Source organism: Staurois parvus, unplaced genomic scaffold (genome assembly GCF_062004578.1).
Source record: "Staurois parvus isolate SC_StPar_1 unplaced genomic scaffold, SC_StPar_1.0 ptg002294l, whole genome shotgun sequence".
NCBI lineage: Eukaryota > Metazoa > Chordata > Amphibia > Anura > Ranidae > Staurois > Staurois parvus.
Window position 1 is genome coordinate 91209 of NW_028320090.1, and position 70088 is coordinate 161296.

General features: G+C 48.1%; 9 protein-coding genes across 9 annotated transcripts; 4 read left to right on the forward strand and 5 right to left on the reverse strand.

Moving 5' to 3' along the window:
- Window positions 1-7100: 7100 nt before the first annotated feature.
- Window positions 7101-7586, reverse strand: LOC149431314 (histone H3). The gene has a single exon (XM_089665679.1). It carries the CDS (start codon window positions 7569-7571, stop codon window positions 7161-7163), a length of 411 nt encoding a protein of 136 aa, XP_089521805.1. The 5' UTR covers window positions 7572-7586; the 3' UTR covers window positions 7101-7160.
- Window positions 7587-12628: 5042 nt separating this feature from the next.
- LOC149431315 (histone H4) lies at window positions 12629-12984 on the forward strand. Its single transcript, XM_089665682.1, has one exon. It carries the CDS (start codon window positions 12661-12663, stop codon window positions 12970-12972), a length of 312 nt encoding a protein of 103 aa, XP_089521808.1. The 5' UTR covers window positions 12629-12660; the 3' UTR covers window positions 12973-12984.
- Window positions 12985-14378: 1394 nt separating this feature from the next.
- Window positions 14379-14840, reverse strand: LOC149431316 (histone H2A type 1). Its single transcript, XM_089665681.1, has one exon. The coding sequence runs from the start codon at window positions 14827-14829 to the stop codon at window positions 14437-14439; it is 393 nt and encodes a 130-aa protein (XP_089521807.1). The 5' UTR covers window positions 14830-14840; the 3' UTR covers window positions 14379-14436.
- Window positions 14841-15121: 281 nt separating this feature from the next.
- On the forward strand, window positions 15122-15981 carry LOC149431317 (histone H2B 1.1-like). Its single transcript, XM_089665669.1, has one exon. It carries the CDS (start codon window positions 15146-15148, stop codon window positions 15524-15526), a length of 381 nt encoding a protein of 126 aa, XP_089521795.1. The 5' UTR covers window positions 15122-15145; the 3' UTR covers window positions 15527-15981.
- Window positions 15982-29328: 13347 nt separating this feature from the next.
- LOC149431318 (histone H1.5-like) lies at window positions 29329-30068 on the forward strand. The gene has a single exon (XM_089665676.1). The coding sequence runs from the start codon at window positions 29336-29338 to the stop codon at window positions 30011-30013; it is 678 nt and encodes a 225-aa protein (XP_089521802.1). The 5' UTR covers window positions 29329-29335; the 3' UTR covers window positions 30014-30068.
- Window positions 30069-30645: 577 nt separating this feature from the next.
- Window positions 30646-31127, reverse strand: LOC149431319 (histone H3). Its single transcript, XM_089665677.1, has one exon. The coding sequence runs from the start codon at window positions 31114-31116 to the stop codon at window positions 30706-30708; it is 411 nt and encodes a 136-aa protein (XP_089521803.1). The 5' UTR covers window positions 31117-31127; the 3' UTR covers window positions 30646-30705.
- Window positions 31128-36907: 5780 nt separating this feature from the next.
- LOC149431320 (histone H2B 1.1-like) lies at window positions 36908-37383 on the reverse strand. The gene has a single exon (XM_089665683.1). It carries the CDS (start codon window positions 37347-37349, stop codon window positions 36969-36971), a length of 381 nt encoding a protein of 126 aa, XP_089521809.1. The 5' UTR covers window positions 37350-37383; the 3' UTR covers window positions 36908-36968.
- A 265-nt stretch (window positions 37384-37648) lies between these two features.
- On the forward strand, window positions 37649-39084 carry LOC149431321 (histone H2A type 2-B). The gene has a single exon (XM_089665665.1). The coding sequence runs from the start codon at window positions 37664-37666 to the stop codon at window positions 38054-38056; it is 393 nt and encodes a 130-aa protein (XP_089521791.1). The 5' UTR covers window positions 37649-37663; the 3' UTR covers window positions 38057-39084.
- An 82-nt stretch (window positions 39085-39166) lies between these two features.
- LOC149431322 (histone H4) lies at window positions 39167-39605 on the reverse strand. The gene has a single exon (XM_089665666.1). The coding sequence runs from the start codon at window positions 39593-39595 to the stop codon at window positions 39284-39286; it is 312 nt and encodes a 103-aa protein (XP_089521792.1). The 5' UTR covers window positions 39596-39605; the 3' UTR covers window positions 39167-39283.
- Window positions 39606-70088: the final 30483 nt, after the last annotated feature.

The following is a 70088-nucleotide window of genomic DNA, read 5'->3' on the forward strand; positions in this document are numbered from 1 at the left end:
TCTCACGGTGGTTTCCGGCCGGCGGTGGTTCTATTCTCGTTTCGTCGTCTACCTCGTTTCCAACACAGTAGGCTCTGCGAGCTCTTACTGAATATTTTTACGGCTATCTTCGCTATCTCGACTCTCCCTTTTCTCTTTACTTGCCTCATACTGTTCGTCTCCTTCTCTTCTACGTGCTCCTCCCCTCTTCTTTTCTCTTTCTGTCTTTTTCTTTTCTGGTTTCTCTTCCTCTCTCACGTGGAATAGCAGGTCTCTTCCTCTAGCCGTTTACTCTTACTATCTTCTCGGTCCCCCCCTTTTTTTTTTTTTCTCCCTCCCCCCCGGGGCGCTGCATCTGCATCTTTGGACACTCGCACTACTGATTGGTAAACATGCCATCCCCCACCTCTTGAGACCAAGGTCCCTGAAAATCCTCTCACTCAACACCAAGGGTCTGAACACACCCGAAAAGCGCTCCATGTTGCTCTCCTATCTGCATAAACAAAAGGCAGATGTAGTCTTCCTTCAAGAGACGCACTTTCGTCAGGACTCTATTCCCAAGCTTTTTAATTTCCACTTTCCCATAGTCCACCATGCCACTAACCCTCTGGCAAAGTCGAAAGGGGTAGCTATTTTACTCGCTAGACATCTTCCTTTTACTATGTCAGACTCCCTTGCTGATCCTGAAGGCGGGTACTTATTCATAAAGGGTTCATTCGCCAATAGACCCGTCACATTTGCTAATGTGTACGCCCCTAATACCAAGCAGGTCTCTTTCACGCGCTCAATAACTGACACCCTAGCTGCTTTCCATTCGGGTGTTCTGATCTTAGGGGGCGATTTGAATGTCCCACTAAATCCTCTGCTAGACTCCTCCTCCGGAAGCTCCATTTTACCGTTTAAGGCCCTCAAACAAATAAACATACAATTACAACACTTACAACTGCACGACTCCTGGAGAACTCTCTACCCCACGGTGAAAGACTACACATTTTATTCCGCACCACATAATAAGTACTCCAGGATAGACTATCTTTTTCTGTCGCAATCAGATCTCCCGCTACTCCATGCCGCTTCTATAGAAACAATGGTTCTTTCCGACCACCATCCCTTTACCATGACTTTACGGTTCCCAGATACCTACACACGCTCGAAATATTGGCGCCTAGACGCCTCCCTTCTTGCAGACTCTGCAATCGAACAAGAGATCCGCACCAATCTGGTTGAATACTTTTCCTTCAATTGCTCCCCTGATACCTCCCCACTCACGCAGTGGGAGGCTCATAAGTGTGTCATTCGGGGCGTCCTCATAGCAGCGGCGTCAAAGCGTAAAAGAGATAGACGAGAGCGTTTGAGACGCCTCACAGATAAGATCCATTCATTAGAGAGGGTACATAAGCGGTCTCTGGCTGCGTCGACCCTATCCGAACTTACGTGTACACGTTCACAGCTTCTTACAGAATTGGGGAGGGTGGTTAAGAAACGGTTCATTCTCTCTCAAAAACTATACTATGAATTTGCTAACAAGAGCGGAAAGTTCCTTGCCAGAGCTCTCCGCGAGAAACGATCCCGTATGACGGTACATAAAATTAGAGGTCCCGATGGCACCATGGCCACATCTAATCCTGATATTGCTGCCCATTTTGAACACTTTTATAGATCCTTATACAACCTTCCTCCTGAACGCCCACCTCTGCACACTGACGAATCCAGGGCCTCTTTGATTTCTGAATTTCTCCAGCTCCACGGTCCGTCGGCTCTCTCGGAAGACTTGGCCAACTCTCTGGAAGCGGATCTGACCCTGAATGAGCTGCAGTGTGCTTTGAAGCAGACAAAACCTGGTAAGAGTCCGGGTCCCGACGGCTTCTCCGCAGCCTATTATAAGTCCTTCTTGGATATCTTAGGTACCCCCTTTCTTTTGGCGTTTAATACTTTCTCCAAATCCCCCCTACCTCAACATCGTCTTTTGGAGGCCCACATAACGGTTATCCCCAAGGGTGATAAAGATAACACGCAGGTATCCAACTACAGACCCATCTCCCTGCTGAACGTGGACGTTAAGTTATTTGCGAAGATCCTGGCTAATAGACTTCTCACCCTGCTTCCCTCCTTGATCAATTTAGATCAGGTTGGATTCATACCGGGAAGGGAAGCAAGGGACAATACCATTAAGGCCCTTAACCTTCACCATTGGATGTGCAAATCTAACACTTCCGGTTTTTTCCTTTCCCTGGATGCAGAGAAGGCCTTTGATAGAACTGCATGGGACTATTTGCAAGCGTCTCTGGTGTCACTGGGTTTGGGTGAGAAGATGCTCAACTTCATCATGACCCTGTACACAGGCCCCACCGCTCGAGTCAGGGTCAATGGACATCTGTCAAACTCTTTTTACTTAGGAAACGGAACACGTCAGGGTTGCCCCCTTTCCCCACTCTTGTTTGTCCTATCCCTTGAGCCCCTATTACGCAAAATCCGCTCGAACTCCGACATCAAAGGGGTCAGGGTATTGGACAGGGAATACAAGCTCGCTGCTTACGCGGACGACATCCTTCTCTTCCTTGCTGATCCGCACACCACTTTGCCTAATTTGCTAAAAGATTTTGCCCTCTTTCGATTCTTGTCTAACTTTAAAATCAACTTCTCCAAATCTTTCGCCCTTAACATATCCCTGCCCCCAGAATTTGTCTCTTTCTGTGAATCTCATTTCCCGTTTCGTTGGGAAAAGGATTCCCTTTCATATCTCGGTGTACAACTTACCCGCAACCTCGATGACCTCTATGCAAAAAACTTCCTTCCCGCTCTCCGTTCTCTCCAAGAGGACCTCCATAAATGGCATCGTCCTTGTTTCTCTTGGTTTGGAAGGGCAGCAATAATCAAAATGAACATACTCCCACGCCTCCTCTATCTTTTTCAAACGCTGCCAATCCACGTACCTGTTGCTTTTTTTACATCTTGTAAAACAATCTGCTCACAATTCCTATGGAACCATAAGCGTCCGCGTATTGCTTTTTCCCAACTGACTCTCCCTAAACTTAGAGGTGGGATTGGGCTCCCTGATCTTCACCGGTACTACTGGGCATGCCACCTTACACGCATAGTGGACTGGCATGTTCATTCTACCTCTAAAGATTGGGTCCGCCTAGAAAATGCCTTCTCACTCTCACCCCTGGCATCGATTCCATGGTTCCTGCCAAAGCATACACCTCAAGAGCTCCTCACCCACCCTTTAGTGGGGCCCAGTTTAAATATTCTCCGCCTGAACTGTAAAACGGCATCTATCTCTGAGTCACCGAACTCCTTAACCTCCATTCGTCTCAATCCTGACTTCCCCCCAGGCATGCACAAGTCATTCCTATCTGAGCATTGGCCTCATGACTGGATTTTGGTTAAACACTTTATCCGCGATGGCAAAGTAAAATCATTCCGCGAACTGCTTGATAGCCTAGATAGCCGAGATTTTCCTTTCTGGGCCTATCTGCAGATAAGACACTTCTTGCTCTCACACAAACTGTTCCATAACTGGATTCATCCCCTCACTCCTTTTGAATCCCTATGCTCTAGAGCTGAACCGCGCAAACATTTGATCTCGGAGATTTACCCTCTCCTTGTTGAGAGTAGGGATTATGATTCTTTACCCGCCTGCCGTGCTTGGAACAGAGACCTGGGAAACAGCTTGGCGGACGCCGATTGGGACCTAATATTCATGCATACTCATAAATGCTCCCTCAATGTTTCGACTCAGGAAAACGGTTATAAACTGGCTTCAAGATGGTACCGAACCCCGTCGAGAATCTCTCGTTTCAACCCTTCCGTCCCCAACAGCTGTTGGAGATGTGGAACTTCAGATGGGTCCTTTCTCCACATTTGGTGGTCTTGTCCCAGTATCCAACCATTTTGGCAGGAGGTCCACAGGCTTGTAGTGTCTGTGACCACCTTGTCCCTCCCTAGCTTTCTCTCCAGAGCAGTTTCTTCATCACTCCTCCCTGCCCAGGGGACAATATCTCAAATCTTTAGCCATGCATATGGTCAACGCAGCCAGACTCTGTCTTCCCACTCTTTGGGGCTCCACCCGCCCTCCCTCCATACGCGATTGGCTGATCCGTGTGGGTAAAATTGCGGAAATGGAAGAACTGATTGCGACTGCACTCGATTCCCCCACTAAATTCTCCCATACTTGGGCCTGCTGGACTCACTTTAAAACCACTCCTACGTACCGGTCCTTTATGGACCATCCAACCAACACGCCTGATTGAATACTAACCTCCATTGTATGTTACTCCACACTTTAGATCATTCGGTAGGCGACTTCCTCACCTTTAGGGCTTTATCCCCACCTGCCTGCTCCGGTTAATAGACTTATGCTCGAATCCACCCATAAAAGACCCTTGGTGTTGACGACAATACGAACCCAGTTCGTTCCCCCCCCTTTTTTTCTCTTCTCTCTCTTTTCTTGTTCTCCTTTTCTTTCGTCTTATCTTCCTGTTACACGCCCAGTCAACCACTGGGTTCCTCTTTAGAGAACATTAGGCATGCCATTGTCATACTTATCCTATTTACATTAGCGACCCTCACGACGTTCTAAGCTTACTTACAGGCACCATCACTCTAGTAAAACAACTAGCTTCGTCCTCAACGGTTGTGCTTCATCTACACTGCCTCCTTCTGCGGCGCTGCAATGAGAATTACATACTACGGAGGTCCGACGCGATAACATTCCCATGCACACTACTATACTGCCTGAGTATTACAGACTTACCCCGTCGTGGACTGGCACAACCATGTTCCATATGTGGTTCTTTGTAAGAATATTCCTACTTTTTCCCGGTATGCATTGCCAAATGTTGTATATGACTATCATTCGCATTTCTTTTGTATTATTATGCACTTTCTCAATAAACGTTTTCTTTTGGGGAAAAGGATAGTCCCTTAAAAGGATCTGTCCATTTGAAGAAAAAAAAAAAAAAAAAAGTAGAGAAGAGACGAGGACCGTGATGGACAAGGTATTAATAAGAGTGACAAAGTAGGTTTGATTGGTAGCATGGAGGGATGAATTGTATGTTAAGAAAGCAGATTTATATCAGGTGAATGCTTTCTAGGATTTGGTTTTACATCACAATCGCTCCAGTGCACAACTATGTCGCTTAAGATTTCTGGTGTGTTCAGTCTGCCACGGATGTAATGGTCGGGTCCTGATACTTTGTGTTAGAGGAACAAGTGAGTCTAGTGCAGATGAAAGCGAACTGTTGTAGACAGCAGTGGCCAGGTCAGGGCAGGACAGGAGAGAGATTGTCAGAGGCGGTAAGTTGCAGAGTGGAAAAGAGAAGGGTTTAAGTTGTGAAGGTTTCTGCTGGTAATTGTTTGCTATTTAGAGGGATAGGTGTTTGAAGACGAGAACACGAGAGGTGATGAGATTGTGATCAGAGAGGAAAGGGGGTGTTTGTGAGGTTGTAGGGAGTGCCAAGATAGGAAAAAACATGGTCTAATGTATTCCCATCAGAGTGAGTGGAGGACTGTCCATTGTGTTAAGTTAAAAGATGAGGTTAGGTTGAAGAGTTGGGATGTAGCCGGGTTGCTCACATTAATGGGGATGTTAAAATCTCCAAGATTGATAGTGGGTATTTCAGAGGAGAGAAAGTAACCAGGCAGAGAAGTCTTTAAGAATGAGGGACACCAATCTAGGAGGCCGATGGATCACTGCAATCCTCAGAGAAATGGGAGAAAACAGTCAAAAGCAGTGAGTCTCGAAAGAGGGGGAGGATTAGGGAGGACTTGAAAGGTGCTCAGTGGGGATAGAAGCAAACCATATCCACCTCCTTTCCTACCACTGGGTCTGGGTGAGTGAGCCAAGAGAAGGTCTCCATAGGAAAGTACCGCGGGTGAAGCAGAATCTGCTGCTTGAAGCCAGGTTTCTGTAATTGCTTGTAGGTTAAGGGAGTGGGAGACACAAAGGTCATGGACAGAGGTGAGCTTATAGACAGAGCTGGCATTCCAGAGCGCACATGGAAAAGGGAGGGTTGGTTTTTAGGAGCAAGGGGATTGAGATTAAATGGAGTGGATTGCAGCTATTTCTGGAGGAAGGAGGGTGCCTGGTATGGGGGTGAGATACTGGGGGACCAGGGTTTGGGGAGATATCCCAGAGACTAAGAGAAGCAGGGTGGGGAAGTAACATGGGAGCGGGATGTATGAGCGCACAAGCCTTCCTGTCCTGGTGTTTGGGTCAGCTGGTGAGTAAAGTATCAGGAGATGAGAGCAGTAGTAGGGAGATGGTAGCAGTGAGGGTGAGATGTATAAATTGAAGTGGAGAAGAGGGATAAAGAAAGGAGATTTTGAGAGCAAAGGATAGTAATATGAGTAGAGGTGGCATATTAAACAGGAACATGGAGTGGGACTTAGACTTGCAGACGTTTCTCAGGGTGTCTGCCTGCAGCCCATCCAGTGTGCAGTAGAGTTCTTCCTGCTGCTTTAGTTATCCTGCTGTGTTCAACTGAAAATGCCCTCATAGGACAGAGCCATCTGTGACCTCCCCCATAAACTGGTCTACATTTATAGGGAGATGATCAAATGAACAACTCTTCTCCGCCCCAATTAGGAATTGATAAGGATCACAGTAATTTTTTTGGGGAGAGGATTATATAAACCAGACAGGCCAAAGTCAAACGATGGATTGATTCTCTGATCACAGAAAAGGCAAAAAGGTGAGAATCAATCACCACAAATAGATAGACTAATTATCCTGAGATAATTAGGGAGACAGCTTAAGGTGGAGGTGAGACAGCAGCATTTACCCCAATTTACTAGCTGCTGGTAACAGAACCACCCATGACGTAACTGATGACATGGGGCCCCTGCACAGCATCCTTGCTTGCCTGTCAGCAGTGAGGTCACATTATCCGAGACAGAAACCCGGCAAGTGAAGGAGAACGGAAACTATTTGCTTTGGAAGGAAAAAAAATTCCCTCCCCCATCGGGCGCCCCCCATGTACAGACGGCGCTGCGTTGTGTAAACCGGTTTGGTTCTTTACATGTTGTAATGGGCGCCTCCAGATTGCGCTGAATTGTAAAAGGCGCCATGAGGGGGAAAGGCGGAGAAGTCCCGGTACAGAGCTCTGTGTGGGGGGAGGTTGTGGCTCTGAGAAGAGCCGTTGGTTGGCGGGTTGTGTGGAATGTCTGTTGCGGGGGGTCTAGGCCCTCTCTCCGCGGATGCGGCGTGCCAGCTGGATGTCTTTGGGCATGATGGTGACCCTCTTGGCGTGGATGGCGCAGAGGTTGGTGTCCTCGAAGAGTCCGACGAGATACGCCTCTGCGGCCTCCTGCAGAGCCATGACGGCGGAGCTCTGGAAGCGCAGGTCGGTCTTGAAGTCCTGGGCGATCTCTCGGACGAGGCGCTGGAAGGGCAGCTTGCGGATGAGCAGCTCGGTGGATTTCTGGTAGCGGCGGATCTCTCGGAGAGCCACGGTGCCGGGCCTGTAGCGGTGAGGCTTCTTCACTCCGCCGGTGGCAGGGGCGCTCTTGCGGGCGGCTTTGGTGGCCAGCTGCTTGCGGGGAGCTTTCCCTCCGGTGGACTTACGGGCGGTCTGCTTGGTACGAGCCATCTCTACTCCTCTCTTGCCGGGAACTGCGAATGTAATGCGCCTCCGCTCTGCACAGCTATTTATACACATCCCTGCCTTCTGATTGGACAATGAACACACACCTCTTCCTCCTCAATGGTTAACTTAAAAAGCGCCTTTTTTTAACTTCCCGCCTAGATCTGCTCGTTCCATTGTTAGAAGAGCCCGCGCTTTGTTCTCACATGCACAGTGAAGTCTCCGCCCATCACACAATGCTCGGAGATCGCCGATGTCCTTCGATGGGGATTTCCATCAGATGATACAGCGTGGGCGGGGCTTCCACACTGACCAGCTGTTGTCTGTTCTCCAAATACTGTACACAGCCCGGCGATCAGTCTCACTGGGAGCCGCGCATGCTCACTTCCTATTGGTCTCGGTATAGATCTGACTTATAAAGAACACTTTCTAGAAGCTCCGAATGTCATCATTTATATTGGGGATCGGGAAGGGGGATTGTGGGGGCGGGACTATCTGGTCTCCAGAGTCCGTCATCTCTATTGTTCCACTCCGTCGCCTAGAGGTCATTCCGGGAACATCGCCTCCTCTGGACACAAAGGGAAGTGTGTGTGGAAAGTGAGGATGAAATGTTACCAGATGAGGAAACGAGGCACGTGGTGTGCAGGTGGCTGTGACGGCGAGGAAGCAGAGAGGCTGTACATGAGCTGGATAGAGTTCCTGGTCCTCCTAGTAATCAATGAATCCCTCACTGTTCTCTGTGGATGAAGGTCCCATCTCCACTATAGAGCCCATAGGATCACTGCCACTGCAATCTTCTCCATGTTATGGGGACTCAATGACACCATACACGTGATTGGAGGAAGTCTGGCAGGATGTGTTCTCTCACCTTCTACATCATGAATGAGGTGCTTGTGGCAGAATTAATAGAGGACATCGCTGTCTTAGTCTGCTACACCAATCTTTATAAACCAGGGTGCCTTGAAGCTTCTTCAGGAGTGCCTTGGCAAAATGTCTACAAATTATCCAAAACTTGTATACAAGCCAGCGGGTGGAACTAGCTTGCCTTTTAGTTACAGAAAGCTGCAGGTTTTTATTGTGCTCCATTATGGCCTTGTAGCCACCGGCGTCCTGACAACCAATGACATCATTAATTGGTAAGGAGGATGTCCATTGCCTGCACATCATCCTAGTACCCTCCCCCCGCCTCTCTCCATCAGTGCTGAAGTCACATTAGCTCAGTGATGGTGAAAAACTGAGGGAGAAGAGAAACATTGGCATACTAGTCGGTACCAGTGTGCACAAGTGTATTTGCTTTGGAAGAATAAATCACCTGTAATGTGGGGTGTTCTACATGTGTGGGTGTTGCTGTGTTATATAAAAGTGATAAAATAGTTTTTCACATTTTAGAATGGGGTGCCTTGGGAGCAGTGGCGTCCCGAGGCAGGTGTGGGAGGTGCGGCCCTCTCTGGGTGACACCGACCGCACGGGGTGACACCGACCGCACGGGGTGACAGTGGACCCTCTCCACAAAAAGGTAAGTTGTAAAGCAAGCCGGCGATCCTGAAGGGATCATCGACATGCAACCAATACAGGGTGACACCGGACTTGCTCCAAGAAAAGGTAAGTTGTAAAGAAAGCCGACGATCCCCGCAGGATGAATCAGATTTGCGGATTGAGCATAATGGGTCAGAGTCCGATCCATTATGCTCAATCCGCAGATCCGATCCATTCTGCGGGGATCGTTGAAGGGGGTGTCAGGGGAGGATTGACCAGGCATTCCAGAACTGCCCTGGGGCCCAGGGTCTTTAGGGGGCCCCATGAGATGCTCTTTGTACCTTTCATAGGCTTTTGTGGGTGTGCTTTGAGTGTGGGCAAGGACACAGGGGTGAGCACAGAGAAACACACATGTGAAGGAACAGCAAGGAGGGGGAGCACTCTAATTTGCAGACCTGCTCCTGGATACACCGGAGGGACCCAGACCAGATCCTTTAACGTCCAACACCAGGGGGACCCCTAAGTGGAGAGGATCATCAGCCTCATACACAGCTGAGGGAGGACCACCCAGTATCGGATGACATCTGGATCATTTATACACAAAGGCGCATATTTTATGCGGGTCTGGTGAGTGCGCATTGCTTTATCACTTTCGTGCACGGATACCTGAACCAAGTCACCTGAATACCTAAGTCACCTGCATACTTGAGCACCTAATCTCTGTCACCTAATTGAGGAGGACTTTTTATTGATCGAACTGATTGAATACATGTCATTATCTATATATGTTTAGCGCTGCACTTTATTTTATGTTTAGTAAGGTCTTCTAGGGGTTATTGGTACCTCATTCGTGCATAGCAGCTTTACAATTGTTTAGTACTAAGGCGCTTCTCTCCAAGCACTTTCAAGGACACAGGGGCCCCTTGATTTCCTATTGTCCGGGGGCCCAATGAGTTGTCAGTCCGCCCCTGGGCGGTGTCACCGCACTGGGTGACACCAACCCTAGGGATGCCTCTGCTCGGGACTGTCCATAATTTTAAAGGGTGCCTTGACTGAAAAAAGGTTGAGAAACATTGTGCTAGACATAAAGGGATCTGACAGTTCTGTGTACAATCAGTGACTTTACAATCCCATACACCAGGGGTGGGTAACTGTAGCCCTCCAGCTGTTGTAGAACTACAAGTCCCATGAGGCATTGCAAAACTGACAGTTACAAGCTTAACTCCCAAAGGCAGAGGCATGATGGGACTTGTAGTTCACCAACAGCTGGAGGGCCACAGTTGCCCGCCCCGTCACACACAATTGGTCACAAGCTCCAGAGATCTTCTATCTGTGATAGGAGGATGGATGGATATGGGGGGGGGGGGGGTCTTAGTAGAGCCTGTAGGAGAATACTGTATATTAGGATGGAGGGGCTGTCAGGGTTACTTGGGTACCCCAGCATTCACCCCCTCAGTGGGCCGGGATCTGATGGTTTTGTATGTTCAGGGTTCCTTACGTTGGGTGTTTGATTTCTCCCATCTGCTCCTGGAAGAAGTTTCTTTCCACAATATAATGCATGGAGATTCCAATGACCAGGATGAATATTTATCTTACTCCAGCCAATGTCTGGGAGGAGGCGCCCAGCCCCCACAGCTCCTGACATACATTGTTGGGGGGAGGATTGTATGTTATCATTTATTGATGGGAGTTTATAGAACAATGTGGTCTGATGACAGGGACGGATCTTCATTGTCCTCCATCCTTTACTTCTGATACATTTCTTCTGGAGATCAATATATACCAAACAATCATCTTCCCGACTCTCGGAGGAACGCGGATCTCATCATCACCTTCTTCAGTCATCAGAAGAAATCAGAAATGTTACAATTTGAAGGAATCTCCCGGATCTGTGATTGGCTCAGCATTCAAATTCCTGCATTCAAATTTCCTGCCGGAATTCTATGGAATCTTCTCCGATCCTCCGACCCGACCCTTCCGGTGAACATCGATCATCGGCCCCTTCGTCTCGGGCAGTTTAATGGACTAAGAACAGGAAATCCGTTGGACATCTTCATGTCAGATCGGTTCCGGCTTCGATTTGTAATTCAGAATACAGAATCCGCCCTGCTATAGAGATCAATGGAGAGTCTACGGAACAAATATTTTCTGGGCTGAAGACGGAGACAGATCTCAGGATACATTTATTTGGACTCCTCATCAGAAAGTTATTATTGGCTGGTGAACGGAACGCCCACAACTGTGATTGGCTCAGATTTCAAATTTGCCCGCCAGAATGGTGTAGATCGTCACAGTTAAACATTTAAAATTATTATACCGCCAAATCCGACCCGGAGAACAAAGGAGATCATCAGATGAGACGTTTCTGCGAGAAATATCAACACTTTAATTCCAAGCAGATTCATTGATCATTCCGGAATGACTATTTACAGGATTCAGTAATCACTAAAGTCCATTCAAACACTTCTGTATGTTCTATTTAATCCAAGTCCAGGATCCCCCACTGCTATATATAGAACATGATAGGGAGATGATAGAGGTGTCCTTTTATGACACAGAGAATAGCTGCGATTCAACAGATCTCAGCTATTCTCTGGTCATTCACAGTTTATAACACTTAGGAGATCCTGTCAGCCCTTCTCTGGAGATCTGTGTTCTCCGTCCAGATTCTCCAGCCCAGAGCTGGAGAATCAGAGGGACCGAAAACTAAGCAGAGATAATTTACCTCTGCTTAGTAAACTGGTCTTTTACTATAATCTGGAGAGATTATAGTAAAATGAGCCGTTTTTCAGAGTTTGTAGACCGTTATCCAGCGTTTGGAAGCCGTTCTCCCTTCGTTCGGAGAACTGCTTTATAAACTGCATTCACAGGAGAACTTTGTTCTCCGAGAATGCCGGAGAACTGAGCAGCGATCTATTACCTCTGGTTCACAAACGGACACCTTATATTGTAGATCTCTACCTTTCTATATGATGGGAAATAAAGTTTTGTACATTTCATGATCAGATCTGTACATGTTCATGTCACTGACCGATAATAATCCTGACACTGCCAGATAAATACAATACATTCATACAGCAAATATTTCATGTCTGGACAATAATAGTGATAGATAAAGCAAACAAATAGAAAAACAGTCCTTTTACCTCTTTGTATCTGGAAATCAACAAAATGTTTACAAGGTTCAAAGTCAAGGAAATTCTCTGCAGAAATTGCTGTGACCCGCCCCGACCCGCTAGGACATATAAACAGGAAAATAGGATATCGTTTTTTTTTCCTTTTCAAAGAAATATTAAAAAAATATGAAATTAATAAACACAGTAATTAGTGATTGTAGTCTCAGTTATGAAATGTGAAAGATGAATATTTTCGGTGTCATTTTCGAGGACTAAATAGAAGACTATTGAGAAAGAAGAATAGAAATACCTTCTGCAGATGTATTGTGTTTGCATCAAAGTTTCTGACACCATATACACGAAGAACATTGTATTTTGTGTAAAGAATGGGTGTGACTCCGCCTCTTCCCAGGAAGGTTCCCATCAGGTCCGCTCAGGCTGTATAAAAGGAAGGCGGGCCCAGCCCAGAGCTCAGTCGGTGTTTGCAGCAGAGAAGAGTCGTCATGTCTGGTCGCGGTAAAGGAGGGAAGGGTCTGGGGAAAGGCGGCGCCAAGCGCCACAGGAAGGTGCTCCGGGACAACATCCAGGGCATCACCAAACCCGCCATCCGCCGTTTGGCCCGCAGAGGGGGAGTCAAGCGCATCTCCGGCCTCATCTATGAGGAGACCCGCGGAGTGCTGAAAGTCTTCCTGGAGAATGTCATCCGCGATGCCGTCACCTACACCGAGCACGCCAAGAGGAAGACCGTCACCGCCATGGATGTCGTCTATGCTCTCAAACGGCAGGGACGCACTCTCTACGGATTCGGGGGATAAATCCTCACAACCACCCCCCCTCCCCCCTTCATCGTCACAAAGGCCCTTCTCAGGGCCGCCCACCTTCTCATACAAAGGGCTATTGAACATCTCCAGGGTTCTGTTTCTCCTGGGGGAGGATTGTCGCTCATTCCAGTGATGGGACCCGCTATCCGGATATTTTATTTATTTAGAAACGTACACGTTATATATTCTCTACCGATTCGTTGTACATGTGTGTCTGGGAGGGTCAGGGTTACTGGCCATGGATTATTGAAGCATTTCATTATCACATCCAGAATATCGGTGCCATGAGTGGTAGAGATATACTAGTATCGCCCCCCCTTCATTGTCACAAAGGGCTATTGATAAACATCGAGATCAATCTTGGAGGGAGGATTGTCGGATAAGGGGAGATGATCCGAATGTGAATGTTTAGAAACTTCTTTGTACATATGTGTTTGGCAGAGTCATGAGTTTTCTACAAATCATTTCACCATTCTGGATGTGAGATCTGTAGCTGCTGCAAGTCTGATATATTCAAGAGATTCATTAACCAGAATCCATTTGTACACAGCGGACTGCTTGGAATGAAAGTGTTGCTGATTGTTCGCCGATAAATGTCACATCTCATCTTTGTTCTCCGCCTCGGATTTGGCGGTATAAAATGGATGAATATTTCTCTGGAATGATCTACACAATTCCTGCGGGAAAAATGGGATGAAGCAATTAAACAACTATTCACAGTGCACGAAGTTCTCCATCTTGTCGGGTTTTGAGTAGACAAAACATTTCACATGAATATTTGCAATGCTCGGAAGGATTAATCGATCTTCCCGGAGAAAACGGTCAATGGATGCAGATTGTCTGTGACGGTCCATAGAACTCCGGCGGGAACGTGACATTATACAATTGAAGCAATGATAATTTTTCATTCAGATAAAGAAAAAAAAATTGTTTGGGAAGAAGTTATATGATCGGAGGATTGATAGTCATTCCTAAAGTCCTTATTTTTACAGTTTAGATTTCGGATGTGAAAACCGGTTATCAGCTACAAATAACCCGCCCAATCCCGGGGCGCCGAGAGATCACTTTCAACCCAGAAAGTTCAACATAGAAATCCTTCCCGGCGTCCAAACGTCTTCCTATGGAGAAGCAGAGATGACACCCGGATGTAGAGGAGACTTACTGTCCGGACGGCGGGAAGGATTTCCACCTTTTAGAATTATCATTACAAACACGTGACAGTTTCCATCCCAGAACGTCCTTTACTAATCCGACATCTACAGAGCAGGACGGAGGGAAGAAGTCGCCGACTTTCCTCCTCCACCCCCCCAGACCCCGAGAATCCCATAGAAGCGGGAGATAGAGAGGAGTGTGGGATTGGTGTCCATAGAAGCCGTATGTCCGCCCTTTGTATGGAGATGTGGGGGGCTCTGAGAAGAGCCGTTGTGTTGGCGGATAGAAGGGAATCCTGTGGGGGGATTACTTGCTCTTGGCGGCCTTGTGGCTCTCGGTCTTCTTGGGCAGCAGCACGGCCTGGATGTTGGGCAGGACTCCTCCCTGGGCGATGGTGACGCCGCCCAGCAGCTTGTTGAGCTCCTCGTCGTTGCGGACAGCCAGCTGGAGGTGTCGGGGGATGATGCGGGTCTTCTTGTTGTCTCGGGCGGCGTTGCCGGCCAGCTCCAGGATCTCAGCCGTCAGATACTCCAGGACGGCGGCCAGATAGACGGGAGCTCCGGCCCCGACCCGCTCGGCATAGTTGCCCTTCCGGAGCAGACGGTGAACACGACCGACGGGGAACTGCAGACCAGCCCGGGACGATCGGGTCTTGGCCTTAGCCCGAGTCTTGCCTCCTTGTTTGCCGCGACCAGACATGATGGGATGACTGACGAATCACATACAGATAGGCCACGGCAGCCGCTTCCTCTCCTTTATACACTCCATGCTCTGACGTCACACGCTGGGATTGGTTGCTTTAGAATTCAACTAATAAGGGTCAGACTTGTTTCTACACCAATCTATGCACGAGGAAAAGAAGCATGACGTCACTTTCCATCACATGACCGAGTCCACCAATAGAAGAGTGAGAAGAGATGAGTCTCCTTTGCATAGGCCGCCTATAAAAGCAGCACATGAGGGCGGCTCCAGCACACTTTCCCCACAGCCAGCCAAGCAGTGGTGAACCCTGATCATGCCTGAACCAGCCAAGTCTGCGCCGGCGGCCAAGAAGGGCTCCAAGAAAGCCGTGACCAAGACCCAGAAGAAGGACGGCAAGAAGCGGAGGAAGACTAGGAAGGAGAGTTATGCCATCTACGTGTACAAGGTGCTCAAGCAGGTCCACCCCGACACCGGCATCTCGTCCAAGGCCATGAGCATCATGAACTCCTTCGTCAATGACATCTTCGAGCGCATCGCCGGCGAAGCTTCCCGCCTGGCTCATTACAACAAGCGCTCCACCATCACCTCCCGGGAGATCCAGACCGCCGTCCGCCTCCTCCTGCCCGGAGAGCTGGCCAAGCACGCCGTCTCCGAGGGCACCAAGGCCGTCACCAAGTACACCAGCGCCAAGTAATCCCCCGCCGGGGCCCCATCATCCCAACAAGGACACAAAGGCTCTTCTAAGAGCCGCCCACCATTCCAATCACTGAGCTGTCATCACATTGTATTGCCGCTAGAGGTCCCCCACACGTCACACTTACACTGGACATTCGTCATTCTGTAGTACAAGGGCCTCCCTCATTGGATACACATTGGAGGGGCACCTGGTTTGGGGGAATCTACAGGAATGTTGTAGAATGTATGGCCGGCCTTCCATGGGTCATGACATCGGTCATTGTTGTACAATCTGATTGGAAGGTGTAAATCTGAAGATGTATTCTAGATAGAAGAAATCCATCCGAGTCCCACATTCCCCTTATTCCGGAATTTCCGATATTTTCCCTCCTTGGAGATGTAAAGGTTCTCATTTGTACATTGAATATTGTCTGCTAGTGGGAGCCGGAAAATAAACCGCCCGATCGCATTGTATATCTTCCCCGATACAGAAGTCAGTATTTCCCATCCTATGGAGGGGGATCCTATAGTATCCAGGAATATAGATCTATAGGGGTCATGGGGGGGACAGGTTCGCTTTGTGTTTGGTGACATATGTAGGACTATGCACAGAGCAGGCTCATGTCTGGAGATGTGTATACGGAAGGATGCTGCTGGGGGATGGGGGACATTGTCAGTATTCGGGGGGATGCTGCTGGGGGACATTGTAAGTATACAAGGGGATGCTGCTGGGGGATGGGTGACATTGTCAGTATACAGGGGGATGCTGCTGGGGGATGGGTGACATTGTCAGTATACAGGGGGATGCTGCTGGGGGATGGGGGACATTTTCAGTATACAGGGGGATGCTGCTGGGGGATGGGGGACATTGTCAGTATTCAGGGGGATGCTGCTGGGGGACATTGTCAGTATACAAGGGGATGCTGCTGGGGGATGGGTGACATTGTCAGTATACAGGGGGATGCTGCTGGGGGATGGGGGACATTGTCAGTATACAGGGGGATGCTGCTGGGGAATGGGGGACATTGTCAGTATACAGGGGGATGCTGCTGGGGGATGGGTGACATTGTCAGTATACAGGGGGATGCTGCTGGGGGATGGGGGACATACAGGGGGATGCTGCTGGGGGATGGGTGACATTGTCAGTATACAGGGGGATGGGGGACATTGTCAGGATGGGGACTTCTGGACACACTTGGCCTAGTTTAGGGCTCATCTGCTTCCAGTTATTACTGACACACATCCTGTCATTTGTCTCCTTTTGTCATACATTCCTGGGAGTCTAACTATGGGACATATATACACCATCATCCACCCAACTTAAATCGTAGGAAGACACGACTCAGACCATCAGATGGGCAAACATTGGCTTACTCGTTATATATATTGTCGGAATTTGTATTATGAGGGTTTTGAGTGATAAAAAAAAAAGAAATCGATCTTCCCAGATAAAACGGTAAATGGATGCCTCAGCAACCTGAACCCTGCCCCTCTCCACTCCGCAGCTGATCAACCCTACGACAGCATCCTTCCCCTGTCCTGCCCCGACCTGGCTATGACTGCCTACAACAACTCTATCAGCCGCCCTTGACTCACTAGCGCCTTTAACCACACGAAACATCAGATCCCGACCGCTCCAGCCCTGGCAGACTGATCACACCAAAACTCTCAAACGACTCAGTCGTGCGCCGGAGCGACTATGGCACAAAACCAGATCTCAATTACCCTTCACCCGCTATAAATTTGCCTTTCACACCTACACCTCCTCCCTCCACGCTGCCAAACAAGCCTACTTCCTGACCCTCATCAAGACCCTCTCCTCCAATCCTCACCAGCTCTTCTCCACCTTTAACTCTCTGCTCTCTCCACCCAGAACCTCACTCACCGCCCTTGAGATTGCCAATCATTTCAAAAACAAGATTGACACTATTCGCAGGGATATCGCCGTTGCTCAAACTTCCTCCCAGGTGCGGACTGACTCATTGGGCCCCTGGGCAATAGGGGATCATGGGGCCCCTGTGTCCTTGCCCAAACTCAAAAAAGCCTATGAAAAAGGTACCAGGGGCATCTCATGGGGCCCCCTAATAACCCCTGGCCCTTGGGCAGTGCCCAAGTTTCCAAATGGTCAGTCCGCCCCTGCTTCCTCCCCACACGTCCCCTTCTCACACAGCTACCCCCTCCTCACCTCTCTCCCTCTGTCTCACCACCTAACATTCCTCACACTGAAGCCCCCTCAACACTCCACTCCTTCGACCTCACTACCATCCAGGAGGTCACCAAGATCTTCTCTAATGCCCACCTCACCACCTGCCCCCTCGACCCTATCCCCTCACAACTTCTACGACCCTCCTCCTCCATCCTACACTCCCTCACCCGCATCTTTAATCTCTCTCTCCCGGTGCATTCCCCTCCCCTCTGAAGCACGCACACATCACCCCTATTCTTAAAAAGCTATCCCTGGACCCCAATGACCCGAACAACCTTCAATCCCATCTCCCTTCTGCCATTTACATCCAAACTCCTCGAGCGCTTAGCCTACAATCGCCTAAGCTCCCACCTCAACCACAACAACCTCCTCGGTCCCCTACAGTCCACCGAAACTGCCTTACTCAAACTATCCAACGACCTGCTAACCGCCAAAGCTAACGACCACTACTCAGTGCTCCTACTCCTTGACCTCTCTGCAGCCTTCAACACAGTTGACCGTCCCCTCCTCCTCAAAAAGCTACACTCCCTCGGCTTCAGAGATTCCGCTCTCTCCTGGCTCTCGTCCTACCTGTCACAACGCTCCTTCAGCGTTACCTGTAACGCTACCACCTCCCCCTCACTCCCCCTCTCTGTTGGGGTCCCTCAGGGCTCTGTATTAAGCAGCTCATCCACTCCCTCATCATATCACGACTCGATTACTGCAACTCCCTCCTCACTGGCCTGCCTCACCACAGGCTATCCTCGCTTCAGTCGATCCTGAATACGGCAGCCAGACTCATCCACCTCACCAACCGCTCTGTTTCCGCCACCCCCCTCTGCCAATCCCTCCACTGGCTCCCAATTGCCCAAAGGATCAAATTCAAAATCCTAACATTGACGTACAAAGCTGTCCATCATACTGCCCCAAACTACATCACCGACATAATATCCAAATACCACCCAACACGCACTCTCTTCACAAGACCTCCTTCTCTCTAGTTCCCTGGTCTCCTCCTCCCATGCCCACCTCCAGGACTTCTCCAGTGTGTCACCCATCCTCTGGAACACCCTACCACAATGTACAGCATTATAGGTAACGCTGAAGGAGCGTTGTGACAGGTAGGATGAGAGCCAGGAGACATCAGAATCTCTGAGGCCGAGGGAGTGTAGTTTTTTGAGGAGGAGGGGATGGTCGACTGTGTCGAAGACCGCAGAGAGGTCAAGGAGTAGGAGCACTGAATAGTGGCCATTAGCTTTGGCGGTTAGCAGGTCGTTGGAGAGTTTGAGTAAGGCAGTTTCGGTGGAGTGTAGGGGACGGAAGCCGGACTGTAGGGGATCAAGGAGGTTGTTGTCGTTGAGGTGAGAGCATAGACGGGTGTAGACTAGGCACTCGAGGAGTTTAGATGTAAATGGGAGCAGGGAGATGGGTCTGAGGTTGTTCGGGTCATTGGGGTCCAGGGAGGGCTTTTTAAGTATGGGGGTGATGTGTGCATGTTTCAGAGGGGAGGGGAAAGTGCCGGAGGAGAGGGAGAGATTGAAGATGTGGGTGAGGGAGCGTAGGATGGAGGGGGAAGGAGGTTGTAGGAGTTGTGAGGGGATAGGGTCGAGGGGGCAGGTGGTGAGGCGGGCATCAGAGAGGATCTTGGAGACTTCCTCGATGGTAGTAAGGTCAAAGGTGCGGAGTGTTGGGGGAGCTTCAGTATGAGGAATGTAGGGTGGGGTGGAAGAGGAAGTCAGAGCAGTGGTGGGGCTGTGGGAGAGGGGTGATGAGGGGGTAGCTGAGTGAGGGTGAAGGGGGTTGGAGAGAGTTTGAGCAGCGACAAAGTCCCTGCGGGTTATGTCGAGGAGGAGGGGGGATAAGGGGGTAGCTGTGTGAGAGGGGACGGGTTGAGAGGGCGTGTGAGTTGCGGCAATGTCCTTGCGAATTGTGTCAATCTTGTTTTTGAAGTGATTGGCAATCTCAAGGGCAGTGAGTGAGGTGCTGGGTGGAGGTGGGGGTGGAGAGAGTAGAGAGTTGAAGGTAGAGAAGAGTCGGCGAGGATTGGAGGAGAGGGCCTTGATGAGGGTCAAGAAGTAGGCCTGTTTGGCAGCATGGAGGGAGGAGGTGTAGGTGTGGAAGGCAGATTTGTAGCAGGTGAAGGCTTGTTGGGATTTGGTTTTGTGCCATAGTCGCTCCAGGGCACGACTGTGTCGTTTGAGGGTTTTGGTGTGATCAGTCTGCCAGGGCTGGAGCGGTCGGGGTCTGATGTTGCGTGTGGTTAAAGGCGCTAGTGAGTCAAGGGCTGTTGAGAGCGCGTTGTTGTAGGCAGTCATAGCCAAGTCGGGGCAGGACAGGGGAAGGATGCGGTCGTGGAGTTGATCAGCTGCAGAGTGGAGGGAGGCAGGGTTAAGGTTGCGGAGGTTACGGCTGGTAGTAGTGTGACATTTGGAGGGGTAGGCGTTGGAGGACGAGGAGATAGAGAAGGTAATCAGGTTGTGGTCAGAGAGAGGGGAAGGGGGTGTTAGTGAGGTTGTGGGGAGCGCAGCGGTTGGAGAAGACAAGATCAAGGATATTACCGTTGGAGTGGGTGGTGGATTGTATGCACTGTGCAAGTGTAAAGGAGGAGGTTAAGTGGAGGAGACGGGCTGTGTCCGGGTTGTCGAGGTTGACAGGGATGTTGAAATCCCCAAGAATGATGGTGGGTAGCTCAGAGGAGAGGAAGAAGGGTAGCCAGGAGGAGAAGTCATCCAGGAAGCTGGGTATGGATCCAGGAGGCCAGTATATCACAGCAATCTTCAGGGGGGTTGGGGAGAATAGTCGGAAGCAGTGGGCCTTGAAGGAGGAGAAGGATAGGGAGGGGGGGTTTGGGAGGACTCGGAAGGTGCTCTGCGGTGACAGGAGCAGACCAACCCCACCACCTTTACGACCGTTGGGCTTGGGTGAGTGGGTCCAGGTGAGACCTCCGTAGGAGAGGTCTGCAGGGGAGGTAGAGTCAGTGGGCTGGATCCAGGTTTCCGTGATCGCTAGGAGGTTGAGGGAGCGGGAAACAAAGAGGTCGTGGATGGTGGTAAGCTTGTTGCACACCGATCGGGCGTTCAGGAGTGCACATGAAAACGGGGGGGAGATTTTAGGGAGCAGGGGGACAGATACTAAGTTGCAGCGGGACGTGGAGGCGGGAGGGTGTTGTGCGGGTGAGGGAGGTGGTGGAGGGCCAGGATTCAGGGAGATGTCTCCCTCGGTTATGAGGAGGAGAAGGGTGAGAAAGGTGGCATGGGAGCGGGATGTGCAGGAGCGTGAGAAACTACTAGTGGAGGTGTTCGGGTCAGTGGGAGAGTGGAATAATAGGAGGAGGTGGTAGGTGCCGTAGAGGGGTGAAGGAAGCAGTGAGGACACAATATACAATTGTTTGGGAGGAGCAGAGGGATATAGTGAATGGATTTTGGGAACGGAGGAGAGGAAAATGAAAAGGAGGAGTGGAAAAGGCATTTTGGGGAGGTGAAGAGAGCAATAGTAGGGAGATGATAGCAGTGAGGGGGAGAAGTACAAGTTTTGGGGTGGAGCAGAGGGGTAAAGAAATGAGGTTTGGGAATAGAGGATAGTAATAGGATAAGGAGAAGAGGGGTGTATTATATAAGGTACACGGACTCAGGCATGTAAGAGATGTTTCCCAGGGTGTTGCTTGCAGTCTGTCCAGCGTGCAGTAGAGCTTCTTGCTGTTGATGTGTCTTCCTGCTGCTTAAGTTCAACTGCTGTATTTAAATGCTTTGCACTCGTTCTAAGCAGCACCCCCATCAGAGACTGTGCCCCCCATCAGAGATCTCCCCCATGAGCTGATCTAAATTTATAGGGAGATGCTCAAATGAGCATTCAACTCCACCCCAATTAGAAGCTGATAAGGATCACATGAATAGTGGGGGATGTTTCTCAGTAAACAGAGACAATCATAAAACGGGTGCAGCTGGAGGTGAGGACTGGTCAACATATACACAAATATAAATACACCATTTGTTCTGAATATAGCAGGAGTCAATGCGTTTTTGAGTTAGGAGTGGAGGTAGGAGAAAGATGCATTTACCTGTGAAAGTAGAGAAGGCATAATTAGATTGCTGTGTTTAACTGCTTTGCACTCGTTCTAAGCCGCACTCAATCTGAAGCAGCACCCCCATCAGAGACTGTGCCCCCCATCAGAGATCTCCCCCATGAGCTGATCTATATAGAAGTGAATTGTGATTGAACGTTCAAACCTAACAGATGTTTGACAGCCAACTTCACGCTCAATGTAAGTCTATGAGACTCACTTGTAAATTCAAAAGTGCTGATTTTGAAGACTTATATGCAAGTTTTTGGCCATAAAAAGGGGTATGGGGACTCGGGTACTGCACTGAGGGACAAAAATCAGTGAAAACAATTTGTTTCCAAAAACTACAGTTTTTAAAGGGGCAGTCATTTGTCATTGTAATTCCTTTAAATACCATGCCTGGGAGGTCCCTTTAAACCAGGGGTCCTCAAACTTTTTAAACAGGGGGCCAGTTCACTGTCCCTCAGACCGTTAGAGGGCCGGACTATAGTTTAAAAAAAAAAACTATGACCAAATGCGGACATAGTACAGGAGATGACCAGAGACTGCGGACATACAACGGCGGCGGGAATACTGGGCCAGCCGCTCCATAAGACACACAGACATTTCCCCCCAAGTGTGTCTTATGGAGCAAAATATACGGTAAATGCAGGACACCTTGTTGGGTCAGATCTGTGTACAATGTAAAGAGGGGGGGGGGAGATAAGGAGGGGAGAAAGAGAGGATGGGGGGAGGGGGAGAGAGGAGGAGAGAGAGAGAGATGAGGGGGAGAGAGAGAGAGGAGGGGGGGGAGAGAAAGGAGGGGGGAGAGAGGAGGGGGGAAAAAGAGAGGGAGGAGATCAATCATCTATTGCACTTATCTAGGGTCCGTGGTCGTGATACCCGACATGCAGTGATGGAGTCTCCTCTCTTGCTCCCCCTCTTCATGGTCAGCTCTAGGCTCTGCCCTCCGGCCCTGACGGTTGCATGCACTGATCAGAATAGATGGCCGGCTGGCTGCAGAGAGGCCAGGTGAGTGGTGCGGGTTCATAAGCCGAGCCCACCTTCCCCTGTTCTAGAATTGCTGATCCTGCCTCTCACTCGAGCCCTGCCAAACCCTAGTCCTTTGCCTCCCGGCAGATACGCTGTCCTTGGCGGGCCGCATGTGGCCCGCGGGCTGTAGTTTGAGGACCCCTGCTCTAAACTATCTGCAAAGCTGCACATCTGTGCAATGTATAGAACCTGCTGAAGCAGGATTGACATTTGTTTTGTTTTTTTATTACATTTGTATTAAATAAATAAACAAAAAGCATGCCCCCCCCCCCCCTTTCTTACCAGATCCTTTAGACCTGGTAAGGCTTTTAAGGGTAATCCCACCCCTCAAAAACTGGGTGAAAAAGTTGTGTGGGGTCCCTCCTGAATTCTTACCAGACCCTTGATCCGAACACAGGCCTGGCAGGGCTAGGAAAAGAGGGAGGGAACAGGGCCTTTCCCAAAACACTGCTCCGGTGGATGTGGGGGTCTGCAGGCAAAGAGCACTTGTTATTATCAGGGTACCCATTTAAATAAGGGGGCAACCTGATACCTTGTGAATGAGTAAGGGGTTCTTGTACACTTACCCATTCATTAAAGGGATAAATGCAGTAAAAAAAAAAAAGAGATCATTTTTTTTTTTTAAATCCTCTAATTGAAACAAAACAGATTTTGGCAAGTCCTTTTATAATAATTTGAAACAAAAATAAAAAATTGCTCCATCATTGTAGTGTATTGTCAATCATGGGGTCCAGCGTTGTCACAAGGATGCCGACTCACCAAAATTAAAACAAACGAAAAAAAAAAAAAAAAATAGCTATCGGTGACGTCCCCACCTGCTCTTCCCAATTGTTTACATCTGACCGGCAACTGTCAGACCTGTCTTATTGCAAAGAGTGTTCAGCGGGTGCGGACAGGTGGGTGGGCTTAGTTTTAATTTTTAAATTTTGGCAAGTCAGCATCATCAGGACAACACCGGACGCCGTGACTGATGATGGATCACATCGATGGAACCATTTTTTTGTCACCCGGAGGATTTACCCCCCTTCCTGACCAGGCCTCTTTTTTGCTATTCGGCACTGCACTATTTCAACTGGATATTGCGCAGTCATGCAATGCTGTACACAGACAAAATGTATGTCCTTTTTTTCACACAAATAGAGCTTTATTTTGGTGGTATTTGATCACCTGTGCGCTTTTTATTTTTTGTGCTATAACACAGAAAAATGGAAATGAAAAAAAAAAGTACTTTCTGCTATAAAAAATGTAAAGTAAACTCAAAGTTAGTCATAAATTTAGGCCAAAATGTATTCTGCTACATGCCTTTGGTAAAAAAAATATCTCAATAAGTGTATATTGATTGTTTTGTGTGAAAGTTATAGCGTCTACAAACTATGGTAATAAAATGTACACAGCTTTTACTTTCTGACTGCCCATCACATTTCTTGAGGTGCTAAAATCCCAAGACAGTACAAAACCCCCAAATGACCACTTTTTTGGAAAGTAGACACCCTAAGCTCTCTGCTGAGAGGCATTTTGAGTCCATGGAAGATATTTTTTCCACAATTTTTTGGAAAATGACATTTTTTTTTTACACAAAGTTGTCATTTAAATGATATATTTCTCACACAATCCATGGGTATATGCGGAATTAAACTCCAAAATACATTCTGCTACTTCTACCGAGTAGCCACATACAGGAGCCTGAAATCCAATGACCACATTGAAAAACTGAAGGTGTGTAACTTCCTTATGTCACTTCCTCATTGCCTAGTCAGTTTTGGAGGCCCTGAAATGCCAGGATAGCACCAAACCCTTCCAAATGTTTCTTTTCTGGAAAGTAGACACCCCAAGGTATTTAAAAAGAGGCATGGTAAGTAACTTGCAGATCTCATTTTTTCTCACAGGGTTTTGAAATATATACAAAAATATGTTTTTGCTTTCTTTCTTCATTATCCAAAAACGTGTAGCAACAAACAAAATCTGCAAAATACTCACCATGCTTCTTTTCAAATTCCTTGGCCAAAAAAGTATCTCACATGTGGTACCCCCCATACTCGGGAGAAGTAGCAGAATGTATAATGGGGGGTAATGTCACATATACCCAATGTATATGTGAGCAATAAATCATTTAAGTGAAAATGTTGCGGAGCTGTTTATATGCTGTAAAACTGAAGTGATGAAATGCTCATAGCTTCCGATTTCTTAGACTATAGAGATGATTTTCACCATTCTGGTCTCCAATCAGCTCTATGGTCAGCTGGCAGAAACATCGGCTGCATTCTCAGGTTCTCCCGATGGCAGGAGACTGTCTGAGAAGGCCGTGGAAGGCAGTGGGGGAGGGGCATCTACTCCCACTGCTTGTAAAAGCAATACTGCAGCTAATTTACCACTAGGATTGCTTTTACATGAAAAAAAACAATACCAGGATGATGCCTGCAGCTGCAGGCATCATCCTGGTATAACCACTCAAAGTCCAGTGATGTACCAGAACATTACTGGTCCAAGATTGTACAAATGTCTAAATAGTGGCACGCTTGAATAACAATTGTCCATATATAAGTGGTACCCCATATGGAAAAAAGATGACACCAAGTCCTAGACTATCTTTTCACTGCTCCCCATGTTGTTTGGGCATCCGGGGGGCTCCATGTGACATCTTTTCCCTCATAAATCCAAAACTTCTATGTATAGCTTGTTGCCCTCTCACAGTTCTTATACATCTTGGCCCCATATCTGGCATGCTTGCTGGGGAGAAATTGTTTGAATTCAAGGCTGCCAGAAACTTTTTTGAGGGACTCATCAACGCAGATGTTTTGCTGGGGAGTATAGACATCTGCAAATTTTTGGTTACGGTGATTTATGAGGTATTTCTATTACAGGGTGGCGTAGAAGCGGTTCAACATGTCCAGTAAAAAAATTAAAAATCTAATTTTATCATAAATTTAGACCAAAAGGTATTCTGCGATATGTCTTTGCTAAAAAAAATTGCAATACGTGTAAATTATTGGTTTATATGAAATTTATAGCATTTACAAATGGTGGCATAGATATTGGAATTTTTTCATTTTTGTATTTTTACTAAAAATGGTGGCGATCAGCGACATAGAACGATACTGTGGCAGACATTCTGAAACTGTGGAGAAACTGACTTGGTGTCACTGACAACCCCAGTGACACCAATTACAGTGATCAGTACAATAAAAAAAAAAACACTGACACTGTTTTTTTGACACTGGGCAGGAAGGTGTTGACATTTGGCGGCAATCAAAGGGTTAACTGTGAGCTGGGTGACTTTTTGTTTTTTTTTTCTAAGGGGGGGGGATGTGCTTCATTGTAAAGTGCACTGCTCTGAAGGGCTCTGCTCAGTGTGCCCAAACTGACAGGGAGGAGGGCTGTTGGTATACAAAGCAGCCCTCCTCCCAATCTGTGATCCTCGGCAATCACCCGCGGGGACCCTGTGATTGACACCCAGGGCCGCGATTGGCGGCGTGGGTATGGCTCACGAATGCCACCTACCCGGATATGCAGAATCATTTAGATAAACTGCTACATGGCGGTGGGCATTAAAAGACTTGTCAAAAACTGTTGTTTTGTTTTTTGTTCAATTAAAGGCATTTTTAAAAAGTCCGGTGTCTGGCTTAACACTTTCTCATCTCGCAAGGGGAGGGAGCAGCATCGGGGTGCCCCCTCTTTTAAAGGGATACCCTGTTGCTAATGAGCCTGCCTTTCCGCAAACCCCCACAACCAACGGGCCAGGGTTGTGTGGAAGAGGCCCTTGTCCCCCCCAAAGCCTAGGGCACGTGGCCTGGTAAGGCACAGGAGAGGTTTCTCGATCGCCACCCCTCCCCCTTTCCTTCCCTCCCTGTGCTTGGATAAAGGGTACAGAAGTTAGATAGGAGGGACCCCACACGTCCCCCCCCCCATTTGTTATTTTTACTTTTAGAGATAGTATTCTCCCCTCTGTCTTTGGCTGTGTCAAGCAACACACTGCAGAAGGCATAAATGTGATACAGAGGAGCTGTGATGCAGATGAGAACTGACATATTCAGAAGGCGGGAGTCTCCCAGGATTCTGGTGACAACCCAAAACTGGGCAAATTATTTCACTTTCACTCTATCTGATAACAGTAAACAGGGAAAAAAGAAAAGGTGAATCTATCTAATGGGGCACAGGGAGCAGGAAAAAACTTTTACCCTTCCTCCTCTTTATCCAAAACTGATTTTTTTTTTTTACAGTAGTTTACAGATTGTTCCTATTATTCTATACATTTCTTACAAAGGCAGAGTGTGCAAGGGGGGGGGGGGGGGTCTTGGTGTCTGTGAGCTTATGAAAATGCAATACTATCTGAGGTACATCTAAAAACATCTGGGGAGGGGAGGGGAGGGGATATGCCAAAGCAATTTCCAGGTACAGCTTTTGATGTATTCTTTATTTTCTCCAATCAGTTTATTCCTCGCAGTTATTACCTTTTGTCCCACCAGCCCCTCTGTACTAGATTGTAAGCTCCCTGGAGCAGGGCCTCCTAACCCTCTTGTATTGAATTGTATTGTTGCTGTATTGTCTCCATTTATACTTTTTTACAGCACTGCACAAAGTGTTGGCTCTATATAAATCCGGAATAATAATAATCATCATCATCAGATAATATTAATAATATTATTCCCTTTTTCTTGTTCTGAGCAAAAGGGGGACACCCCGATCCACCACATGGCAGGTATTAGGATTTCCAGCAAAGGTCTCATTACTGAAATGATCTCTGGGGGAATCGAATGTTGATGGATTGCAACAATGTATCAAGCAGAGCAGAAAAGAAACATCGTTTAAGTAACAATATCCTTCCAGTCTATGTGTGTAATATAGTGACACCTAATGGGAGTGTTGAGCATTGCAGCCAATCATCCCATCCCCCCAATTTGCAGGTTAGTCCGTCCCGGATAGAGAGGAGCGGTGCTTTGTGGATAGAGAGGAGCGGTGCTCTTGGGGGGGGGAGCGTTGCATGACAGCTGACATATTCATCAAAGGGGTGAAGTCTCCCAGGTGATGTATTTAACACTTTATGGTCATATTCTGGTGACAACTCAACATTTGGCAATATTCCTTTACTGTCACTCTACCTGAGAACAATAAACAGGACAAAGACCGAAGATGGAGCGCGGAGAGCAGAAAAAACGCTGCAATCCTCATTTTTTTCCGAAACAGAAAAGGGTTATTTTGGTTTGTTTTGTTTGTGTTTTCTGTACTTCACATAACCTGTACACTTACATTTCTGCCCTCAATGCCACATGAACAAGCAAAACAAAAAAACAACAGTCTTTTAGATATGTTTGGGGTGGGAGGGGAAGGTGTGTGTGTGTGTGTGTGGGGGGGGGGGGGGTACATGTCTCCCTGTCACTTCTAGGGCACTAGGCCATGGCTTATCTGGGGAGGGGATTATATCCGGATTGGAATCATTGTAACAAGTGAATCCTGTCGGCGATACTTTGTTGTTTTCAGGTCCATCGTTTGGTGTATTCCCTTCTTGTCGGTGCAATTCTTTCTCCTTGGACTGAGGAGAAGGGAACACCCTGGAGGCTTTTACATGTTAGTACAAAGAAAAGAAGTGTCAGGGTCAGTAGACATGTGTTGGTCTTAGAGGAACCCCACCGCTCATTCCCCTCCAAATAGCCGACATTTCCTCTCCACATTCCCCACATGATAGACAAGAATGGGATTTGCAGCAAACTTCCTATTCCTGAAATGATCTCTCAGGGAATCCAAATGTGATGGATTGACTTCCATCACTGAAAGCATCAAATCCTATTGTAGATCCGAGGATTCCGAGCAAACCTCCCCCTGAGCAGTCTATGGAGCTGTGGAGTGAAATGCGGCAATCAAGTCATTGGCAGGATTTGGCTGTCAATGTCCATTTGTGATGATGATCCAATAATGACACCTAGGCCATGACACCTGACACCCTGTAATGGGCGGAGCCCTTTGTATCTGTCCCAAAGTCTGCCATGACATGACACAAGGATCTCCTGTGATCGGCCGATGTTTTTGTTCCCGGCTCCTTGTAGTCAGCTAGAGATGAGCCGAGTTGTGTATTAGAGGGAAATGTTTGGTGATCTCCCCTCTTCCCTCGTGTAATGTGAAGCGGATTGTAGTGGGGGATGGGAGCAGATTGTTTTGTGGGTAGAATGTGTCCCCCCAAGCAGGTAGAAGGCAGAATGGGCCCCCCACTCCGGAGGATGGTTGTGTTTGCAGCCTCTGTGTTCAGCCTCGTGAGCAGCTCCTGACAGCCGTAAGTGACCCCCGATAAGTGACAGTCCAGGGAGCAGATCGGCTCCCCGGTGCACATCGGACATCGTTCTATTTCGGAATACAATCGGTTTTTTATCTACCGGGAAACACATGAAGGGAGAGAATATACTCCAACACTGGAATGACAGCCAGTGGGCGTGTCTGCTGTGTAACCAATAGCAGGACAGAGTCGAATTGCGTGTCAACCAATCGCAGTGTTAGAAGGTCTGTATATAAGGCGGAGCGCCGTGTGATTTGTAATGAACTATTGTGGAAACATTTCCCGAGTCATGACGGAGACTGAGAGCGCCCCAGCCGCCGCTCCTCCAGCGGAGGCCGCCGCCAAGAAGAAGCCGGCTAAGAAGGCGTCAGCCGGAGGAGGAGCCAAGAAAGGCATCAAGAAGGCGTCCGGTCCCGGCGTGTCCGAGCTCCTGGTCCAAGCCGTGTCCGCTTCCAAGGAGCGCAGCGGGGTGTCCCTGGCCGCCCTCAAGAAGGTCCTGTCCGCCGGAGGATACGATGTGGACAAGAACAAGAGCCGCCTGAAGATCGCCCTCAAGGCGCTGGTGACTAAGGGGAGCCTCGTCCAGGTCAAAGGTCATGGGGCCTCCGGATCGTTCAAGATCAACAAGAAGCAGCCCGACGGCGCCAAGGACAAGGCGAAGGCCAAGAAACCGGCCGCCGCCAAGAAAAGCAACAAGAAGCCATCGGCGGCGGCCAAGCCCAAGAAACCGGCCGCCAAGTCCCCCAAGAAGAAGGCGGCCAGCAAAGCCTCCACCGCAGCCAAGAGCCCCAAGAAGAAGCCGGCCGCTAAGAGACCAGCAAAGGCTGCAGCCAAGAAGGTGACCAAGAGCCCCAAGAAGAGCAAAGCTGCAGCCAAGCCGAAAAAAGGCGCCAAGAGTCCCGCTAAGGCCAAGCCGGCAGCTAAGAAGGCGGCTAAGCCCAAGAAGGCCGCTCCGAAGAAGAAATAATGGGCGGCGACCTCCTTCATCTCCACCCCCCAAAGGCTCTTCTCAGAGCCCCCCACCTCCCCCCAACAGAGCTCTCCATACACACACCGACCACGAGCCGCATTCTCCCTCCTCCAGTCTCCATCCTCACATTGTACACTTGTCCCTTATAGGTCATCCAATGATTCCTCCGATCCTACAAATGATTACTGGTTGGCCAAAGGAGAGATCCCTCCCGATACATGTCACAGGCCCGAATTACTGAATTATATTTTCTATAGAAAACCGGCCGGGGCGGCACACGGAGAGCAGAAGGAAGAATCCTCCCGGTGTGTCCGTGTGTGCCGCCCCGGCAGAGCGATGTGATCTGTGATGAGCCCGATGTAGTATCGGAGGAGGTAATAGAGGACATGACTGACCCCCCAATAGTGACATCTCCGTGTGGAAGGGGCCCATTCGGATGGATCTCATTGTATGTCTCACATTCCAGGACTAGTTATGAGCGTATTAATAATGAATAAAACCAGTAAAGGAATGGCGGTCCCGGGGGGGCTGAGAGGAGGAAGTGCCGAGATTTCCCTGACAACAGAAGCCTGTTCCCGGGTGTTGTAGTCATTGTAGTTCGGTAGTGTAGAGCTCTGTGTGGGGGGAGGTTGTGGCTCTGAGAAGAGCCGTTGGTTGGCGGGTTGTGTGGAATGTCTGTTGCGGGGGGTCTAGGCCCTCTCTCCGCGGATGCGGCGTGCCAGCTGGATGTCTTTGGGCATGATGGTGACCCTCTTGGCGTGGATGGCGCAGAGGTTGGTGTCCTCGAAGAGTCCGACGAGATAAGCCTCTGCGGCCTCCTGCAGAGCCATGACGGCGGAGCTCTGGAAGCGCAGGTCGGTCTTGAAGTCCTGGGCGATCTCTCGGACGAGGCGCTGGAAGGGCAGCTTGCGGATGAGCAGCTCGGTGGATTTCTGGTAGCGGCGGATCTCTCGGAGAGCCACGGTGCCGGGCCTGTAGCGGTGAGGCTTCTTCACTCCGCCGGTGGCCGGGGCGCTCTTGCGGGCGGCTTTGGTGGCCAGCTGCTTGCGGGGAGCTTTCCCTCCGGTGGACTTACGGGCGGTCTGCTTGGTACGAGCCATCTCTACTCCTCTCTTGTCTGCAACTGCGGATGTAATGCGCCTCCGCTCTGCACAGCTATTTGTACACATCCCTGTCCTCTGATTGGAGAACTACGCCACGCCCCTTCTAATGATTGGGTTATTTAAAAAGAGCGGGATTTTCAAAATGCCCGCCAGGATCTGCACGTTATCTGTGTAGGTAGAGAAGCCCGCTGTGTCAGGGGTGGGGGAGGGGAGTTCCTCCACATCATACAATGCTCGGAGCTCTCCTTACTACCAAAGAAGAGAAGATTAATCAGAGATCTGCTAATAATCAGAGATCAGAGACTCCCTGTACAATGTAACAATTACATCCATTGACATCGGACTGGATTCCTCCATAATACAGTGAATGGGATGACAGAAGATCCTCCTCCGATCTCACGGATCCGATGATTCCTCTGTTCGGGACTAAGAAGCAGAACGTTTGTCGCCCATCTCGGTCCATCCAGCACAATTGTGGACTAACAGGGATAGTCAGAAGGGCTGCAATGTATTGTCTAGAAGAGCGAGATGACAAGAGACATGACTTGTGTGCGGATCTGGGAGGAGATACAATGTGATTTCTGCCTTTTCTCTCCGAATCCCACTTCCAAGGACAATCCGATCCCGGCGATGACAGTGTGGACTTTGATGGCACAATGACAATCTATCGCTGAGGATGTGAGGAGGCGGACATCTAGTCTGCAGCAATTCATCCCATTCATTTTACATTTAGGAGTTTATTTGTAACAAACATTATTTTATTTATGTGTCTTATATTTTCATCTGATCGGAATATTTTTTGTAAATTCCCGCCAAGATCTGCAGGTTATCTCTGTTAGTAGAATATCCCGATCTCTCTGGGAGCTCCTTACTGCCAGATGAGAAAACATTCATAAGAAAGATGTTTATAATTATATATGCAAACTTTTTTTATCAATGTAAGAATTGCAATCTCCGAGAATGGACTATTTCTGTCCATAATTCAGTAAATCAGATGACATAAAGTAATCATAAATGCTCTAATGAAAAAGAGAGAGGAAAAAAAAGATAGATACATACATTTACACTATATTGACAAAAGTATTGGGTCTCCTGTCTTTACACACACATGACCTTTAATGGCCCCCCAGTCTTAGTCCGTAGGGTTCAATATTGAGTTGGCTCCGCCCTTTGCAGCTATAACAGCTTCACCTCTTCTGGGAAGGCCGTCCACAAGGTTTAGGAGGGTGTCTATGGGAAGGTTGGACCATTCTTCCAGAAGCACATTTGTCAGGTCAGGCACTGATGTTGGGGGAGGAGGCCTGGCTCACAGTCTCCACTCTAATTCATCCCAAATTGGTTCTATCGGGTTGAGGTCAGGACTCTGTGCAGGCCAGTCAAGTTCCTCCACCCCAAACTGGCTCCTCCATGTTTTTATGGACCCTGATTTGTGCACTGTTGTGCATTCATGTTAGAACAGGAAGGCGCCACCCCCAAACTCTTCCCACAAAGTTGTTAGCATTAAATTGTCCAAAATGTCTTGGTATGCTGACGCCTTAAAAGTTCCCTTCACTGGAACTAGGGGGCCAAGCCCAACCCCTGAAAAACAACCCCACACCATAATCCTCCCTCCACCAAACTTTACACTTGGCACAATGCAATCAGGCAGGTACTGTTCTCCTGGCAACTTCCAATCCCAGAGATGTCTATCAGATTACCACACAGAGAAGCATGATTGGTCACTCCAGAGAACGCGTCTCAACAGCTCTAGAGTCCAGTGGCGGCGTGCTTTACACCACTGCATCTGATGCTTTGTATTGCACTTGGTGATGGAAGGCTTGGATGCAGCTTCTCAGCCAAGAAAACCCATTCCATAAAGCTCTCTACGCACTGTTGTGTTAATCTGAAGGCCACACCAAGTTTGGAGGCCTTTAGCTATTGACTCTGCAGACAGTTGGTGACTTCTGCACACTGTACACTTCAGCATGCGCTGACCCCGCCCTGTCATGTGACATGGCCTACCACTTGGTGGCTGAGTTGCTGTTGTTCCCAGTCGCTTCCACTTTGTTATAATCCCACTAACAGTTGAGCGTGGAATATTTAGTAGCCAGGAAATGTCACGGATGGACTTATTGCCCAGGTGGCCATCTATCACATTACCACGCTTGGAGTCACTGAGCTCCTTAGAGTGACCCATTCTTTCACAAATCTCTTAGATTGTAAGCTCCAAGGAGCAGGGCCCTGCTAACCCTAATGTATTGATCTCTATCATTGCTGTATTGTCTCCCTTTATATTGTAAAGTGCTAAGGAAACTGTCTGCACTATATAAATCCTGTATAATAATAATTCACAAATGTTTGTAGAAGCAATATGCATGCCTAGATGTTTGATTTTATACACCTGTGGCCATGGAGGTGATTGAATCAAATGATTTGGAGGGGTGTTCCAATGCTTTCGGCAATATAGTGTGTGCGTGTAAAATTATATACACTGCTCAAACAAGGAAAACTTTTCTTTTAATCAGAGCATAGCCTTAAGTCATTTAAACTCCTTGGATATTGATCGGGTCAGTTAAGTAGCTGAGGGGGTTGTTAATCAGTTTCAGCTGCTTTTGTAAAAATGAAATTAACAACAGGGGCACTAGATGGGCAACAATGAGACGACCCCCAAAACAGAAATGGTTTTAGAGGAGGCTGCTGACATCTTTTCTGACTGTTTGTCACTAGTTTTTCATTTGGCTAGGGTCAGTGTCACTACTGACATGAGGACATGGCATGAAGAGATACCTAGACCCTACAGAGGTTGCAGTCAGTCCAACTCCTCCAGGATGGCAGATCAATACGTGCCAATGAAGAAAAGCCTGCATTTTTGTTCACAAATGCTCCATCAGCAATAGGACTCAAGAAACCTCCTACAAACTGTTAACAAGATGGTATTCTAAACCGGATGGGTTAAAGAGGGGGTTCCCCCAGACGTCAGGCCTATGTTGTTGCTGTGAATCAGCCGAGGACTCCCTGTTAGATATTTGGTGGCAATGCCCAAGGCTTATGCCATTGTGGGACAACGTTCTCGGTTGACATACTCTATTACTGAGACTGCATTATCCTTAACCCCCAGATGTTGTCTCCTCCATATCTCTGAGTGTTCTTTGAAGTCGTATAAGAAATCTTTGGTATGGCACCTTTTCAATGCGGCCAAGTCCCTAATCCCCAGGCATTGGAAGACCTCTCAGGCCCCATCGATTCAAGACTGGAAAAGAGAGGTTAACGTCATTCAAGAGTTGGAAAGGACATTGACTATGACCGATGACATGGTTGCCAGATTCCACAAACTATGGTCCAATTGGTATGCTTTCACTTTCTCAGAAACATATGGAGGGCTGATGGGCTATTAACACTTTTCTACTTTTCGATGTGCGTATTATGCTGGTGGATACTTGACTACACTTGTGGAATTAGATCTGTTCTTATGACTGCTGTTTTCTTTCTTTCTCTACCAAATCTCCTCCCTCTATTCATGCACGTTATTATGTCAGATTTGATGTTTGTACTTGCAATTTATAAACGTTTTAATCTGTGTATGTCTCATGTAGAACATTGATCTGATTGTACTATCGAGTTTTTTCAGAAGACATTTGTTACTCTGTACTACATGACTTCATAACAAGCAAAGCTTGTTTTGTAGTTTATTGATGTTTATATGTTCTGTTTTCTATGAATAAAAATGTGTTAAAAAAATACTTCACCCATAATCCCCATCTAGAAAAAAATATATATTCTCCTATTCTTATCAGAAAGGGGTCAAATGTGTTCCTGGGCAGGTATAGCCATAATATTCCACCCAGTTTGTGTCTACATGGAGACTTTAGGTGTGTGGTGGATACACATGGCAAGAACCATATTTCACCCTTTTCTGAAAAGATTATGGGCATAACTATCTTTCCACATGGAGATTATGGGTGGATGGTTGCAGATACACGTCAACATCCATATTTTAAATGTTTTTCCTTAGAATATGGGTATAGTTATTTTTCTAGATGGGTATTATGGGTGGAATCACACAACATCTGGCTATAGACGTCTCACCCTCTTACCCATGAGCCTGTTTTTTAAATTCTATGATGTGAGTTACTACTTATCTTTCTATTAAATACCTTCACAGTACACACTTAGAGGCGCTGTGTTTCTTTGTTTCTCTTCTGCAGAGTTATGCTTCTCTCCTACACAGCTTGCCCTTAGTGCTTACTGGACTACCCTTACCCCTGCCCATTTGGAACTCATACATACATGGACTGCCACACCATGCGCCTGTTATCCCTTTTGCAAATGTGTTCTGGCATGTTCACAATGATATTCCACCCATAATCCTCAAAGAAAATTAATTACGCTCATAATCTTTTCAGAAATAGGTCAAATATGGTTCTTTACATGTGTATCCACCATAATATACCCGTAATCCCCATGTAGAAAAATAACTATTCTCTTATTTTTGATCAGAAAGAGGTCAAATATGATGGGTCCCTAGGCATGTTAAAAAAACAATATTCCACCCATAATCCCCATTTTGAAAAAAAAAAGCTATTCTCATCAGAACAGGGTCAAACCGCAGCTATCGCCTCCTGTGCCACCATCCCCTTCCTCCTAGATTGTAAGCTCGAAAGAACAGGGCCCTCAATCCCCTCATGTTTTGCATTGTATTGTTATTGTTCTGTCCCCCTTTGTAATGTACAGAGCTGAGCGAACTATTGGCGCTTTATAAATACTGTATAATAATACTAAATGTGTTCCTAGGCATGTTTAACCATGATATTCCACCCATAATTCCCATATAGAAAAATAACTACCCATATTCTTTAAAGAAACAATTCAAATATGGTCCATGACGTGTGTATCTGCAATTATCCACCCATAATCCCCATGTTGAAAAATATCTATTCATAGTCTTTTCAGAAATAGATGGAATATGATCCTTGGCCTGTGTATCCACAAAAATGCACCCATAATTCTCATGTAGAAAAATTATATGCATTTGTTTATCAAAAATATGTTAAGCGTTACCATGATATTCCCCCCATATTCCCAGATAAAAAAAAATCAATGTTACCCATATATTTATTTAAAAAGGTGAAATGTAATGTGTATGGGATGTGTAACCATTATATTCCTCCCATAATCCCCAAGCAGATCCATCATAACCATTGTGATCAGAAATGCATAAACTTTTTTGCTTGGAATTTACAAATTTTCAATCTTAATTTTTTAAAGTTTAATACAACAGTTGAAAGGCAGTGCTTTCCACATCTCGTACTATATAAAATCAGTCCCTAGTAATATATGGAGTAATGTTTCCATTCTTTCTGTATAATTTCCTATGATGCCATGTTACAGCCGCACATATATCAGTCAGTGAAGAGCAGGGGCGGACTGAAAACTCATGGGGCCCCCGGGTCCTTGCCCAAACTCAAAGCCTATGAAAAAGGTACCAGGAGCATCTCATGAGGCCCCCTAGTGACCCCGGGCAGTGCCCTAGTTTCCAAATGGTCAGTCCGCCCCTGGTGAAGAGTTAAACATTCGCCTCTACTAAGTAACAATGTATCAAGCAGAGCAGAAAAGAGAAACAAGGAAATCCTTCCCGTCTATGTGTGTAATATAGTGACACCTAATGGGAGTGTTGAGCATTGCAGTCAATCCTCCCATCCCCCCAATGTGCAGGTTAGTCCGTCCCTAGAACGAATGTCCAGTGTAAGTGTGACGTGTGGGGGACCTCTAGCGGCAATACAATGTGATGACAGCTCAGTGATTGGAATGGTGGGCGGCTCTTAGAAGAGCCTTTGTGTCCTTGTTGGGATGATGGGGCCCCGGCGGGGGGATTACTTGGCGCTGGTGTACTTGGTGACGGCCTTGGTGCCCTCGGAGACGGCGTGCTTGGCCAGCTCTCCGGGCAGGAGGAGGCGGACGGCGGTCTGGATCTCCCGGGAGGTGATGGTGGAGCGCTTGTTGTAATGAGCCAGGCGGGAAGCTTCGCCGGCGATGCGCTCGAAGATGTCATTGACGAAGGAGTTCATGATGCTCATGGCCTTGGACGAGATGCCGGTGTCGGGGTGGACCTGCTTGAGCACCTTGTACACGTAGATGGCATAACTCTCCTTCCTAGTCTTCCTCCGCTTCTTGCCGTCCTTCTTCTGGCTCTTGGTCACGGCTTTCTTGGAGCCCTTCTTGGGCGCCGGCGCAGACTTGGCTGGTTCAGGCATGATAAAGGTTCACCACTGCTTGGCTGGCTGCGGGGAAAATGTGCTGGAGCCGCCCTCATATGCTGCTTTTATAGGCGGCCTATGCAAAGGAGTCTCAGTCCTTCTCACTCTTCTATTGGTGGACTCGGTCATGTGATAGAGTGACGTCATTCTTTTTTCCCTCCTGTACAGATTGGAAGGGAAACAAGTCTGACCGCTATTGGCTGAATTGAAAACCAACCAATCCCAGCGTGTGACGTCAGAGCATGGAGTGTATAAAGGAGAGGAAGCGGCTGCTGGGGCCTATCTGTGTGTGATTCGTCAGTCATCCCATCATGTCTGGTCGCGGCAAACAAGGAGGCAAGGCTCGGGCTAAGGCCAAGACCCGATCGTCCCGGGCCGGTCTGCAGTTCCCCGTCGGTCGTGTTCACCGTCTGCTCCGGAAGGGCAACTATGCCGAGCGGGTCGGGGCCGGAGCTCCCGTCTATCTGGCCGCCGTCCTGGAGTATCTGACGGCTGAGATCCTGGAGCTGGCCGGCAACGCCGCCCGAGACAACAAGAAGACCCGCATCATCCCCCGACACCTCCAGCTGGCTGTCCGCAACGACGAGGAGCTCAACAAGCTACTGGGCGGCGTCACCATCGCCCAGGGAGGAGTCCTGCCCAACATCCAGGCCGTGCTGCTGCCCAAGAAGACCGAGAGCCACAAGGCCGCCAAGAGCAAGTAATCCCCCCACAGGATTCCCTTCTATCCGCCAACACAACGGCTCTTCTCAGAGCCCCCAACATCTCCATACAAAGGGCAGTAAGTCTCCTCTACATCCGGGTGTCATTTCTGCTTCTCCATAGGAAGACGTTTGGACGCCGGGAAGGATTTCTATGTTGAACTTTCTGGGGAGAAAGTGATCTCTCGGCGCCCCGGGATTGGGCGGGTTATTTGTAGCTGATAACCGGTTTTCACATCCGAAATCTAAACGGTAAAAATATAGAAAAGCATTTCATTGACATCAAAAATCTTCCGGATCAGATCATTTCCTCCCACATTGTCTTATTTGAATAAAAATCTGTCATGGCTTCAATTGTCTAATACATTCCAATTTCCCGCCGGAGTTCTATGGACCGTTACAGACGATCTGCGTCCATTGACCGTTTTATCCGGGAAGATCGATCAATCCTTCCATTCCAAATGTTTTATTTGTACTCAAAACCCGACACGATGTAGAACTTCCTGCACTAGGAATAGAGATCTCCGAATACTTGTTTATACTTCTCGTAAGAAATGCATTACTGGCTGATGGAGACAACGCCCACAGCTGTGATTGGCTCAGATTTCAAATTCTGCCGCCGGAATTGTATCCATCGTTCCAGAGAAACCTTCAGCCCGATTATACCGCCAAATCCGAGCCGGAGAACAAAGGAGATCATCAGATGAGACATCCGAGAAATATCATCGCTTTCATTCCAGACAGTTGTATTGATTAGTCAGGGATGTCTACAGGTGGATGTCGGGGATTACCGAGTCATGTCAATCCTTGTTCTGTTATCTCTGTCCCCAGGATCCTCTATATCCAATGTGTTTGCGGACTAATAAACAATGACTAGAAATGGATTCTGATGATTACTTTCATATATTGTCTTCTCAGAATCCAGGATTCCCCTCCCCCCGCAACATACAGAACATGAGTGACATCATACATGTCATAGATCTCTACCTTTCTATATGATGAGAAATAAAGTATCGTACGATTCTATCAGATCTGTATACGATCCTGTCCTTCCTTTTAACAATTACAGACCATCATCCCCATCACTGGAATGAGCGGCAATCCTTCTCCCCCCAGGAGGAGCAGAGAGAACCCTGGAGATGATCAATCAATAGCCCTTTGTATGAGAAGGTGGGCGGCCCTGAGAAGGGCCTTTGTGACGATGAAGGGGGGGGGGGTGTTTATGAGGATTTATCCTCCGAATCCGTAGAGAGTGCGTCCCTGCCGTTTGAGAGCATAGACGACATCCATGGCGGTGACGGTCTTCCTCTTGGCGTGCTCGGTGTAGGTGACGGCATCGCGGATGACATTCTCCAGGAAGACTTTCAGCACTCCGCGGGTCTCCTCATAGATGAGGCCGGAGATGCGCTTGACTCCCCCTCTGCGGGCCAAACGTCGGATGGCGGGTTTGGTGATGCCCTGGATGTTGTCCCGGAGCACCTTCCTGTGGCGCTTGGCGCCGCCTTTCCCCAGACCCTTCCCTCCTTTACCGCGACCAGACATGACGAGTCTTCTCTGCTGCAAACACCGACTGAGCTCAGGGCTGGGCCCGCCTTCCTTTTATACAGCCTGAGCGGACCTGATGGGAACCTTCCTGGGAAGAGGCGGAGTCACACCCATTCATTACACACAATACAATTGGATTCATTTGGAAGCTTTCTCTACGTTCCGCCCTTTTCAGATCCCTTAATGACAATAGAAATCCATCTCCAGGAGAGAAATCTCTTCATTCTTCTCAATGGTTTTCTATTTCTTCCTCGGAGATTACACAGAAACATTCATCTTTCACATTTCAGAACACAAACCATCATCACCAGTTACTATTGTTAGCAGCAATTTAATATTGAGAAATATGACTTAGAAATAAACAACACAAACATTTATACCGATGCCGCACGTTCCTGGTTATAATTCCAGGCGGACCTGAAGGGAGACTGATGGAAAGGGGCGGGGTCACAGCCATTCATTCCTCTGCAGAGAATTTCATTGATTTAACAGGTCAGTCTCTGCAATGTCAAACCGCACAGACACAGAGCGCACTATCACACCACGCCGTCATTGGTGTCAGTGGGAGGAATAGTGCCCCGTCATTGGTGTCAGTGGGAGGAATAGTGCCCCGTCATTGGTATCAGTGGGAGGAATAGTGCCCTGTCATTGCTGTCAGTGGGAGGAATAGTGCCCTGTCATTGCTGTCAGTGGGAGGAATAGTGCCCCGTCATTGCTGTCAGTGGGAGGAATAGTGACCCATCATTGGTGTCAGTGGGGGGAATAGTGCCCCATCATTGGTGTCAGTGGGAGGAATAGTGTCCCGTCAATGGTGTCAGTGGAAGGAATAGTGCCCCATCGTTGCTGTCAGTGGCTGGAATTCTAATAGGAAGAGATGAAGCTTAAAGAGAAAGGAATGGAGTTTCCAGATGAAGGGGTGGATCTTAAACAGGAAGGGGTGGGGCAACTTTAGATGAGGGGGGTGCCTGATTTTAGTCTTGCCTAGGGCAGCACAAAATCAAAATACACCACTGGTCACAGGTGCTCCGATCCCCTCCATGGACACAGGTGTATACAATCAAGCCCCTAGGCATGCAGACTGCTTCTACAAACATTGGTGAAAGAATGGGTCGCTCTCAGGAGCTCAGTGACTCCAAGCGTGGTCCCGTGATAGGTGGCCACCTGGGCGATAAGTCCATCCGTGACATTTCCTGGCTACTAAATATTCCACGCTCAGCTGTCAGTGGCCGGGCTTTTTTTTCTCAGAGAATAGGTGCAGGAACTCCCCCTTCTGAGTCACTTCTTGTCTCCACCCCCTACTCATCTCCCAGTACTTCCCCTTTCAGAGAATACAGATCCATGTATCATTCTGTGGTGTCAGGTCATTTGTATGGAATTTGTTAATGATAACAAGATAAGCAGTAAGTTAGATCCCCCGCAGCCAGCAGCAGAAGCCCCCCCCCACCAGCAACAACAACAGATTTCTCAGCAGCCGGAATCAAATTCTCAAGCAGCCGGGAAACAATAGATCTCTCTGTGACGGGCACGGCGTCAGACCCCAGCCCTTCTCACCAACTTGTGACCGAAGAACTAGCCAATCTAAAACCGCGCTGTCACTTGCATAACAAGCCACGCCCAACTGCACCCTGCACAAAGATTTTCCAGCTCACTGGACCACAATCTATGTGCCACAGCCTGAGAGCGATTGTTACCGGGTCAGGTTAATTACGCAATTAACCCTTCACACTGCCACCACCTCCTTTTTGTACAGAGAAAGAGGAAACTCACCAATCTTGCAGTAACACTATGATGTTTGAATAATAGTCTGTATACCACTGTCACCGCAGGCAGATGTATGCAGAAGTTTAAAACACACAGTAGCGCTCTTCAGAGACAGGGATTCTTAGTTTGCATTAAAGAGCTTTAGAAACAGTTCAAAACTTTTCAGAAAATAGGATTTATTACTAAAAAGGCCAAAATGGTGCAATAAAAATATTTACAGAAGAATATGTAGCCTATATATACAGAGAACAATAACACAGCAGAGAGATAACAGAAAGAAGTTTAGGGAGGTAGAATACTTGCCAGAGTCCTGGTCTAAGCAAATTCAAGGTCCAGAACAAAAGGGTTCTGTTTCTCCCAAAGTTGGTTCTTGATGTTAAAAGGGAGAATCTCTTCATCTCCAGGCCTGATAGCCTGTTTTCTAGTCCCCCAGCAGGGGTTGTCTGCTGAAGCCAAGGGCCAATCGCCTTGTTTGGGGAGGGGGTTTAGGCGGAGACCCCAGCTGTGACCCAAATCTCTCCCCAAGTACTCACCATGGTTAATAACCTTCCATAGGTACATGTAGCATCCTATCCACTGGTAGGATAATATGCAGAATCATCTGCTGAACGTCCAGACTACAGATATGATATATCTACCTGTGATGGTTAAGGAGATATCGCTTTCTGCTCTTGGGTAGACGTTATCTAGGGGTGTAAGGGATCAGGTGACTCACATTAAACTGACCTATCTGAATATATGCTTTGTTTTATTTATTATTATTATACAGTATTTATATAGCGCCAATGGGTATGCTCAGCGCTGTACAGTAGCAAGGGGGACAGAACATGACAAGACAGTAACAATACATTACACGAGGGGTTCGAGAGCCCTGCTCTTTCGAGCTTACAATCTAGGAGGGAGGGGAAGGTGGCACAGGAGGAGATGGCTGTGGGGGATGGAGTGGTAGGAGGAGTGGAGGAGGTTAGTTGTTAGGTGAGGTCGGGTGTTAGGTGAGGTTGGGGTAGGCTTCCCTGAAGAGGAGCGATTTCAGGGTGCGCTTGAAGGTGAGGAGGAAAGGCGACAGTCTGATGGATTGGGGTAGGGAGTTCCAGAGGATGGAAAAGTCCTGGAGAAGTCCTGCAATCGAGCGTGGGAGGAGGAGACCAGGGAACTAAAGAGTAGGAGGTCCTGTGAGGAGCGGAGGGCATGAGTAGGGTAGTATTTGGGTATCAGGTCAGTTATGTAGATTGGGGCGGCGTTGTGAATGGCTTTGTAGGTCAGGGTTAGCAGTTTGAATTTGATGCGTTGGGCAATCGGGAGCCAATGAAGGGATTGGCAGAGAGGGGAGGCAGATGTGGAGCGGTTGGTGAGGTGAATGAGTCTAGCCGCTGAGTTTAGGATCGACTAGAGTGGGGATAGCACTCGTTTGGGTAGGCCAGTGAGAAGGGAATTGCAATAGTCCAGGCGTGAGATGATGAGGGAGTGTACAAGTTGTATGGTGGTGTCTGGGGTGAGGAATGTGCGTATCTTGGAGATGTTGCGGAGGTGGAGCCTGCATGAGCTAGATAGCAGTTGGATGTGGGGTAGGAAGGAGAGGTGGGAGTCCAGGGTGACACCCAGGACTTTGGCGTGTGGGGTGGGAGAGTTGGTGGCGTTGTTATTAGTGATGGAGAAGATGGGGAGAAGACCAGGAGCTCGGTTTTGGATAGGTTACGTTTGAGGAAGTGGAGCGACATCCAGTCTGATATGTTGTTTAGGAGGTGGGAGATGCGGGAAGAGAATGAGGGGGTGAGGTGGTGGGTGGAGAGGTAGATTTGGGTGTCGTCAGCATAGAGGTGGTATTTGAGGCCGTGGGAGTGAATACGTTTGCCAAGGGAGGAGGTATAGATGGAGAAGAGGAGGAGCCTGAGGACAGAGCCTTGGGGGACCCCAACAGAGAGTGGGGGGGAGGGGGAGGTGGCAGTGTTGTAGGTGACGCTGAAGGAGCGTTAGGAAAGGTAGGAGGAGAACCAGGAGAGAGCAACGTCCTTGATGCCAAGGGAGTGCAGTTTGACAAGGAGGAGAGGGTGGTCAACAGTGTTGAAGGCCGCGGAGAGGTCGAGGAGCAGGAGGATAAAATAGTGGCCATTGGCTTTGGCGGTTAGCAGGTCATTGGTGATTTTAAGTAGGGCGGTTTCGGTGGAGTGCAGGGGACGGAAGCCAGAATGTAGGGGGTCAAGGAGGTTGTTATCAGTGAGGTGGGCGCTTAGGCGATTGTAGGCCAGGCGCTCAAGGAGCTTGGAAGTGAAGGGCAACAAGGAGATGGGTCTAAGGTTGTTAAGGTTACTGGGGTCAAGGGAGGGTTTTTTGAGTATGGGGGTGATGTGTGCATGCTTTAGAGGGGAGGGGAAGGTGCCAGTGGAGAGGGAGAGATTGAAGATGTGGGTGAGGGAGTGAATGATGGAGGGGGGGTGACTGGAGGAGCTGTGAGGGGATAGGGTCCAGGGGGCAGGTGGTGAGGCGGGCTACAATGAAGACCTTAGCGACCTCCTCGGGGGTAGTTGGGCTGAAGGAGCAGCGTGTTGGGGAGGTGATGATGTGCGGGGCATTAGGTATAGTGGGGGGTAGTGCGGCTATGAGGTCGGGGGAGGGGACGATTGAGGAGGGCGGGAGGCTGGGTGGAGAGGTGGATTGTCAGTTGACAATGTCCTTACGGATTGCGTCAATCTTGTTTTGGAAGTGATTGGCAATCTCGTGGGCGGTGAGTGAAGTGCTGGGTGGGGGTGGGGGGGGGGGAGAGCAGGAATTTGAAAGTGGAGAAGAGCCGACGAGGACAGGTGGAGAGGGTGTTGATAAGGGTTATGAAATAGGCTTGCTTGGCGGCATGGAGGGAGGTGGTGTAGGCGAGGTAGGCAGCTTTATAGAGGGAACACGCGCAAGGGGATCTGGTTTTGCGCCATAAGCGCTCCAGCGTGCCACTGCGTCATTTGAGGCATTTTGTGTGGTCATTTTGCCAGGGTTGACGTGGTCGGGGTCTAATGCTACGTGTGGTTAGGGGTGCCAGGGAGTCAAGGGCAGCTGACAGTGAGTCGTTTTATGCAGTAGTAATAATAATATATAGTGCAGCGCTGGTGTATTAATTAAAAAAGAACATGCTAAAATGAATACAAATAAATAGTTCATAAAGTCCTTCCACAATTAAGTGACCATAGGTGTATGAAGGTCTTCCTCCTTATAAAGGTGACTGGTATCAGATAGAAAAAATGCGCACTCACCGACCGCACATTTTAAATGCGCCTTTGTGCACTCTTATGCGGATGACCAGCCAGACATGCAGATCCTAAGGACACATGGACCATCCCTCTCAAATACTGACATCGGCCTTGGGTGCAGTACCTCCAGGTATATAGAGCCCTTTCGTTCCAAAAGATAGGCAGGCAGGGGTCCCCCTCCTGGTTTCAGGTACCCCAGAAATGGTAGATGCAGATCTGAAACCCTCCAGAAAGAGGGTCAAGAAAGAGGGAATGCCAATAGTGTAGTAGGTTCAAGAACTTTATTGGATCAACAGTAATTAGGCCAGGGTTGCATGTACCCACAAATACCGTTAGCCGTCAAGCAGACTGGTAAATATGAAATCAAACATGTACTAACCCGGCAAAGATCAAAGACCACCGGACCTCCTCGTGGTCCCAGTGGTTAGGAAGTCACACTTGCTACTGGCTCCTCCTGAGGCCTTTCGTGCCACAGCACTTCATCAGAGGGTTGGATGCCATTAGCAGTGTGACAGAGAACTTCCCTATTTAAATGCGGTTCGCGCATGCGCGAAAATCCCGCTCTATCGCTCAAAATCTGAGAAATGGGACCGCGCATGCGCGCGAACGGCCGCCATTTTGCTGTGGATCGCGGCTGTGCAGAAACGAACTGCGCATGCGCCGCCCGATCGCCGCCATATTGCCATGGATCAACAGACAGTAAGCTGTAGAAAACGGCAGCAGCTGTCAGGGGGATGCATACAGAGCAACCGTCGGGAAGAAATACATGTGGAGCACCCAAATAAGTGCAGGTTCCCCATGATTAGAGACAGAGAGGTAAATGGCGCCATCAGAGAACCTCCAATCTGGATATATGCCATCCACTCTGAACCTTCACCCCCAAATAAGTGGCCAAAATATAAGCACCCAAATAAGCGCGGGGTAACAGAGAAGGGGTAAATGGCACCATCAGAGAACCCTAAGTCCTCAGGTCTGGATATATGCCATCCGCTCTGAACCTCCACCCCCAAATAGGTGGCCAAATATAAGCCACTATTTATGTTGTAAGGGCCAGGTATCCCTTATTACAATAATTGTATCCATGGCATAGGGGCTAAACCGGTACCCATATGCATACATAGAAGCTCCACGTTAAATGGGCCACTATATGTCCAAAAAAGCCCCGAAAAACAAACAGGTATTTCAGGGAATATATATTAAAATATAGGATATAAAATATTAAAATCATAAAGGTGTCTAAAACATAATATAAATTTCCCCGCAAAAGCAGGAGAAAAAAAAAAAAAAAATTATATACATTCGCATTTTGCCATCCTAATGGCTAAAATAATTCAACAATCATCATATCAGACAGATAATACACATAAAATGATATGAAAATTTCATGCAGCACTACACCATATCACAGGACAAGTGATATACGCAATGGGGGGACATACCATTGCCTCAGCTATTGGCAATGAAACAATTTATATCCACCTCAACATTGTGTCCATGAGGGTAAAGAGTACGTAATTCATAGACCCAGCGGGTCTCGGCCTGGGAAACAGTTCTGGTCTTGTGAAGTCCCCTCCAATGCGGGGATATCATCTCTATGCCCACAAATTTTAATGAAGTAGGGTCACTATTATGGACAAGCCTATAATGATTAGATAACGAGTGGTCCCTATAGCCTTTTCTAATGTTCGCCACATGTTCCCGCAGGCGGTCTCGTAGGCGTCTGGTTGTCCGTCCTACATACTGTTTCTTGCAGGGACAGCTAAGAAGGTAGACCACAAATTTACTGTGACATGTTATACACTGTTTGATGTCATAAGACCTCCCAGTTGATGTTGAGGTGAAAGTGTCAATTCTCCTTTTACGGGTATTGTCACACTTGCATATGATGCATTTATTGCACGGGTAGAACCCCTTCAATTCCCTGAAAAAGGACAATTCAGCAGGGGGGTCCACTACATTAGGTGCAATACGATTTCTGATGGCCGGGGCTCTCCTAAACATGATCTCAGGTTTGTTGGGCAAAATTTGTGAAAGGACAGGGTCCATCTTCAAAATGTCCCAGTTCTTCTTAATTAGTCTCCCTACCTGTCTATACTGTACCGAGAACGTGGTTACAAACGGACATATTCTCTCATGTGTTCTCTTTGGTTTATACGACAGCATCTCCTTCCTATCCAGACCTGCAACTTTGGCCAGAGAGTCATCAAGATCAGCCTCTCTATATCCCTTTTCCAGGAATCTATGTTTTAAGATACTCGCTTGAGACCGATATGTCTCAAGATCCGTACAGTTTCGCCTGATTCGGGTGAATTGGCCCTTCGGTATATTATTAAGCCAGTTCGGATGGTGACAGCTATTCACAGGGATATAGCTGTTACGGTCGGATACCTTAAAGAAGGATTTGGTAACTATCCTTCCATTTTCAACCAGTAATGTCAGGTCCAAAAAGTCGATCTGATGTCGGCTGTATGTATAGGTCAAATGGATATTCAAAGAGTTATTATTCAATGTTGAGAAGAAGTTATTGAGTGCGCTCTCCTCTCCATTCCAGAGGAGGAGGACGTCATCTATATACCTCTTATACAAAACCAGTTCCGGCCAGTCCCTGGCATAGATGACATCCTCCTCCCACCTGGACATGAAAAGATTTGCGAGGCTAGGGGCAAACTTCGCCCCCATTGCAACACCCTTTATTTGTAGGTAATAGGACTGATTATACCAAAAGTAGTTGTGGTACATGGCAAAGTGCAACAGGTCCAGAATGAAGCGCCTTTGAATATCTGGTACACGACTATAATTAGTTAGATAAAAATCTGTAGCCTCCATACCATCTGCATGGTCAATACTGGTATACAGGGAACTGACATCCGCCGTAACCAGAAACATACCGGGTGATATACTTACTGCTTCAACCTCATTCAGGACCTGTTTGGTATCACTAAGGAACGAAGGTGTCTTAGCAACCAAAGGTTGCAGATGGAAATCAATATACTCCCCGATCTTAGATAATAGCGACCCTATCCCACTGATTATGGGTCGGCCCGGAGGGTGTACTGGGTCCTTATGCACCTTCGGAAGGATGTACAGTATGGGAAGCTTTGGTGCTACCGGGCAAAGAAAAGTCTTCTCCTTCTTATTAATTATCCCATCATCAAAACCTTTCTTGATGATGGTCAGCAGTGATTTTTTGAAACCAACAAGAGGGTTACCGGGTAATAGTCTATAAGTAGACTTATCCTCCAATAATTTACTGATCTCCCCCATATAATCACCTTTATTCCAGATCACTACTCCCCCACCCTTATCATATTTGGCCACCTATTTGGGGGTGGAGGTTCAGAGCGGATGGCATATATCCAGACCTGAGGACTTAGGGTTCTCTGATGGTGCCATTTACCCCTTCTCTGTTACCCCGCGCTTATTTGGGTGCTTATATTTTGGCCACTTATTTGGGGGTGAAGGTTCAGAGTGGATGGCATATATCCAGATTGGAGGTTCTCTGATGGCGCCATTTACCTCTCTGTCTCTAATCATGGGGAACCTGCACTTATTTGGGTGCTCCACATGTATTTCTTCCCGACGGTTGCTCTGTATGCATCCCCCTGACAGCTGCTGCCGTTTTCTACAGCTTACTGTCTGTTGATCCATGGCAATATGGCGGCGATCGGGCGGCGCATGCGCAGTTCGTTTCTGCACAGCCGCGATCCACGGCAAAATGGCGGCCGTTCGCGCATGCGCGGTCCCATTTCTCAGATTTTGAGCAATAGAGCGGGATTTTCGCGCATGCGCGAACCGCATTTAAATAGGGAAGTTCTCTGTCACACTGCTAATGGCATCCAACCCTCTGATGAAGTGCTGTGGCACGAAAGGCCTCAGGAGGAGCCAGTAGCAAGTGTGACTTCCTAACCACTGGGACCACGAGGAGGTCCGGTGGTCTTTGATCTTTGCCGGGTTAGTACATGTTTGATTTCATATTTACCAGTCTGCTTGACGGCTAACGGTATTTGTGGGTACATGCAACCCTGGCCTAATTACTGTTGATCCAATAAAGTTCTTGAACCTACTACACTATTGGCATTCCCTCTTTCTTGACCCTCTTTCTGGAGGGCTTCAGATCTGCATCTACCATTTCTGGGGTACCTGAAACCAGGAGGGGGACCCCTGCCTGCCTATCTTTTGGAACGAAAGGGCTCTATATACCTGGAGGTACTGCACCCAAGGCCGATGTCAGTATTTGAGAGGGATGGTCCATGTGTCCTTAGGATCTGCATGTCTGGCTGGTCATCCGCATAAGAGTGCACAAAGGCGCATTTAAAATGTGCGGTCGGTGAGTGCGCATTTTTTCTATCTGATACCAGTCACCTTTATAAGGAGGAAGACCTTCATACACCTATGGTCACTTAATTGTGGAAGGACTTTATGAACTATTTATTTGTATTCATTTTAGCATGTTCTTTTTTAATTAATACACCAGCGCTGCACTATATATTATTATTCTTGCTTAAAGGTCCAGTGATTCCTTAGAGTGTTCCAGCAGCTGAACTATGAGCGCTCGCTTTATCCTTATGCCGTTTTATGCAGTAGTGGCCAGGTCAGGGCATGACAGAGGGAGGATACTGTCATACAGACAGTCAGCTACTGGGTGGAGATGGGTCGGGTTCAGATTGCGGAGGTTGCGGGTGATGGTTAGACGCTTCGGGGGGGAGTTGAGGGAGGGGGAGATGGAGAATGTGAGGAGGTGGTGGTCAGATAGGGGGGAAAGGGGGTGTTAGTGAAGTCGTGGGGGGTGCAGAGGTGGGAGAAGATGAGGTCCAGGGTGTTTCCGTTGAAGTGGGTGGAGGACTGAGTGTGCTGTGAGAGCGCGAAGGAGGAGGTTAGAAGGAGAAGTTGTGAAGTAGCCGGGTTGTTGGCATTGATCGGGATATTGAAGTCGCCTAGGATGATGATCGGTAGCTCGGAGGAGAGGAAGAAGGGAAGCCAGGCGGCAAAGTCATCTAGGAAGGGGGATGCAGATCCAGGAGGCTGATAGATTACCGCAATCCTTAGGGGGGTGGGAGAGAAGAGCCGGATGCAGTGGGCCTCAAAGAAGGAGAAGGATAGGGAGGAGGGGTTAGGGAGGACCTGGAAGGTGCTCAGCGGTGGTAGGAGCATACCGACCCCTCCGCCTCTGCGTCCGCTCGGTCTGGGTGAATGGGTCCAGACGAGGCCTCCATAGGAGAGGGCAGCAGGGGAGGTGAAGTCAGTGGCTTGGATCCAGGTTTCAGTGACCGCTAGGAGGTTGAGGGAGTGGGAGACAAAGAGGTCGTGGATGGCGGTGAGCTTGTTGCAAACCGAACGGGCGTTCAGGAGTGCAACCGAGAGAGGAGGGGTGGCTGTGGGGAGGAGGGGGACAGGTATGAGATTGAGGGGGTTGCGGTGGTTGGCTCGGGTAGGGGGGTGCCGGGAGGGTTAGTGGGGAGATGGAGGGCCAGGGTTCGGGGAGATGTCACCGGCGGTAAGGAGGAGGGTGAGGAAGGTGGCATGGGAACGGGAGGTGCAGGAGCGCGTGGGTCTATTGGTGGTGGCATGTGGGTCGGCGGGGGAGTGGAGTATTAGAAGGAAGTGGTGAGAGCTGTAGAGGGGGGAGGGAAGAAGTGAGGGTGCGATGTAGAGCTGTTTTGGGGGAGTAGGGGGGTAGAGGGAGGCAAGTTTGGGGATGGAGGAGAGGAGAACGAGGAAGAGGAGTGCAGGTGGCATGCTAGGGTGGGCAGAATGCTGATCGGGTCGGAGAGAAGGGAGGTTTCAGTCAGGACGTGAGGATGGGGAGAGTCCATTATGCCATGACGGAGTTCATCAGTGTCCAAATGTAGGAGGGGAGAGGGAGTGCTGGGCGGCTGGGGCCGCAGCTGGCTGGTTTCAGTCTGTGGGTGCTGTAGGCCGGCATCTGCGGGTGTTGTGGCACGGCGTCGGTGGGCACATTGGTGCGGCGGCTGGACGAGCCTTGGGACGCTGTGATTATAGGTGTTGTAGGTCCGGCATCAGGGGTGCTGGAGACCCGGCGTAGGGAGGCGTTGAGTGCACAGCTTCGGGAGGTGATGAGGGCCCGGCCTCAGGAGATGTTGAGTCGTCAAAGTTTTGCCCGAGGGACAGCGCGCCGGAGGGCGGAGAGGTGGGCTGGTGGTCCCTGGTGGGGTGTTGGGCTTGCAATCCCAGGTGGGATAGTGGTGATCCCGGGTGGGATAGTAGCCTAGGGTCTTTGGTGGTTAGGAGTCCCTGGTGGGTAGTGGGTGCCCCTGTTTGAGTCCCTGGTGGGATGGTGGGCTTGCGATCCCCGGAGGGATAGTGGCGGTCCCAGGTGGGATGGTGGGCTTGCGGTCCCGGGTGGGATAGTAGCCTGGGGTCCCTAGTGGCTTGCAGGGAGGAAGCTGGTGGAGGAGGCCGACCCTCTCGGTGGTGGTGGGGGGTTACCCTCTCGGTGCAGGTGGCGGAGGTGCGGCGACATCTCAGTTCCCTGGGTGGCCTGGAGAGGTCCCTGGTCCGAAGGCTGGGTGTCGGCTGATGCAGGATGCTGGGTGGTCTAAGGCAGCCCTTAGGTGCCGGGTGCAGGTAGCTGGGTGCCCAGTGGCTGGGTGTCCAGAGGTGGTAGCTGGGTGCCCGGTAGCTGGGTGCAGGGTGTCCGGGGGTGGTGGTAGGATGCCGGTAGCTGGGTGCAGGGTGGCCTGATGGGGAGGGCTCTGGGGAGACAGGCAGGCCGACGGGCTGGGTGGTGGAGAAGCGATCCGCAGTGGGCCAGAGCTGGTTCCTGGTGGTCAGGGATGGACCCAGGGCCAGTGGGGAGGGCCCTGGGGAGGCTGGCAGATCGGCGGGGACCTGGGAACGGAGCGGCGGCGGTCCGGGCCGATGTCCGGCGATCCGGGTCGGCCGCGTCAAAAATTGAGGCCGCGGCTTCGGGGTAGGCCGCAAGTCCCGGAGCTCCGGGAAAGAGGTTCAGTGGCCTCCCTGGCTGATAAGCAGAGACCGGAGAGTCGTGGGGCCCCCGTCAGGGTCTGCTGCCGCCCAGATGGCAGTGGATTGGGGCCAGGGGAGAAGGAGCTCGCTGCCATACGTCCGTCCCGCCGGACGTCCCAGTAATATTTATTGTACCTTTTTCCTACCGGAATTAATGAAATTGTATGAGAAAGTGGTTTCAAGTGGGATGTATGTTTTACTGCTAGTCCAGGATGCTTTTCATGTCCTGTGACTGACGGGTTTATAGCTATATGATCAGGCCAGAGAAAGAGTCTGACAGACACTATGGAACCAGCTAATTGGGTTTACAACCATGAAGTCTATCCAGCTGTGCCCGATGCACTCCTGAACTCAGCCACACCAGACCACATGCCATGCAACAAAAAGAGAGGGGGACTGATTTGGAGTGAGAATGACACAAGATGGTGGATCTTAGCAAAATGGTTGTCCGCGTTCATATCGCTGCGCATCATTGCTACACTCTCCCTCAACAATACATCCCTTTCAGCAACAACTGCAACCTTTTTAACAATATGAGCCCTGCAGCAACAATAGCCCCCCCGCCAGCAACAATAAATCTCTCCAGCAACAATAGACTGCCATGCAAAAATAGATGCTGGCTACTGTGTGATCTATTGTTGCTGGGGGGGTCAATTGTTGCTGAATGGGATCTACTGTTGAGAGAGCAATTGACCCCCCAGCAATAACAGACCTCCCCAGAAACAAGGGACCACCATGTAAAAATAGATCCCCTCCAGCAACAATAGATCCCCCAGCAGCCAGCATCAATAGACCCTCCAGCAAACCCCGGTACTCCCTGCCATTACATACATTCAGTGCTGGAGGTGCCGACGTGGTGTTCCTCCACATTTCCGCTGAAAAAAATCCCGACTTACTGGGATTATAACAAAGTGGAAGCAACTGGGAACAACAGCCACTCAGCCACCAAGTGGTAGGCCATGTCACATGACAGGGCGGGGTCAGCGCATGCTGAAGCGCACAGTGCGCAGAAGTCGCCAACTGTCTGCAGAGTCAATAGCTAAAGACCTCCAAACTTGGTGTGGCCTTCAGATGAGCCCAACAACAGTGCGTAGAGAGCTTCATGGAATGGGTTTCCATGGCTGAGCAGCTGCATCCAAGCCTTCCATCACCAAGTGCAATGCAAAGAGTCGGATGCCGTGGCGTAAAGCACGCCGCCACTGGGCTCTAGAGCAGTGGAGATGTGTTCTCTGGAGTGACCAATCATGCTGATCTGTCTGGCAATCCGATGGACGTATCTGGGTTTGGCGGTTGCCAGGAGAATGGTACTTGCCTGACTGCATTGTGCCAAGTGTAAAGTTTGGTGGAGGGGGATTATGGTGTGGGGATGTTCCTCAGGGGTTGGCCTTGGCCCCCTAGTTCCAGTGAAGGGAACTCTTAAGGCGACATTTTGGACAATTTCATGCTCCCAACTTTGTGGGAAGAGTTTGGGGATGGCCTCTTCCTGTTCCAACATGACTGCGCACCAGTGCACAAAGCAAGGTCCATAAAGACATGGAGGAGCCAGTTTGTGCAGGCCAGTCAAGTTCCTCCAGCCCAGAGTCCTGACCTCAACCCCATAGAACACCTTTGGGATGAATTAGAGCGGAGACTGCGAGCCAGGCCTCCTCCCCCGACATCAGTGCCTGACCTCACAAATGTGCTTCTGGAAGAATGGTCCAACCTTCCCATAGACACCCTCCTAAACCTTGTGGACGACCTTCCCAGAAGAGTTGAAGCTGTTATAGCTGCAAAGGGCGGGGTCAACTCAATATTGAACCCTACGGACTAAGACTGGGGGGCCATTAAAAGGTCATGTGTGTGGAAAGGCAGGCCGACCAATACTTTGGGCAATATAGAGTGTATCTTGGGGGCAATGTGGTGACGGTGTATATTGGTCATGTATTTTGTCCTTTGTTGTGTGCAATGTCATACATTAAAAAAACAAACAAAAAAACTGTATTATTTGTAAAATAAATATTTTATTTGAATAACTCGAAAGATATGAGTCAGTTTTTTCTATGTTAAAGCCCACCCCCAGGAATTAGAATACAATAATGCCTCCCTGCACTGCAAGAGTAAATGGATGGAGACAGAGAGCGGAATGATTTAATAGGCGATGTAATACATGTATTTGTCCACAAGATGGCGACAGATAAATGATTGAATAATAGGCGATGTCATAGCAAAACCTCACCACAGGATGGAGACAGAGAGCGGAACGGCTTTTCGAAGGGTGATGTAATACCTGTATTTGTCCACAAGATGGCGCCAGAGGGAAATCATTCTACTCTCTGTCTCCATCCTGTGGTTGGGTTTGGCTATAACATCGCCCATTATTCAATCCTGTATCTGGCGCCATCTTGTGGGCAAATATGGGTATAACATCACCCTTCAGGAAATCACTAGGAAGAAAAAAAAGAAAAAGACCACAAAAGGGATGAACCCGGAAAATGACCCCCCTGAGACAGAAGACAGACCATGTATTAGTGGAGTGCAGGACAGGAAACATTGGAGATCAGGATGAAGGTTTATAATTACAAAGCAGCCCTCCGTCACCTGGGGGGGGGGGGTCCCTGGAGGTCCCCAGAATGGTCCGAAGAATGGAGGAAAGATGAGAGATCCACAACACTGCAATCGGTCTCATCGATTTTTACTGAATAAATACATGGTTTCTCGGTGACTCAACAACCTACATAAACAATAAGAGCTAAACCTTCAGCGAGCTGAGAGGATGTATATATGAGAAGTCCAGGTATTGTACATCCGGTGTATTGCATCTAACGAATTGTACAATCGGATTGTATAGTGAGTGATCAGCTAAAAACTCTTTCCCCACGGATTTTACTAAAATAGCTATAAATTTGTATATCTACAGGAAAAATGTATAGATTCCTATAGACAGCCCTCTGTATGAGAAGGTGGGCGGCCCTGAGAAGGACCTTTGTGACCATGAAGTGGGGCGGTAATTGTCTGGGTTTGCCCTCCGGATCCGTAGAGAGTGCGTCCCTGCCGTCTGAGAGCATAGACGACATCCATGGCGATGAAACGTGCGTCAGAAATCTTCTCTGGCCCGTGCAGCGCATGTGGGAACAGTTTTGACACGCCTTTTATTACCAGGGACACGGGAAGTATTTGCTGATCGGGGCGCATTGGGTGTCACACTGAGAGCTCCTAGGAGGGATGTTCCCCATCATATGGAGGGCGATCCTATAGTATCCAGGAATATAGATCTATAGGGGTCATGGGGGGGGGAGCAGGTTTGATGACATATGTAGGACTATGCACAGAGCAGGCTCATGTCTGGAGACGTGTATACAGGGGGATGCTGCTGGGGGATGGGTGACATTGTCAGTATAATAGGGGAACTACAGTGGATATAAAAAGTCTTCACACCCCTGATAAAATGTCAGGTTTCTGTGATGTAAAAAAATGAGACAAAGATAAATCATTTCAGAACGTTTTCCACCTTTAGTGTGACCTATAAACTGTACAACTCAGTTGAACAACAAACTGAATTTTTTTTTTTTTTTTTGGGGGGGGGAGTAAACATAAAAAACTAAAATGTGGTTGCATAAGTGTGCACACCCTCTTATAATTGGGAATGTAGCTGTGTTCAGAATTAAGCGATCACATTCACAATCATGTGACATAGGAGTCAGTACACAGCGACATTATTTAACCATTAGCTGCCCGGCGGGTTCAAAAGTGCATTAGCTTTCCGGGTACACGCCATTTGGCGTCCTCCCGGACACGCCCCCAAAGCGCGCCCCCAGCGGCGTGCATCGCGCCGGTCTCTTGTCGGCTGTGTCCCATGGACACAGCGCTTTCCCTGATAAGGGTAACAGCCAATACAATTGGCCGTTTACCCTGCGATCGGCTGTGTCCTATCACAGCTGATTAGAAGTATGATCAACGAGCTGTCACTTGGTGTCCTCCCGGACACGCCCCCTAAAGCGTGCCCCCAGCGGCGCGCAGCGCGCTAATCTCTTGTCGGCTGTGTCCCATGGACACAGTGCTTTCCCTGATGAGGGTAACAGCCAATACAATTGGCTGTTTACCCTGTGATCGGCTGTGTCCTATCACAGCCGATCAGAAGTATAAACAATGAGCTGTCACTTGTTGTCACCACTTCTTCTCCTCACACACAGATCCAGTGTGAGGAGAAGAAGGGGAACCATGAGTTACAGCTCAGTACAATGCAGCACATTACAGATTGCCAGAGTGTACCTGTCAGCCCATCACAGTGTACCTGTCAGCCCATCAGCGTGTACCTGTCAGCGCATCACCAGCCCATCACAGTGTACCTGTCAGCCCATCACAGTGTACCTGTCAGCCCATCACAGTGTACCTGTCAGCGCATCACAGTGTACCTGTCAGTGTACCTGTCAGCCCATCATGGTGTACCTGTCAGCCCATCGCGCTGTACCTGTCAGCCCATCAGAGTGTACCTGTCAGTGCATCACCAGCCCATCACAGTGTACCTGTCAGCAGCCCATCACCGTGTATCTGTCATCAGCCCATCACAGTGTACCTGTCATCAGCCCATCACAGTGTACCTGTCAGCAGCCCATCACCGTGTATCTGTCATCAGCCCATCACAGTGTACCTGTCATCAGCCCATCAGAGTGTACCTGTCAGTGCATCACCAGCCCATCACAGTGTACCTGTCATCAGCCCATCACAGTGTACCTGTCATCAGTCCATCACAGTGTACCTGTCATCAGTCCATCACAGTGTACCTGTCATCAGTCCATCACAGTGTACCTGTCATCAGCCCATCACCGTATACCTGTCATCAGTCCATCACAGTGTACCTGTCATCAGTCCATCACCGTGTACCTGTCAGCGCATACAACTGTGCAGCCTGTCAGTGTACCTGTCATCAGCCTGTCATCAGAGTACCCATAAAAGCCACCATCACTGCGGCCCATCAGTAGTGTACCCATTACAGTTGCCTGACATACTGCCAACATGTCAAAAAAATATTATTCTAGTGAGGAGGCTTTTCAAATCCTGAGCATGACAGACGAGAGCAGCGGGGAGCTCTCACCGTCCGATTCCGAAGAGAAAGCAGTGGATCGGTGACTGAATCGGAAGAGGAAGTAGTCCCTACTAAAAGAATAAGACGCTCTGAGGAGCAAGCAACAACGAGCAGCGCCAACATACAAGTGCATTACACACAAATGGTCAGTCAGAAAATACCAACAGAGCTAGACCCCAGGATGACAGGCCCAGTACCAGCACTGGGATATCACGCCAGACCCCAACAGTCAGGTCCCAAACTTGCCTCCCAAACTCTCTTGCAAACCCTTTGTGGCTGCCTTCCAACACAGGATCAGCTAGAATCCACCCTTTCACCGCACAACCAGGAGTGCAGCCCAAACACAGAAATTTTTTCCCCAATTGATTTTTTAAATTGATTTTTTCCCTGATAGTTTCCTTCAGTCAATCTGTCGATCAAACCAACCTATTTGCCCAACAATGTATTGCAGCCAACCCCAATTCGTGTTATGCCCGTCCATTGGAGTGTAGACAACTATCACTAGATGAGCTTAGGTTGTTTTTGGGCCTTACGGTCAACATGGGGCTTACAAAAAAAATGTACTACATTCATATTGGTCCACCCACCCCATCCATCACATTCCCATATTTTCATCCGTTATGTCCAGGTCACGTTATGACATGATAATGCGTTTCCTGCATTTCAGTGATAATTCCCAGTGCCCTCCCCGAGATCAGCCAGGCTTTGACAAACTGTACAAAATTCGCCCCCTAATTATTTTTTCTAGAATATTTTCTGAAGTTTATGTCCCTGACCAAAATATATGTGTGGACGAATCTCTTATCCACTTTACTGGCCAGCTGGGAATCAAGCAATACATGCCCAGTAAGAGGGCCAGGTATGGACTGAAGCTCAACAAGCTGTGTGAAAGTGCCACGGGTTATGTGCATGCCTCTCATGTATGAAGGCAAAGACTCCCACCTGCAGCCCCCTGGGTGGCAAAATTGTCTGGGACCTGGCCTTTCCACTCTTCCAAAAGGGGTATCACATCTACCTAGACAATTATTATACAAGCCTGCCCCTTTTCCGCCACCTGTACCTTGAAAAAACAATGGCCTGCGGTACTGTCCTAACAAACAGGAAGGGCTTCCCACAAAGTTTAATTAGAACGACTCTACAAAAAGGGGAATCTGCGAGTGTTAGGAACGAGGAAGTGCTGGCCGTGAAATGGAGGGATAGGAGAGATGTTTATGTCCTGTCCACTATCCATAATGACATCATGGTGGACATTCATAGAAGACGAGGGGAAGTCCAAAAGCCAGAGTGTATATACAATTATAATCAATTCATGGGGGGGGGGGGGGGATTTAAACGATTGCATGCTGCAGCCATACTTACCAACAAGTAAGTCCCTCTACTGGTACAAAAAAGTTGCAATATACTTTTTCCACATGGCAATTTATAATTCATACATCATCTATCAAAAATCAACTGAAAGACCTAGCCACCTCTTCAAATACACTGAAGAGGTCATCACTGCCCTAATCTATCAGCAAGGATCTCCACCACAAACCATTCGCTCCGATTGTGTCAGCAGACGGCATGAACGCCATTTCCCTGAGAGAATTCCACCATCAGAAACAGGAAGAAGACGTTGAAAAACATGTAAGGTATGCAGCAGAAGGGGAATTAGGAAAGACACCAGTGTTCATTGTCCCCAATGTCCCTCCCAACCAGGCCTATGCTTCAGAGACTGCTTCAGACGTTATCACACTTTAATAAGATATTAGTTCCCCATATTTTCAACAGCCGGCAATTTCCCCATTTTTGTTATCTGTGCTGATCTTTTGCCTACTGCCTTGATTTACCATGCCTCTGCCTTCCACCTTAACTGACCCTGGCCTGTTTACCCACAATGCCTCTGCTTGCCGTCTGAATTGCTTCTACACCACATTTCTGCTTTCCACCAAAACTGACCATGGCTTGTTTATCGACTATGCTTCTGCCTGCCGTCTGGATTATTAACCACATTAATGCCTTCTTCCTGGACTGACCTTGGCCTGTTAAATCGACAATGTTTTTTGCCTGCTGCTTGGATTGATCTTTTGCCCTGCTACTGCAGTAGTGGGATTCAAGATAACACAGGGGTCTCGCATATGTGAGGGGCTTCAGAATAGAGAAAAAACAGTTTTTGGTTTTCTCCGGGTTTTGTTAGTCCCGGAATAGGGTCTGTTTGTCCGGAGGCTTCGAAGAGATTGGGTGGGACAAAGCCTCTACCCGTGTGTTAGGATCCGCCAGGTGGTGCCTCAGGCTGCCCACTGGACAGACCTACCCAGAGCGTGGAGTCTAAGCCCGGTCTGTGCTTTCACCAGGGCCCCTGATGGTGGGGATGGACTTGTAACAGACCAGGGCCAGGTCACAACCTCCGAGCAGGCCCACCAGTGGCAGAGGGAGCCTCCGGGGATGTATGCAGGTACCGGGGAGCCAGATGTGAAGAGGACAGCGGGACCTAGCAGGATGGTCACGAGCCGTGGTCCCGTGGGGTAAGCGAGGTACCGAATCGGAAGGCGAAGAGTAGTCAGGTCACATGTAGAGTCAGCAGGGTAAGTCAGTCCGCAGAATGGTCAGACAAGCCGGGGGTCAGGATAGGAGAAGGCAGAGTAGACAGGGCAATCCGGGTCAAGGCACAGGAGAAGGCAGCGTAGTCAGGGCAATCAGGGTCACAAAACAGGTACAGGAACTCAGGATCACAGATAGACCTTGCGGCAATCTGTGAAAGTGCAGGGCATCTTTAAATAGTGCGCCCTGAACTGTCATTGGCCGGCCAGGACGCGCCCCCGGGCTGTCATTGGACGCCCGAGGCGCGCCTGCGGCTCCTACTGCGCATGCGCGGCGTCCTAGTGACTGTATCCCAGCGTGATCTGCCGCCAGTGCGCATGCACTGGGAGAGGAGCTGCGATCCCTGACACCGTGCCCCAGTCCTACCTGATCAAGGCCCTAAGCCTGATGTTCCTGTCTGCTGCTTGGACCAATACTTTGGCTGTGCTGACCATATCTCCTCTTGCTACCTGTACTGACCCAACACTTTCAGACCATGTTCCTGCCTGCAGCCTGGACCAATACTTTGGCTGTGTTAATCATAGCTCTGCTTGCTGCCTGTACAGACCTAGGACTTTTTATGGACCATGTTCCTGCCTGTTGTCTGAGCCAATATTTTGGCTGTGCTGACCATATCTCTGCCTGCTGCCTGGACTGACCTAGGACTTTTTATGGACCATGTTTCTTCCTTCTACCTGGATCTTAGCCTGCTGCCTGTTCTGACCCTGGCTTGTTTATCCACCATATTCCTGCCTGCTGCCTGGTCGAGTCCTGTTGCTGTTGCCTGCTTCCTGGTCCAATGCTTTCCTAAAACCATAGGTAATCTTTTGCTTATCCTTTCTTTAGCTGTGAAAAAGTTTCACATGTGGTATTGTCATGTTCAGGAGGAGTAGTAAAATGTATTTTCAAGTATAGAAGAAATATTCTATAAATTGACAACTTTGTGTAAAAAAAAAATAATAATTTTTAATTTTTTTTCCACATTTTCTAAAAACTTGTGGAAAAAAATAACATGTTCAAAAGACTCATTATGCCTGATAGAATATACCTTGTGATGTTTGCTTTCCAAAATAGGGTCATTTTGTGGGTGTTTCCACCATCCTGGTGCTCCAGGGCCTTCAAAACTGTGATAGGGAGTCAGGAAATGAGATGTGTAATTTATGCCCCTTCTATTCTCCTACAACGTGTGAAGGTACTACTTGGATGTTGGGTCTCTGTATGTGGCCAGGTTGTGAAATGTCTCACACATGTGGTATCGCCATACTCAGGAAGTGCAGCAGAATGTGTTTTGGGGTGCAATTGCAAGTATGTCTATGCCAGGTGTGAGAAATAACTTGTTATTTTGGCAATTATGCGTGAAAAAAAAAATTATAATAATTTATTCATTTTCCAAAGAATTTTGGGAAAAAAATACAACTTCAAATAACTCACCATGTCTTTTACTAAATACTTTGGACTGTCTATTTTCCAAAAAAGGGTCTTTTGGGGGCTATTCATACTTTCCTAGCATGTTAGGGCCTCAAGAAATGAAATAGGCCATCAGTGCTTCCTGTGTCATCAATTTGCAATGATTGGTGCCATAGCTTGTAGACTTTATAACTTTCACACAGACTAATAAATATTCACCGATTTGTTTTGTTTTTTACCAAAGTTATGTAGCAGTATACATTTTTGCCTAAATTTATGAAGAAAAATTACTTATTTGCAAAATTGTATAATAAAAACAAAGAAAATCTTAATTTTTTTCCAAATTTTCGGTCTTTTTTTGTTTATAGTGCGAAAAATAAAGAACTCGGGGGTGATTAATTACCACCAAAAGAAAGCTCTATTTGTGGGAAAAGAATGATAAAAATGTCATATGGGTACAATGTTGCATGACCGCGCAATTGTCATTCAAAGTGCGACAGCACTAAAAGCTGAAAATTGGTCTGGGCAGGAAGCTGTAAAATTGCCCGGTATTGAAATGGTTAAAGTGCCTCTGATGAACCCCAAATAAAGTTCAGCTGTTCTAGTTGGTCTTTCCTGACATTTTTTTAGTCGCATCCTACAGTAAAAGCAATGGTCCACAGCGCTTCCAAAGCATCAGAGGGATCTCATTGTTAAAAGGTGTCAGTCAGGAGAAGGGTACAAAAGAATTTCCAAGGCATTAGATATTCCATAGAACACAGTGAAGACAGTCATCAAGTGGAGAAAAGATGGCACAACAGTGACACCATCAACAGTGACATCACCAACAGTGACACCATCAACAGTGACATCACCAACAGTGACACCACCAACAGTGACATCACCAAGAAATGGATGAAAAGATGAGAAAATGGGGCACTGTTCCTCCCAGTGACACCAATGATGGGGCACTATTCCTCCTACACTGACACCAATGATGGGGCACTATTTCTCCCACTGAAACCAATGATGGGGCACTATTCCTCCCACTGACACCAATGATGGAGCACTATTCCTCCCACTGATACCAATGATGGGGCACTATTCCTCCCACTGATACCAATGATGGGGCACTATTCCTCCCACCGATACCAATGATGGAGCACTATTCCTCCCACTGACACCAATGATGGGGCACTATTCCTCCCACTGACACCAATGATGGAGCACTATTCCTCCCACTGATACCAATGATGGGTCACTATTCCTCCCACTGACACCAATGATGGGGCACTATTCCTCCCACTGATACCAATGATGGGTCACTATTCCTCCCACTGACACCAATGATGGGGCACTATTCCCCCCAATAACACCAATGATGGGGCACTATTCCTCCCACACTGACACCAATGATAGGGCACTATTCCTCCCACTGACACCAATGATGGGGCACTATTCCTCCCACTGACACCAATGATGGGGCACTATTCCTCCCACTGACACCAATGATGGGGCACTATTCCTCCCAATAACACCAATGATGGGGCACTATTCCTCCCACTGACACCAATGATTGAGCACTGTTCCTCCCACTGACACCAATGATGGGACATTTTTCTCTCAGAGAATAGGTGCAGGAACTCCCCCTTCTGAGTCACTTCTTGTCTCCGCCCCCTACCCATCTCCCAGTACCTCCCATTTCAGAGAATACAGAGACAAGTATCAATACGTGGTGTTAGGTCATTTGTATGGAATTTGTTAATTATAACAAGAAAAGCAGTAAATTAGATCCCCCGCAGCCAGCAGCAAAAGCCCCCCTCCCCCCCCCAGCAACTATAGACCCTGGGGCATTAACAGATTTCTCAGCAGCCAGCATCAATAAATTCACAAGCAGCCGGGAAACAATAGACCTCTCCCTCAGCAATAGATCCCTTTCAGTAACCGTTGTCTACCCCCCCCCCCCCCAACAGTATAAGCCTTGCAGCAACAATAGGCCCCCCCCCCCACCAGCAACAATAAATCTCTCCAGCAACAATGGACCACCATGTAAAAATAGATCCCCTCCAGCAACAATAGATCCCCCAGCAGCCAGCATCAATAGACCCTCCAGCACACCCCGGCACCCCCTGCCATTACATACATTCAGTGCTGGAGGTGCCAGCATTGCGTTCCCCCGCATTCCCGCTGAAAAAAATCCCTAGTTAGTGGGATTATAACAAAGTGGAAGCAACTGGGAACAACAGCAACTCAGCCACCAAGTGGTAGGCCATGTCACATGACAGAGCGGGGTCAGCGCATGCTGAAGCGCACAGTGCGCAGAAGTCACCAACTGTCTGCAGAGTCAATAGCTAAAGACTTCCAAACTTGGTGTGGCCTTCAGATGAGCCCAACAACAGTGCGTAGAGAGCTTCATGGAATGGGTTTCCATGGCCGAGCAGCTGCATCCAAGCCTTCCATCACCAAGTGCAATGCAAAGCGTCGGATGCCGTGGTGTAAAGCACGCCGCCACTGGACTCTAGAGCAGTGGAGACGTGTTCTCTGGAGTGACCAATCACGCTTCTCTGTCTGGCAATCCGATGGATGTGTCTGGGTTTGGTGGTTTCCAGGAGAACTGTACTTGCCTGACTGCACTGTGCCAAGTGTAGAGTTTGGTGGAGGGGGGATTATGGTGTGGGGTTGTTTTTCAGGGGTTGGGCTTGGCCTCCTAGTTCCAGTGAAGGGAACTCTTAAGGCGACATTTTGGACAATTTCATGCTCCCAACTTTGTGGGAAGAGTTTGGGGATGGCCCCTTCCTTTTCCAACATGACTGCGCACCAGTGCACAAAGCAAGGTCCATAAAGACATGGAGGAGCCAGTTTGGGGTGGAGGAACTTGACTGGCCTGCACAGAGTTAGAGCGGAGACTGTGAGCCAGGCCTCCTCCCCCGACATCAGTGCCTGACATGACAAATGTGCTTCTGGAAGAATGGTCCAACCTTCCCATAGACACCCTCCTAAACCTTGTGGACGGCCTTCCCAGAAGAGTTGAAGCTGTTATAGCTACAAATGGCGGGGCCAACTCAATATTGAATCCTATGGACTAAGACTGGGGGGCCATTAAAGGTCATGTGTGTGGAAAGGCAGGCACCCCAATACTTTGGGATATATAGTGTATATCTTGGGGGCAATGTGGTGACAGGGTGTATATTGGTCGTGTATTTTGCCCTTTGTTGTGTGCAAAGTCATATATTAAAAAAAAAACAAAAAAACGGTATTATTTGTAAAATAAATATTTTATTGAAATAACTCAAAAGATAAGAGTCAGGTTTATTTCTATGTTAAAGCCCACCCCCAGGAATTAGAATACAATAATGCCTCCCTGCACTGCAAGAGTAAATGGATGGAGACAGAGAGCTGAATGATTTAATAGGTGATGTTATATCTGTATTTGTCCACAAGATGGCGACAGATAAATGATTGAATAAAAGGCGATGTCATAGCCAAACCTCACCACAGGATGGAGACAGAGAGCGGACCGGCTTTTCAAAGGGCGATGTTATACCTGTATTTGTCCACAAGATGGCGCCAGAGGGAAATCATTCTACTCTCTGTCTCCATCCTGTGGTTGGGTTTGGCTATAACATCGCCCATTATTCAATCCTGTATCTGGCGCCATCTTGTGGACAAATATGGGTATAACATCACCCTTCAGGAAATCGCTATGAAGAAAAAAAGAAAAAGACCACAAAAGGAATGAACCCGGAAAATGACCCCCCTGAGACAGAAGACAGACCATGTATTAGTGGAGTGCAGGACAGGAAACATTGGTGATCGGGATGGAGGTTTATAATTACAAAGCAGCCCTCCGTCACCTGGGGGGGCCCCTGGAGGTCCCCAGAATGGTCCGAAGAATGGAGGAAAGACGAGAGATCCACAACACTGCAATCGGTCTCATCAATTTTTGCTGAATAAATACATGGTTTCTCGGTGACTCAACAACCTACATAAACAATAAGAACTAAACCTTCAGCGAGCTGAGAGGATGTATATATGAGAAGTCCAGGTATTGTACATCCGGTGTATTGCATCTAACGAATTGTACAATCGGATTGTATGGTGAGTGATCAGCTAAAAACTCTTCCCCACGGATTTTACTAAAATAGCTAGAAATTTGTATATCTACAGGAAAAATGTATAGATTCCTACAGACAGGCCTTTGTATGAGAAGGTGGGCGGCCCTGATAAGGACCTTTGTGACGATGAAGCGGGGCGGTAATTGTCTGGGATTGCCCTCCGGATCCGTAGAGAGTGCGTCCCTGCCGTCTGAGAGCATAGACGACATCCATGGCGGTGAAACGCGCGACAGAAATCTTCTCTGGCTGGTGCAGCGCATGTGGGAACAGTTTTGACACGCCTTTTATTACCGGGGACACAGGAAGTATTTGCTGATCGGGGCGCATTGGGTGTCACTCTGAGAGCTCCTAGGAGGGATGTTCCCCATCATATGGAGGGCGATCCTATAGTATCCAGGAATATACATCTATAGGGGTCATGGGGGGGCAGGTTTGCTGACATATGTAGGACTATGCACAGAGCAGGCTCATGTCTGGAGACGTGTATACAGGGGGATGCTGCTGGGGGATGGGTGACATTGTCAGTATAATAGGGGAACTACAGTGGATAGAAAAGTCTTCACACCCCCTGATAAAATGTCAGGTTTCTGTGATGTAAAAAAATGAGACAAAGATAAATCATTTCAGAACTTTTTCCACCTTTAATGTGACCTATAAACTGTACAATTAAGTTGAACAACAAACTGAAATCTTTTTTTTTTGGGGGGGGGGGGGAAGTAAACATAAAACAATAAAATGTGGTTGCATAAGTGTGCACACCCTCTTATAACTGGGGATGTAGCTGTGTTCAGAATTAAGCGATCACATTCAAAATCATGTGACATAGGAGTCAGTACACACCGACATCATTTAAAGTGCCTCTGATTAACCCCAAATAAAGTTCAGCTGTTCTAGTTGGTCTTTTCTGACATTTTCTTAGTCGCATCCTACAGCAAAAGCCATGGTCTGCAGAGAGCTTCCAAAGCATCAGAGGAATCTCACTGTTAAAAGGTGTCAGTCAGGAGAAGGGTACAAAAGAATTTCCAAGGCATTAGATATACCATGGAACACAGTGAAGACAGTCATTATCAAGTGGAGGAAATATGGCGCAGCAGTGACACCACCAACAGTGACACCACCAACAGTGACACCACCAACAGTGACACCACCAACAGTGACATCCCCAACAGTGACATCACCAACAGTGACACCACCAACAGTGACATCACCAACAGTGGCACCACCAACAGTGACACCACCAGGAACTGGACGTCCCTCCAAAATGGATGAAGACAAGAAGAAAACTGGTCTGGGAGGCGGCCAAGAGACCTACAGCAACATGAAAGGAGCTGCAGGAATATCTGGCAAGTCCTGGCTGTGTGGTCCATGTGACAACAATCTCTTGTGTTCTTCATATGTCTGGGCTATGGGGTAGAGGGACAAGACGGAAGACTTTTCTTACAAAGAAAAACATCCAAGCCCGGCTAAATTCTGAAAAAACACATCTGAAGTCTCCCAAAAGCATGTGGGAAAATGTGTTCTGGTCTGATGGAACCAAGGTGGAACTTTTTGGCCATAATTTCAAAAGATATGTTTGGCGCAAAAACAACACTGCACATCACCAAAAGAACACCATACCCACCGTGAAGCATGGTGGTGGCAGCCTCATGCTTTGGGGCTGTTTTTCTTCAGCTGGAACTGGGGCCTTAGTCCAGGTGGAGGGAATTATGAACAGTTCCAAATACCAGTCAATATCGGCACAAAACCTTCAGGCTTCTGCTAGAAAGCGGAACATGAAGAGGAAGTTCATCTTTCAGCATGACAACCACCCAAAGCATCCATCCAAATCAACAAAGGAATGGATTCACCAGAAGATGAGGGAAGTTTTGGAATGGCCCAGCCAGAGCCCAGACCTGAATCCGATGGAAGATCTGTGGGGTGATCTGAAGAGGGCTGTGCGCAGGAGATGACACGCAATCTGACAGATTTGGGGGGTTTTGCAAGGAAGAGTGGGGGAAATATTGCCAAGTCAGGATGTGCCGTGCTGATAGACTCTCTTTCCCTTTCTGTATACCGATCTACTTCCATTTATGTGTTTAATCATTTCGCTTCTCCAACTCAATTACCAAATCACCCTTCATTTTAACATATTTTCCCGATGTTTTAAAATCATACCCCCCTCTCCGCTTTTCTGTAAACACTTCCACTTTATCCTCTTCAATACAACACAACTCCTCCATCCTATTGATATACTCAATTCTATTGATCCAGTCCTCCATTGTTGGGGGATCCTGGGATTGCCAATATTTGGGAATCAAGCTCTTTGCCGCACTCAATAGATAATACAGTATATTATTTTATATTGTTTTACTGGCAACTCTGTTTTATGGAAAAGACACCCCCACGGGTCCTTCTGGATCGAGGTCCCCAAAATCTCTCCGTGTATTAACCTCCCTGGCGGTATTCCCGAGTGTAGCTCGGGGTAAACTCTCAGTACCAAAAGCGGGAACCTGAGCTACACTCGGGAATACCCTGCAGCGTTGCTCCGGGATCCCTCCAGCACTTACCTTGTCCTGCGCTCCCGTGATGTCCCCCCTGCAGCATCTCCGCTAGCATCTGTCTTCCAGGCCCTGCAAGTGTCGGGACGTATGGGGGATGGAACTGGCGGGAAATGTAAAAATGTTAAAAAGTGACATTCACTGAATACACTAAAATCACATCGTATAACATTCCTGTATCAAACCATTTCACATACATTGTGTCCCGAGTGCTTTGTCCGGCGCCCTGCCTGCATTATTACTGTTCTTTCTGCCTGGAAACTGAGAAACGTCCATGGCGTCCAAAAAGCGTCCCTTTAGGTCAGACGCGGTTTTAGACCGGCTAGAGAACAGCGATAGTAAATCAGAACCACTTGCAGAATTGAGTGATAATGATTGGTGGGGGAAATTCCTCATCAGACACTGAAAACGATTCTGCGACTGAGCTCAGTGATGTGCGAACTTGGCGCTCTATTTCACATTTCAGTGTTTTTGGTTTGATTATATTATTGAATTACATTTATTATTATATTATTATTTTTTATGATTATTTATTATAATATACAGTCAGGTCCATAAATATTGGGACATCGACACAATTCTAACATTTTTGGCTCTATACACCACCACAATGGATTTGAAATGAAACAAACAAGATGGGCTTTAACTGCAGACTGTCAGCTTTAATTTGAGGGTATTTACATCCAAATCAGGTGAACGGTGTAGGATTTACAACAGTTTGCATATGTGCCTCCCACTTGTTAAGGGACCAAAAGTAATGGGACAATTGGCTTCTCAGCTGTTCCATGGCCAGGTGTGTGTTATTCCCTCATTATCCCAATTACAATGAGCAGATAAAAGATCCAGTGTTCATTTCAAGTGTGCTATTTGCATTTGGAATCTGTTGCTGTCAACTCTCAAGATGAGATCCAAAGAGCTGTCACTATCAGTGAAACAAGCCATCATTAGGCGGAAAAAAACAAACAAACCCATCAGAGAGATAGAAAAAACATTAGGCGTGGCCAAAACAACTGTTTGGAACATTCTTAAAAAGAAGGAACGCACCGGTGAGCTCAGCAACACCAAAAGACCCGGAAGACCATGGAAAACAACTGTGGTGGATGACCGAAGAATTCTTTCCCTGGTGAAGAAAACACCCTTCACAACAGTTGGCCAGATCAAGAACACCCTCTAGGAGGTAGGTGTATGTGTGTCAAAGTCAACAATCAAGAGAAGACTTCACCAGACTGAATACAGAGGGTTCACCACAAGATGGAAACCATTGGTGAGCCTCAAAAACAGGAAGGCCAGATTAGAGTTTGCCAAACGACATGTAAAAAAGCCTTCACAGTTCTGGAACAACATCCTATGGACAGATGAGACCGACATCAACTTGTACCAGAGTGATGGGAAGAGAAGAGTATGGAGAAGTAAAGGAACTGCTCATGATCCTAAGCATACCACCTCATCAGTGAAGCATGGTGGTGGTAGTGTCATGGCGTGGGCATGTATGGCTGCCAATGGAACTGGTTCTCTTGTATTTATTGATGATGTGACTGCTGACAAAAGCAGCCGGATGAATTCTAAAGTGTTTCGGGAATATTATCTGCTCATATTCAGCCAAATGCTTCACAACTCATTGGACGCTTCACAGTGCAGATGGACAATGACCCAAAGCATACTGCAAAAGCAACCAAAGAGTTTTTTAAGGGAAAGAAGTGGAATGTTATGCAATGGCCAAGTCCATCACCTGACCTGAATCCGATTGAGCATTTCACTTGCTGAAGACAAAACTGAAGGGAAAATGCCTCAAGAACAAGCAGGAACTGAAGACAGTTGCAGTAGAGGCCTGGCAGAGCATCACCAGGGATGAAACCCAGCGTCTGGTGATGTCTATGCGTTCCACACTTCAGGCTGTAATTGACTGCAAAGGATTTGCAACCAAGTATTAAAAAGTGAAAGTTTGATTTATGATTATTATTCTGTCCCATTACTTTTGGTCCCTTAAAAAGTGGGAGGCACATATGCAAACTGTTGTAAATCCTACACCGTTCACCTGATTTGGATGTAAATACCCTCAAATTAAAGCTGCCAGTCTACATTTAAAGCACATCTTGTTCATTTAATTTCAAATCCATTGTGGTGGTTTGTAGAGCCAAAAATGTTAGAATTGTGTCGATGTCCCAATATTTATGGACCTGACTGTAATTTATGATTTCAGGTTTCAAATTTTATCATACCCGGGATGTTTACTAGACTCTTGTTCGGACAGATTTCAGTGAGTTATTCCTAAGAATTACAGGCCGACAATAAAAAAACAACATATTTCCATGCAAAAAAATGTACCGCTCTGAGCACAGAAATATGGACATAATCAGACCGCTAGGGAGGTTAATTTTAACACTTTACTTTTCTGTTGATCTTTGATTTTTGTACCCAATTCTCTTTCCCATTTTTGTAAGAATGTCGGAATTCCAGCTCCCATGAGTTCAGATAAGATCTTATAAATCCTTGATGTTATATGTTTACAATTCATCTTTGAACTCATCAATTTTTCAAATGGTAGCATCTCTTCCGCCATCCTCAGTGGCTGGGGGAGTGTTGAGAGACAAAATGTCCTAATTGACTATATCTCAGTTCATCTAGTGCAGCGGTTCTCAACCTGTGGGTCGCGACCCCTTTGGGGGTCGAACAACCCTTTCACAGGGGTCTCCTAAGACCATCAGAAAAGACATTGGCCGCCGGAATTGTAGCTCAGGAGAGGCACAGAGGCGGCCAATCACCAGCGAGGAGGAGGAGCCAAGCAGCAGCGCGAAGATCAAAGAAGATCGAGCGAGGGAGAAGGAAGACAGCTGACAGGTAAGTGTCTGT

What these genes read in the sequence shown, in the direction of transcription:
- LOC149431314 (XM_089665679.1), bottom strand. Translation starts at nt 7,571, where the DNA reads ATGGCTCGTACCAAGCAGACCGCCCGTAAGTCCACCGGAGGGAAAGCT.
- LOC149431315 (XM_089665682.1), top strand. Translation starts at nt 12,661, where the DNA reads ATGTCTGGTCGCGGTAAAGGAGGGAAGGGTCTGGGGAAAGGCGGCGCC.
- LOC149431316 (XM_089665681.1), bottom strand. Translation starts at nt 14,829, where the DNA reads ATGTCTGGTCGCGGCAAACAAGGAGGCAAGACTCGGGCTAAGGCCAAG.
- LOC149431317 (XM_089665669.1), top strand. Translation starts at nt 15,146, where the DNA reads ATGCCTGAACCAGCCAAGTCTGCGCCGGCGGCCAAGAAGGGCTCCAAG.
- LOC149431318 (XM_089665676.1), top strand. Translation starts at nt 29,336, where the DNA reads ATGACGGAGACTGAGAGCGCCCCAGCCGCCGCTCCTCCAGCGGAGGCC.
- LOC149431319 (XM_089665677.1), bottom strand. Translation starts at nt 31,116, where the DNA reads ATGGCTCGTACCAAGCAGACCGCCCGTAAGTCCACCGGAGGGAAAGCT.
- LOC149431320 (XM_089665683.1), bottom strand. Translation starts at nt 37,349, where the DNA reads ATGCCTGAACCAGCCAAGTCTGCGCCGGCGCCCAAGAAGGGCTCCAAG.
- LOC149431321 (XM_089665665.1), top strand. Translation starts at nt 37,664, where the DNA reads ATGTCTGGTCGCGGCAAACAAGGAGGCAAGGCTCGGGCTAAGGCCAAG.
- LOC149431322 (XM_089665666.1), bottom strand. Translation starts at nt 39,595, where the DNA reads ATGTCTGGTCGCGGTAAAGGAGGGAAGGGTCTGGGGAAAGGCGGCGCC.